The sequence below is a fragment of the Dermacentor andersoni genome, chromosome 7, assembly GCF_023375885.2.
Source record: "Dermacentor andersoni chromosome 7, qqDerAnde1_hic_scaffold, whole genome shotgun sequence".
Taxonomy (NCBI): Eukaryota; Metazoa; Arthropoda; class Arachnida; order Ixodida; family Ixodidae; genus Dermacentor; species Dermacentor andersoni.
The window spans coordinates 70876519-70948607 of record NC_092820.1 but is presented as its reverse complement, the minus strand read 5'-3'; the positions used below and the strand labels follow the sequence as shown (position 1 = coordinate 70948607).

The 72089-nt window shown below is 47.5% G+C and overlaps 1 protein-coding gene across 1 annotated transcript; it reads right to left on the bottom strand.

Annotated features, from left to right (window-relative positions):
* Positions 1 to 18669: 18669 nt before the first annotated feature.
* LOC126534318 (BTB/POZ domain-containing protein 6-like) lies at positions 18670 to 50678 on the bottom strand. Its single transcript, XM_055072808.2, has 4 exons — positions 50545 to 50678; positions 28478 to 28527; positions 20907 to 21130; positions 18670 to 19648 (listed from the first exon to the last, which is right to left on the bottom strand). The coding sequence occupies exons 1-4, from the start codon at positions 50657 to 50659 to the stop codon at positions 19057 to 19059; spliced, it is 981 nt and encodes a 326-aa protein (XP_054928783.1). The 5' UTR covers positions 50660 to 50678; the 3' UTR covers positions 18670 to 19056.
* Between the last annotated feature and the right edge of the window lie 21411 nt (positions 50679 to 72089).

Genomic DNA, 72089 nt, shown 5'->3' with positions numbered 1-72089 from the left:
TTCGATTTCAGTTAGGATTGTCGTGAGCTCCTCGAAGTTGCAGTAGCTGTTTCCCAAGACCTTCTTCAACGATGTTTTTACGGACCGAACCATTCTTTCCCAGAATCCTCCCCACCAAGCAGCTTTCTCAGCTATAAATTTCCAGCGGATCTGGTCGCTTGTGAAGAAGTTGTGAATTTCTTCACCTCTTATTGTAGTCCATAGTCGCCTTAGATCCTTAGAAGCGCGCTGGAATGTCCTGGCGTTGTCAGAAAAGATCACTCGACAAACTCCTCTTCTCGAGATAAATCTTCGAAACGCCATCAGGAAGTTTGAGGTGGACATGTCGGTCACCAATTCAAGGTGTATTGCCCTGGTCACTGCACATGTGAAAATAACGATGTAAGACTTCCGGTTATTTCCTTGATCCTTTGTGTTCAGTGGGCCAGCAAAATCTACACCGGTAACATCAAAGGGTGGAGCTTGTGTCACCCTCTCACGAGGCAGAGGAGCGACTGGCTCAGTAGCAGCTCGGCTGTTGAAACGGTTGCAAGTCACACATTTCTTGAGCACCTTTTTCACCATTTGCCTTCCCCGCACAATCCAGTACATTTCCCTCAATTCGGTAAGAGTCTCCAGTGCGCCTGCATGCAGGAGACGGCGGTGGGTTGCGCTGATCGTTAGCTCTGTGAAGGGATGTCTTGACGGTAGGATAACAGGATGCTTCACGTTGTAGGACAACTCTGCTGCACTGAGCCTTCCTCCAACTCTTAGCACTCCATCGTCGTCGTGGATGACGCTGAGATCACGTATCGGAGAATCGCTTGGCATGCGTGTCGAGCGGCGAAGACACTAGAGTTCCTCTTGGAAGGCCTCGAATTGTACTTGAAGAATCAAACAAGTATGTGCCTTTTGAACTTCCTCTGTCGTAATAGGTCCCTCGTATTTTTGGTCGGGGTGCCCGGCGTTGTGGAAAAATCGTAAAACCCAGGCTGTCACTCCAACCAGTCTAGAGGGGAGCTATATTTCTGCAGAGGCAAGACAGATTCCTTTACAGTAACGTTGTGAACGCGAAGCGTTCTTCTTTCCTCCTCTGCGATGATCATGTCAGCGGCGCCTTCATGCCTTGGCCAGTAAGTAGGTGGCTTCGAAAGCCAAGCAGGTCCATTCCACCAAAGTGAGCTCGACTTGAGTGCCTGAGGTGTGACTCCCCTTGTCAAAAGGTCGGCGGGATTTTCGATCCCAGAACAGTAGTTCCAGATGTCTGGATCCGATCGCTGCTGAATTTCCAACACTCTGTTGGCGACAAAGGGTTTCCATTGTTGGGCGGGACCTCGCACCCAATGCAGCGCAATAGATGAATCAGTCCACAGATACCATTTGGCTATTGGAAGGCTCAGTGACCGCTCCAAATATTCTCTCAGTCGAGCACCTATTACCGTGCCCATCAGTTCCAGTCTTGGAAGAGAAATTCTCTTAATTGGTGCTACTCGGGACTTTGAGAGGACCAGAGTAACCTTTGCTTCCTTGACCGCGGAGATGCGCAAATATGCAACTGCGCCGTAAGCTTTGGGGCTGGCATCTGTGAAGATGTGTACTTCCTTCCAGCTATCGTTGGGTAAGCTACCATATCGTCTTGACACTGTTATGTCCGTTAAATGGTGTAGCTGGGTGTGCCACTGCGTCCAAGCTGCTTTTACTTCTTCAGGCAGAGGGGCGTCCCACTCAATACCCAATTCCCACAGTGTTTGAAACATCAACTTGGTTGTAACTGTGACCGGAGAAATGAGACCAAGTCGGTCATATATACGAGCCGATGCTTGAAGTATGAATCGTTTGGTGTTGCTGTTTCGGTCTAGGAAATCTAAGATGGCCTCCATGGAAAATGCTAGGTGATCTCTGTCCTTATCCCATACAAGTCCTAGGACCCGTGAGACACCTGTTGTTGGACATTCCACGTAGCCAAGGGCGCATCCGGTTCCTTCGTCGTTGAACAGCTGTTGCAGCTTCTTGGAATTTGAGTTCCACTTACGCAGTGTCATGCTTGCTCGATTCATGACATCTAGTGCCCCTCGGTAGAAATCTGTAGCCTCCTCCACTGTGTTCGCTCCGGTTATGAGGTCGTCCACGTAAAGGCTCTCGCTGATGGTTTTTCTTATTTGTGGATAATCTTCTGTCGTGGACAGATGGTCGCGCACGGTGGCTGCGAGGAGGAATGGGCTACTTGTCACGCCAAAAGGGACACGAGTCATTCTCCAGACCTCAATAGGAGGCTCCGGGTCTTCCTTCGTTGGAAGATGTCAATACCAAAGAAATCGGAGGGCATCGCGATCAGCCGGTTGCACCGAAATTTGCAGAAATGCCTTTTCAATGTCTGCACTTAATCCAATACGATGAATTCTGAAGTTCAGCAAAACCTTAAGTAAATCTGGATTCAAGTTCGGTCCTGGTTCTAGGGCTTCGTTCAGAGATATACAACCTGCATCGTGAGAAGATGCGTCGAAGACTACTCTAATCTTGGTCGAAAGGCTGTCAGGTCTAAAAACTGCACGATGAGCCATGTAGTATAATCTGCTTACATCGTTGTTGCTTTCTTGCGATGGAACTCGTTCTGCGAACCCTTGTTCCAGGTACTGACGGATAGCCTCGTCATACTTAATCAGTGTCGCCTCATCTTTGATTAACTTCTTCGTGAGGTTAGTCAAGCGCTTCTTTGCAACAGCTTTGTTGTCGGCGAGTTGCATGTTCAAGGGTTTCCAGGGCAGTGCTACCTCATAGCGCTTGTCCATTTTCTCCACAGATGCCGAAAATGTGCTCATTACTTCTTCGCTTTCTTCGTTCGTTTGGGCACAAGAGTCGATGATTCCAATGCTCTCAAGTTCCCAGAACGATTTAAGCTCCTTGGACAAGCTGGTTGTGTCGGCGAACACTCCGGCACGAAGCACTGCCACGGTTGAACAGTAGGCAGCTGAGCTACTGCTGGGAATCGCTCCTTGTAGAGTCCAGCCAAATTCGGTCTTTACCGCAACTAGTGCGCCTTGCAGCTTCTTGACTTCACCACACACCAAAGTCCAATAATAGTCAGCACCGATAAGAATGTCGATCCCGCTTCCCATCAAATGAGCTGGCGCAACAGTCATATCTGCCAGTTCATCCATGTCCGCCTGCACCTCTTTTAGGATGTCCTCAGGAACGTGAAGCCGATCAGAGCAGATCTCCGGTATTTCCAGAGCTTCGATAGAGTGCTCTTTACGGTCGTATTGACTTCTTAGCCAAACTTTTACTCTTCTGCGCTTCTCTTTGATAATGTTTCCTGCTCCTCCGAATAGGTAGATTGTGATGTCCTCTTCACCTACAACCTCTAGTTGCAGTTCCCGTGAAAGTCTTTTAGCGACAAAGCTTCGTTGGCTACCTCCGTCAAAGAGTAGACGAGTGAGCGCTCTTCTTCGTCCCTCTGCCCATACTTGAGCGGTTTGGAGCAGCACAGTTGGTACCTTTTCAGATTTCTTTTCTGTCCAAGAGTGCAACTCTGTGGCTTTATTCTCGGGTGGCTTCCATGTCGGGTCACACATCTGAGTCAGATGTCTTCTGCCACATTCCTTGCATTTTATTCTTTTGTTGCGGCATTCCCTTGAAGTGTGCCCTTTTATGCAGCATCGGAAGCACCGGCCAGCTGCAGTGAGCCTTTTCTTCTTTTCATCCAATGAGATCTTCGCCTGACAATTGTGAGTCGCATGATCTTTTGCAGCACAGAATGCACATGGATCGGACTGCTTCGAAGCACCCGCAGAAAAAAGAGAAGCTGCTGACCCTTTCTGAGGTTTGCTCTTCTCTTTGTCTCGATGTTTTGATTCTCTGGCTGCGAGATTACCAGGTTGCAGTGCCTTTTCCCGGCTCTCTACTTCTGTTTTAAGAAAAGCTTGCAAACTCTTGATGCTGATCGCGTCATCTTTGCTTGCAGCGGAAAGTTCCTTATGGTATCCGACAACAAGATCGGTTGGCAGCATTCGCAGGAGTGCGGAGGAGAGCAGGGCGCCGTAACTGTCTGTTTTGACTCCGAGCGCCGTGAGACCAGCGATATTGCGTTGCAGGTGGTCATAGAGTCGACGTAGGCCGATGTGCTCCTCTTCGTTCTGTACCGGTGGCAATTCGAGTAACTGAGTGAGGTGTTCTTGAATCAGCACGTCTCGTCGACCGAAGCGTTCTTTCAGAAGTTCGATGACAGTGGTGTAATTTGCCCCAGTCACTTGAATGCCGGCAATGGCCGCTGCGGCTTTTCCCGAAAGCACCGATCGCAAGTACAAAAACTTCTCTGCGTTGGAGAGGCCGTCGTTTCCGTGCACCGCTTGCTCGAACTGCTCCCAGAAGGACTGCCACTCCGTGGCGGCACCGCTAAATCGTTGTAACTCGAGCTTCGGCAGTTTCACTTTGCACTTTGCCCCCGCCGGAGGGCCGTCGGTCTGCGCCCGCGTCGCCGCCATTTCTGCTTGTTTTGTTAGCAGGTCTTTTTCTGCTTCTTGGCGGAGTTTTGCCATGTGTGCGACGATACGGTCGTCGTATTCTATGGTCCGCACATAATTTAGCTCTGCGTCTTGGTCTTGTACTAAGGGCTCGATGGCGGCGTCCACCTCGTTTAGCTGTATTTGGAGGGCGCTAAGCCTCGCAGACAATACATTAAGAGCTCGTTCGTCTGCATGACTCTCCAAGAATAAGTCCGCTTCAGAAATAAGTTTAGTGACTTGAGCTCTCAATGCACTTCTTTTCAGTTTGAGCCGTTCCATCGTGGCATCAATGTTTAGAGTTCGCTTACCGCGATGGGGCTTCAGTCGTGGTGTTGGTTTCGGTTGGGTGTGGCGTCCCTAGGCCTTGTTGTTGAAGGCGCGCCTCGTCGACCGTTTTCTGCCCGAGGATCGTTGCTGGTTTTCCCCGAGCTCGTTGTGGTGTCGACGTCTGTTGACCTCGTTGCGTCAATGGTAAGTTCGATCGTTTCTCCCGGGTTTCGGCACCAAATATTGAGGATATTATGGTAGGTCAAAAAAGAACCGACTGCTTCGTTTGAGGTGAACAAAACAACTAAACTTTATTTCGATAGGGATGCCCGTTGCCGAGCGAGTTCGGAGGAGCACAGGGTTGCCCGTTGACGAAAGGAATGAGGCTAAAGTTGGCAGTTTCTTCATATATTACCACGTACAGGCGCCGACAAAAGTGATATAATCCACGCAGATTGCTACTGCAGCAGCGTCGCTCGGCATTTTGGCGAGCTGAAGCACAAAACATTGACACGAGTCAAGCGACATGCCTGCAGATTATAAAGGGCACCCATTGGCTGTCTCGATCCCAGATGCTACCTGTAGATGGCGTTGCGATGCAGTTTGCCGTAAAATCCCTTGATAATTTGAAAGTAGCGACACTCTTTGAACTCTGCCGCCACCGCGCGACCTCCTCGCCTCCTCCTCGCCCCTGGCGCGTTCCCCCGCGGCAACCACTTTTGCCCCCGTTTTTCTGCACGACGATTGGTCCCCCTGCCGTTGCCCTTGGAAACGTGCGGATCTTGAGCTTTGCTTGCGTTTTTCTTTTTCGTTCGCACCATTTTCCTCCTGAGCACGCGCAGTGTTTCGTGCTCTATGTGCTAGCGCTACGCCGGGCTCTTGCGCATATAACTGCAGCAAGAAGCCTGAAGATGGTTATGCCGTTTTTATGATACCACAACGAAAGCGTGACGGCTGGCGTAGGAAGCAGTGGCTGCATGACATTGGCCGAAACAACTTTGTTCTGACAAAGAACAGCGTTGTTTGCGAGCTGAGGAGTCTTTCTTATAGCTCGTAGCAAAGCATCCCCTAATGCTGCATTTTTTTTTTCATTCTTCCGGCCTGCTCACCAGCGTTTTTGTTGCGGTTGTCCTCAGTATGCTTAATATTCTGGGGTGGCTCCATCACTTCGCACGTCGCTAACTGTTGTTATTCAGTCGGAAGCGCAGTATTATTCATACTGCTTTGCGCCCTGAAAAAAATTAGTGGCAAGTATACCCGTAGTATTGTAGGTGATAAACGTTAAGTAGTCAAAATTGAGCTTTTTTTTAAGTTTTAAGGCGAGAGCCTTTAGATCTTTATGTTTCAAGGTCGCGTTGTAAACTGGAAGTATCACGTGACCCAAGGAAGGCCAGAGGGGACCCAAAGCATGTCCACCCCTGTATAAGAGAATGATTACCCAAGTTAATTAATGAATCATTAGTAGTTGACATAAGGAGGATTAGGGAGGATTAAGGTTGATTAGAGTGTATTAAAGAAGATTAAGGTGGATTAGAGTGCATTACGAAGGATTAAGATGTATGAATAAAGATTAAGGTGCATGGAGGCGGATTAAGGCGGGTTATGGTTGATTAAGGTGAAGTGTTGATGGAAGGTTATTAAGACCGATTGGGGTGGATTAGGGTCATGAACAAGGATTAAGGTGGATAAAGGAAGATTAAGGTTGATTAATGTGGGTTAAGGTGAATTAGGGTTGATAAAGGAGGATTAAGACCGATTTGGATGGACTAGGGTAGATTAATGTGGATTACGGACCATGGAGCTGGATTAGGCTTGATAGAGGTGGATTAGGGTGTATTAAGGTAGATTGGGACCATTAAGCAGGATTAAGTGGGATTAAAGTGCGTGAATGAGGATTAAGGTGGACTAAGGAGAATTGAGGTGGATTATGATGGATTAGGGTTGATAAAGAAGGATTAAGACCGCATAGGGTAGACTGAGTTGCATTAGGGGCGATGTAGGTTGATTAGGTTGTATTAAGGTGGATTGGGAGTATTAAGCTGGATTAAGCTGGATGAAGGAGCATTAAGGTGGATTAAGGTGGACTAAGGTGAATTGGGGCTCATTGAGTATTAAGACTGATTAGTCTACCATAATCCTCCTAAAGCACATTCATTGACCTCAATCCTCCTTCATTCACTTTAATTCACCATAATCCACGAAAGTCCTCCTTAATGCACCCTAATCCACCTTCATCGACCTTAGTCTACTCTAACCCTCCTTAATGCACTTTAACCCTCCTTAATCAACCGTAATGCTTTCTCATTAACTTTAATCCACCCTAGCCCACCATAATCCTCTTTAATGCACCTTAATCCCTCTTAATCCACCATTATCCTTCTTCATGGACTTTAATCCACAATAATCCACCATAATCGTCCTCGATGCACATCAACGCACCTTCATCCACCCTAATTCACCTCATCGACCTTAATCCAACCTGTCCTCCTTTATGCACCTTAATCCATCTTCATTCACCCTAATGTACCTTCATTGACTTTGATCCACCCTAATCTTCCTTAATACACGCGAATTCATCTTAATCCAATCACTAATCAATCATTACTTTGGTAATCATTAATCATCTCTTATACGCGGCTGCACATGCTTTGGTTCGCTTCCCGCCTTCCTTCGGTCACATGATATTTTCTGTAGCTCACAACGGGACCTTGAAACAGAGGTCTTTCGCTTAATAAGCCACACAAAAAGGGATGAGTCACAAGGAATACTAGACCAGACGCACGAAGTAAAGCGTCTGATCATGTGTCAGAAAAATTGTCTGGAGTATAGAACTCGCCTCAAAGCTCCCTTTAAATCAGATACCCCGTTCATACGGCTTTAAGAAAAAAACCAACCTCTTCATAAACGTTGCCTCCAGCATTATCGATGCTGTTATTAGCATTTCTCAAGATTTTCAACCCCACTGGGGCGCGCAACTGGCCCAAATTAACACACCTCCAAAGAATCCTGCGGCCCGTCCGCGGGAGCCCAGGAGGAAAAGCGTGCCGTGCGCAGCCGGTGGGCGAGGAGAATAGAGGAGGAAAGCGCCGTGAGGAGGAGAGTGTCGCTACTTTCAAATTATCAAGGGGCTTTAGTTTGCCGTTGCCCCGGCTCCCGCTGCGTGGAGTATACCACTTTTGTCGGCGCCTGTACGTCGCTACCACACACAGCGCTGCCGCATATAGCACTACCACATTTAGGTCGCTTCATCAAATAGACCAGCAGTCAACTCTACTATGCGAATGATTCGACCTGCGGAAAGGGCAGCGAGAGAAAGACATTGGTTGATAGAGAAGAGGCAAGTCTCTTGATCACACTGCAACTGTCTAGCGCGCGGCTGACACTTGAACATCGGTGTCAAAAAGCAGAAAAAGGGACGGAAGGATAGACAGAAACAGATAGAGTGCGCTCATAGCTGCTGGCATGATATGCTCACCACATGTATCGGGATTTCGGAACACGCTTGCCTTCCTGTGCTCCAGAAACGGTCCTTGCGAGAGAAGTGGCTTTCTGCACATCGCCAAACAGACCTACTTGTCTACTTTGCTTGATGAAGCCAACGGCTATCTCTTCTTATTCTTGTGTATGTGCTAGTCTCAAGAAGACCCTGCCGGCACCTCCAATACAACGCTACCAGGAAATCGGGCAACTCGACACATATAATCAGAGAGAAGGTACGTAAGAGTGTAGATGTAGAGCCTCGACGTTAGTGGGATATACCCACGCTTGGGGATTGGCCAAGAACCAAGTAGTTCCATATAACAATAAGAAAAAAGAATGATAACTGTAAACAAAATTGGTGAATAGGTATATGGGAAGTAGTGGATAGATTCTTGCTTATGATTTTTATAGGATGTAGGAATACATGACAACAAAAATACAGCTAATATAATGGATTTTGTTGAAATATAAAAAAAAAACGTTAAGTTCGCATTTTATAGCCGAAATCTTTCTGACCATACAATAAAATCCTGTATGGCATCGCCAACCTTCCTGTCGCTGTGCCCAAGAGTCGAGGCTCCCAAAGATAGCAAATTTCGAACACTTAAATCTAATCTAGGAAGGGAATCTAACGACATTTCTAATGTTCTTTTTCGCACTTCAGAATATCTTTGACGATGAATGAGAAAAGCATCTATTGTAACAGGGACAGTTCGGTGAGAGAGCCAGACCAGCCTTGTGTGGGTAAAAATTTAGAAATGGAATTTGGCAGCGTAGTCTAGTGATTACGACTTCAAGTGTTCGCGTTTGACAGCGTTTCCTATCCCAATAATGCGAGAAGTGCTGGAAATTTGTAGAGTTTGTTAAAGAAGGGGCGTGAAATTCACGCAGCGTCATTTGCCTCCGGAATATCGCCCGCGTGATGAAAGCTGATGCCGATAGGATTTCAATGACTGGACCATTCAGGGACGCTTTCGCCAAAAAACTTGTAAGTTCTCCTTGAATTAGGCCCTCATGTCCTGGTACCCAAACCAATCTAATGAAAGCTAAATGAGAGGGCGCGAACGATTTCAAAGCTCGCAGAACCTGGGTGTCATCAGAAGCCGTGAGCGAGGAGCACAGAGATAGAGAATCCGTCCCGATCACTGTGAAACGTGTAGATGTATCTGGTTAACGAAGGGCTACAATTACAGCGAAAAAATCTGCCTGAAAGATCGGTACGAAGTCTGAAAGGCGAAGAGAAAAAGACCAATCGAGAATAGGAGATAATATTCCGATTGCACACTTTATTTTGGGCAGCGTCACGGGCAATAACTTTCTGGATCGGTATGCGCAAAAAGTTATCATCCAAGATATAGCTTAGCATGGGGTAAGATAGTGCCTTACCATTTTTTATTGAAAATATAATCGAAGTGAACTCGAATGGAATTGGTGTTGCAACAAACAGGAGTCACCGCACCAATTTGTACGTTTAGGAGATCACGGAGAGTTTGCATAAAAATAATTTGAGGTGTGTGGGATCGCTACCAGCACAAGCCAAAACACAAATGTGACTGGGAGATAAAAGCTGTTTGTGGACTCCTTATAGGGGATTCATATAGCCTTAAAAATAATTGTACAGCTAATAATCGAAACTGCGTTACAGAAGAAGGGGTCCTAGCTTTCAGACATAAAACTTCATTCGCTACAGATTTAGGTAGCCCTAAACATTGTCACCTAGCTCCAGAAAAATAAAGAGGTGAAGTTTATATGCAAGTGCTCCAGAGTACAATACACACCCAAATTCCAATACCGGGCGGATATACATCCTGTATATTGGTAACAGTGTTCTCCACATTCCTGATCGAATATTGCTCATCCTATGTAGCAAACCAACCGCACGAACACCCTTTGTTGCAATATAGTCAATGTGCACCTTCCAAGACAGGGACCAGTTAGATATCACGATAAGCTACTTGACAGTCTCTGCCTGTGGGGCAATATCGAGATGATAAGAGAAAGATATGTATGGGCCCCTTTAATGGAAATGCAAGCGCCGAGCATATTTTAACGCTGAGACAGAGATGCATCGCATCAAGACATCTTTCTACAACAGAAAGTTTGTCTGCAATATTTTATAACCATTTTAGATGTCATTTGCGGACGAGAAAAACGCTCTGTCATCAGCATACACGTAAGTATGTACATCATCATGACGTGGGATGGATCTCGTTAGAATATTAAACGAGACTGGAGAAAGTACTGCCCCTTGTGGAATGCCTCTTGTCTCCGCGTACTTAGCCGATGATATGCCGCCTTGGAAGTAAAATAATTCTCTATTCCGTATAAATTGTGCAATCCATGCTTGAAGCTATTTTGAAAGCTTATCGAGGGATGTCACATGCTCAACACTATCATATACTTTGGAAATGTCCACATTGACTAATGGAGCATACTGCCTTTGGCGCCATGCCAAATGAATACGGCTTTCAAGGTCAACATGAGCCTGCCATATTGAGCACTGCGATCTGAAACCAATTCGTTTCGAACTCAGGATTGATCTCTCATGAAGAAAATGTATGATACGAATATTTATAACTGTTTAAATTAATTTTAGGAAATTAGAAGTTAACGCGATGGGCCTAATATTATCTAACACATAAACGTCACCCGGATTTTAAGCAAGGGTATAACCTTGGCGATTTTCCATTCCGATGGAAGCTATGCCCTTCTGACGGAATAATTGATGTCTAATAAATAATCATGTCTTTTTTATATAAGATTTTCATCATATACGAAGTTATTCCATCGGTGCCCGGAGCCGCTGATCGAAAGCTTAGTAAACCATCTGATAATTCTGACTTGGAGATTTCCGTGAAATTTTTCTCAGTTTGTGATATCAGTGGAGCTAATAGAAGTTGGGAAGAAAAGCAACGTTACAATTCTTCAGCGATTACAAAACTCTGGATGCTACATTTGTCGAACGCGGAATGATTTTCTTGGCGCGCAGAAAGCTATGCAGTGCGTGTTTATTATTTGGTTTCGAAAGAAACTCAAAATTATTGTTCATGTCGCACTAGTCCATTGGCTTCCTTCCCTGGGTGTGTAAAGGTACCAGCATAGAATTTATAATCCATCCAGTCTTGGGGGCTTTGATTATGCAAGAGCTTCTTCCAAGCTGCCCTTCTTCGCCTGTAGTCACGCGAACAATTATCATTCTACCAAATAAAATTCCATTTAGCTTATTGTGCCAGAAATTCATATTTTTTCCGGAAATTTTTAAAACAGGACCAATGCCCAAATGACTCACCTGCGTCGTTCTCGTCCTTCTTATTCCGAAACTATGGCTCATACCCACTGCGGGTGATTCACCAACAATCAGATTGCTTTGCAAGATTTAAATAAGATTGTAACCAAAATAAAACCTCGAAAATAAGCATGTGGGCTAGAGAAAAATAAATGTAGAAATGAAAGGAATCCTATAAAGAAATTTCAGATAAAGTTATTTATAATCGAGAAAGAATATACAAGTGTCCATAGATAATTTTGGAAATTTAATAAGGTTCTCGCTTTATGTCCCTAATAAATTCGTAAATTGGAAGTCATAGGGACAAGCGTCCTGGCCATGTGTTTATTCTCCTGCTTGACACACTTACGTGGCGCCTGTCTCCCACGTGCTATTTCTGCTGGTATGAGCCATGCGTTGGGACAACAACAACAACAACAACAACAACAACAATTTACCTACTGCGGCGATTGACCAAGAAAAAAACAAAACACTCGTGATATCCTGCAGTCGCAGAAGTGTCTCCACGAAATATGTCGTGCTGATTACGCGTGCTCCTGCGTCCAACAAACGAAGTGGATGAAAAACATTTCGAATTCCCGGCAATGCCACAGACGACGACGCAGACGAGAAAGAGAGCTCTATTGTTTTCAAAGAGGTTATTTATTCCTGAATTCTATTAAAATCATAAGCTAAAATCTATATATTATTTTGTTTACATTATGTTATAATGCTTTTTCAGATATTTATGTTGAACTACCCGGTTATTGGCCAATCCACCAGAGTGGGTATGTGCCACTAACATGTAAACTCTACATTGACATCCATTTTTTTTAGAGCGAAGCTGTATATGGCTAGGGTTCCGTGCATTTTTGTTCTCAGTGAATAAAAACTATCCTCATCAGTGGCTCATAGCCCCGTAAGCATTCATGCTCCCGTAAGCAAACAAAAATGCAATGGCTCAAAGCCCCGTAAGGCAGAGGCTACAAGCATTCAGCAAAGTGAAGCGAACTGTGCTTAAATTATTTTTAATGACGAATACAGCATGCAGAACAGGATGTCGAAAACTGTGATCATCAATGGCTCATACCCCCGTGAGCAATGACTCATACCCCCCAAGCAAGGAAAAAATTCAATGAGTCATGGTGCCGTAAGGTTCACGGCTACTCACTTTGCATGAATGAGCTGCGATCACACTGACCCTGTTGTTGTCGGTGATTTCAGTGCGGATGCGTCGGTGCCGAAAAGGGAGCAGTTTGCGCATTCCGTGTTGCAGACATATCCCTTGCGATGCCACAGCGATCGGGCCCAACCAACCACTTAGTGGCGTACGTGCATCGATTTGACAATTTAGAAGAATGTGGTTGCAGTTGCCAGTGAAATAATGACCACCGATCAAGACAATGAGTTCATACCTTTGTTCAAAATTGTGTGTCACCTCTGCGTCGTGTGTTAAACAGCGTCGCTGGTCAACCACCTTCACCGAGTGGAATGGCTCATGTTTTTTTATTGAAGTGAAAATTAAAGAAAGATATGTAGTCACCCTACAATGCTGACGGCCATTCTTTTTCTTATAGCAGAAATAACAATACATAAAGAAATTATATAGTACCTCTGTTCATTCTCTAGGTGTAAGTAGAAGCTCGGCCTACCCCACTGAGCCGCGCTTTCTCTTGGTTTATTTAACTTATTTGTAAGCAGGGTGTCGAACCAAACCCGAATAAAAAACCGTACAGCAAGCGGAATTTTCACCGGAACTGAACCAAAACCAGAACGACATTCTTGAAGCGTGCCTGAACCCGAACTGAACGTGAAACGAAAAAAAAAAAGATAACGGTTACCAGTTCCGGACGAAACGGTTCAAGCATATTGGGCTACAACGGGTGCTCACTAGACTCGCGAATTTTGGGAATACCTCCATTTGGTTCGACTTGGTCCGTGCAGAAGTTCCGCCTTTATCTCCACGGCCGCCATTTTACCATCGTTACGGACCATCACGCCTTATGTTGGCTCTCCAAACTCAAAAACTTGTCAGGACGTCTTGGTCGCTGGATTCTTCGTCTGCAAGAATATGACCTTCGATCATCTACAAGTCTGGTAAAAAGCACCAAGACGCAGACGCTCTTTCTCGCTGCCCGCTTCCTACAGCCGCACTCATCAATGACTCCGCAACCACCTCCAGGGACGCAATCCTTGACGTCTCTTCTACGGCGATTTTGTCCTTCGCCACTCTTGACCATCTCACTTCGGACGACCGTGAATCATTTTGGTCTCAATTCGCCGATTCGTACTGTCGACGTATTATAGACCATATTCGTGGAACTTCGCGCCCGCCTAACGCCAGGCTCCGTAGACAGCTGACACAATTCAAGCTACAAAACTCCGAGCTGTACCACCATATCCATCATCCTGACGAACAACGCTGGGTGCCCGTACTGCCTCGCGGCCTTCGTGCTCGTGTCCTTGAGGACTCTCATGACGATTTGACTGCTGGCCACCTTGGCACCCAGTAAACTTACGACCGCATGAGAAGTCGCTTCTACTGGCCTGGCCTGTCTACCAGTGTGGCGAGATACGTCTCTTCCTGCGCCATTTGTCAGCGTCGAAAGCGGCCAACATCAGCTCCTGCCGGGCAGCTACTACCGGTCTCGTGTCCTGCGCAACCGTTCGAGGTTGTTGGCATTAATCTCTATGAGCCACTTACCATGGCTCCAGCCGGTAGTCGATGGATAGTTACAGCCGTCGAACACCTCACGCGCTATGCCGGAACAGCTTGTGTCAGTTCTGCATCTGCTTCCGAAGTTGCTACCTTCATTCTTCAAGCCATAATGCTGCGTCATGGCGCCCCTCGTGTCCTTCTGAGCGACCGCGGAAAGACAATCTCTTTCAGAACTGGTAGGCGAGGTGATCAGAGCCTCTGGCACGACTCATAAAACTACTTCAGGTTACCATCCTCCGACCAACGGCCTGACTGAGCGGTTTCATCGTACGTTCTCTGACATGATAGCCGCCAATATTCAACCAGATCACAGAAATGGGGACGCAATTTCGCCATTCGTCACCTTCGCGTATAACACCGCCGTTCAACCCACAACCGGTTACTCGCCATTCTACCTTGTTCGTGGCCGTTCACCCAGTTCCTTTCTCGACGTTTCTTTCTTTTCTGCCCATGTCAGTCTATCTCCATCTTCCTGAGAAAAATATGCTTCCCGCCTTGACCATTGTCGCCAGCGTGCCCGCTTCAACACCGAAGCCAGACAACATGACCGCAAGGATCATTATGACGCATCTCATCGCTTAGTTTTCTACTGGCCTGGCGACGAAGTGCTGCTATGGACACCAATTCACACTCCTGGGTTGTATGAGAAGTTTCAGTCCCGCTTTATTGGCCCATACATGGTCCTCGAAATGACTTCTCCCGGTAATTATTGTGTGACCCCTATTGTTCCCTCAACTGACCGCCGTTGCCGCTCTACCGAAGTGGTCCACGTTTCTCGTATGAAGCTCTTCAGGCGGCGTTCTCCGTGCCTTTAGGCTGCAGCCAGGACGGCCGCTCTCGCGAGGGGGAAATTAGTGTGGGCATTTATTGTGCACTTCTTCGTCTGCATATTATCATCATCATGTGTGTGCCCTTCTTCATCGTGCGGGTAGTCGCATCATCATAGTGGACTGTGCCGAGGGTCCTAGGCCGTGCCTCTCAGGCTCAATAAAGGTCGGCTCTTCCTGTGACGTCACACCAATAAAAGTTTTCTATGTTAAATTTTGATCTCCCATGCTTCTTTGGCGATGCTGGATCTGTTGGGGTCTTAACTATGCTTCCTATTGTGCTGAAGTTAACCCTAACGGTGTCTGCAATGTACCGCAGCGCATCGTCTCTTCGAAGATGTTACGGTTTTCACCCCTTAGAACCGTCTGCAAGTCTTTAGTTGGAGCTCCGAGTGCTCTTACATGATTCCGGAGTCTTATTGGGGCGGCTTTGTCTCTTTTGCAGATGCTGTGTACCGAACGTTCACTTGTGCATTTAATTTTCTTTTGCACGAGCTCACTCACCACCAGTTTTTTTTCTCGGCATTTTTTCCACCTGAGGAGCACTTGTTCGTGTTGTCCTAACCTTTTTGGCTTCTCCTTGATCCCTGGACGCCTGCTTACGCTCTTTTATAGGTTGCTTTACTTCCTTGTTTCACCAATTACGCCGTTAACTCTTTCCAATCCAAGTTTCTTTTTCTTGTCTCTTATTTTATTCTGCATAACGTCTACTAGTTCCTTATATTCACAGACTGTTTTGCAAGTGCCTTCATTTGCTTCTGTATGCATTACAGCGTAACCTGTTATGGGCTCATTCGAATAGCCATTTCAGTTGGCGATGGTGTCCGCCACCACTGCCTCCACCACCGGTGTTCCGTGTCCGCAGCAGCTCTCGCTGGGAATAATGAAAAAAAAAACTGTTCCTACCGAGAACAAACCGAGGGCCCGCTGCGTGCCAGTTAGCTACTCTACCACTGAGCCACGCCAGCGCTTGCCGGCACGCAGCGGAAAAAATAGCGCGCGAATAGACACGCCATATGACATGCGCGCCACATAGCGTCGATATGTCCACATTTTGCATTGCATTTGCCTATTATTACACCAGGTACAACGCTATGTAGCACATGCACAGGTAGCGGTACGATGCAGCTAAGTAAGGTTTGAGCAAGAAAAAAGATGTTCAAGGAAACGTATAGAAGAATGAGTGAAAAAAAATTTATTGTGTACGGTACGCAATGAACGTTTTTTTTTTCTTACAACCTTAACGACCCCAATGTGGCAGCTAAGGTTCACCGAATACGAAACTTTACATCCTTGGCTTGCGTTCTGCGGCGCCAAAAGCCTGATGTTGTGCGGTGTGGCCGGGCAGAAAGTAGTGTAGCCCGAGTGCAAATTAATTTGAGTGACGATTGCGGTTGGCGTTGGGTATTTGTGGCCAAGAGGTTTCGTGAAAGCAAACGGGTCGTTTGTCGTTGTGCCGCACTATCATTCAGGTAACCGGACGTGGTGCACGTGCAAAATAGATTTAGAATGTCACATGCACGGCGTTCGCCCATTAATCGACGCAGATCTGCCAATGGGGCGCCAAATCGAGTGGTAAAATGTATAACGAAACTGATGAGCTACACGCTGAGCAGACTGTACGACCTCATTCGTTCAGCGCGGCTTTCCTTCCCGACTGCCCCATGAAATGAGCGCCAGTTCAAATCATCTTTAGCTGGTCCGCATATACGCGAACGCGTAACACTTTTACAATAGAAAACATTCGTAAGCCATTGTATAGCACAAGACGGTTTTGATTTTCTTGTGGCCTAGTTACAATTATGCTACGAAACACACCTACACTCCAACGACGATGACGATGAAACGGTTTACTTAGGCTTGGATTGCAGCGCTAAGCGCCGGCCAACACCTGCTGTGTACTGTGATGGTACTATGCCACCGCGTTGCAAAGTGCATGCCAATAAATTATCATCATTAGCATCGTATCGTGCCACTTGCCTTGCGATGTGAGATGCGTGCCATGTAGAGTCTATACGTGCGCCCTTTGGATTCAGTTGTACATGATTACACCGGGCGGCACGCCATGTAGCAGTGGCATAGGTAGCGGTACAAGGCAGAGAAGTCTTCAGGAACAAAAAGAAGATTACGGAGACGCATAAATAGTGCTGCAATGAAAAAACACGTATGGCATACCTGATCAATTCAAGCAGGCCAGGTGACTGTCAGCATTCCGTTTCAAAGGAAATACCATTAAACCATCATTAACATCGCATCGCGCCAATTGACACGCGGTGTGACATGGCCACCGCGTAGCGACGATGCGTACAAACTTTGCATTGTTGCATTGCAGTTCCGTTATACTCCACCATATGTCCCAACATGTAGCAGTTGCATGCCGCTCGCAGCTCGACCTGGTTAACGAAAGTAGGCTAAGTGACTATTTGTCACCGTCTCGTTTCGAAGCGAATGCCAGTAAATCGTCATTATCATCAACAACAACAGCTGCAACGTCCCGTGCCACGGGATGTGACATGTGCTCCACGTAGCCTGGATACCTGTGTTTACTCTTAGGTACACGGCATGGCTCCTCCTCGCATGGCACGAACCGATGCTGAAGCGAAAAAGCTGAAAAAAGCGCTTACACGTTGGGCGTTCGCGCTATGATGGTTCTTTAGGGCGTTATCAACTTATTTAGTCGGCGTAATATATAACGGTTCGAGTTGGAATGGTGTCCTTCTTTTGAAGCACGACAGAAGGCACGAAAACGTAGAAGAACGCCGTGCTGTGTGTTGACTTCAAGTTTCACAAACACTACAGCACAAGATACTAAATTAGTGACAGCAGTACAGTCGATGTAGCCGAAGACGTTGATAAAGTAAGAGGACAGTGATACATCAGAAAGCATCGCATTGCAGCATGCCTCGTAATTCGGAGCGCACTTCAGGAGTCTTTCTGGCGGCCTCCAATTAAGACTATATACAGGCAGCTCCACAATATAAGCGTCACGCGTTGGCCCAAAAACCAATTCCACCACCACTAATGTCAAGTTTTCAGGACACTTTCTCTCATCCTCCGCCAGCAAAGCTGCGCACCTTATGTAGCATAAATGTTTCATGTCCAGCCCTTGTGTCTCCCACGAACTGTCACATATGTGCATCCTCCAGAAATTTTATGTTATGCATCTGTACGACTTGCAACGTGAATTTTATAGTAAGAGAAGAGAGAGAGAAAAATACAAAACCGGAAAGGCAGGGAGGGTAACCAGACGCACGTTCGGTTTGCTACCCTGCACTGGGGCAAGGGGAATGGGGACGGAGAGAGAGAGAGAGAGCACAGTCTCGCGCACATTTGAGGTTCGCACCGAGTCTACATACGGTTGCCAATACCTGTCGACTTGAGGAATTTCAACAACACTTTCGTGGCTTTCTGTGCCATCGACACGTACCATCCAAGGATCTTCATTTCCGAATAGTAAGAACAGCAATAGTAAGAAAGTGCAATAATCAGAAAACACTGCCTGTACGTGTCCCTGGCCTCTGCTTCCTGTAGACAGAAGTGTCCGGTATCCAAGCCTGCAAAACTTCTCGAGTAGTACTCGACGCCATCTCGGAAGCTACCGATTTACGCGCTGCAGAACTGTCGCAGATGAAGCAATGTAACACAAATTTTATTGGCACAGAAAGGTTTCATGTAGCACACTGGAACACGATTATAGCTGATATTTGACTATATGTGTTCTTTAAGTGATATCGAGCTCGAATATGTCGATACCTACTGCACCCTGAAGCGTAACTATTAAACTTGGCCTCCTTGCTTGTGAAGGCGACTTTATCTCTTGCTAGTAAGATTACCAACCTTTGCAGTTTTTATATTGGCAGACCACTCCCCAGCTTTGGGAAGGCGATGAGCTTGTAGCTAAGTGCAACGCGTAATTCTGTATGTTTCCTCAAAATAACAAGTCCGCAGATGCGCTCGCTGCTTCCAGAAAATAGGTGGCTTCCAGAAACAGTTCACGTTTTGTCACTGAAGCTTCGGTCACAAATTGAAGCGATCGATGATGATGTCACAGAACCCTGCGGGCAGCGGGCCCCATCCGCGACTCACGATGCCTCGCAGCAGGGCGACGATCTGAGCGTCGTCCAGGACGCCCCAGGAACCCGGGCCATTGAGAAACTGCTCCATCGTCATGGTCAAGAATCGTATCTTGGGAAAGAAGGAACGCACAAGCGTCTTAAGTTCTAGCGGTCTGTCCGTCTGCAGGCTCCGCAAACACTGTTCTTGGGCCCAGCCGAAAACGGCACAGGCAACGCTGTGTTCGGGAACCTTCCTGATTTTATCCACGATGTACCGGACGGTTTCCTCGAGAGCCACGTTGAATTCTTTGGAGGCGAGTACGGCCGGAGCTTTGTCTGAATTCAAAATCGCTGCCACGGCGCCATCCATGTCGGGATAGCTGTTCCGCATGTAGTAGTCTATGAACGAGCACAGCCGTTCGGCACTGAGGTTCTTCGTAATGTAGGCACTGCATGCTTCCTCGAGCTGCTCCACAAGGTATTTCTTGGCGGCGAACCTGGTGCGTAAAGCGTCGTCGATGCTCGCCATCTTCATCTTACCAGAGTAGAGAAATCTGAATGGTAAGAAAATACCAGCGCGAGAGTGATCAACGCAATTGTAGTGTTAAAGCAAATCTCTCTTTGCAAACTACTCCGCTTTCTCTGTGCAGAATTCTGCATCGCCGAGCAGTATTCATAGGACGGTCCCCGCATAAGCCCCCTCAAAAAGAAAGAAAGAAGTTAAGATAGAAGGAAAGAAACGAATAAATAGAATGGAAGAAGAAAACTTGAGTGGCGTTCTGGGGTAGAAAGAAGGACAACGTTTTCAGATGTTAAGGGATCTCTTGGGTATGGGCGACAAGAGAGGTGTTGGGGTGATGCGAAGCTGCGCGTCACGTTTAGTTTACTTTCTCCCCGTGAGCGTACACCGCGCTACGACAACGCCATCGGCAAGATGTGTTTGATGTCAACGCGGGCTTCAACGTCGACGTTGGCCAACCCCAAAACGCATGGACCTCAATTTCATGAAGAGCACCTACGACATTGACTTGACATCACCTCTCAACCCACCTCCAAATTACCCTATCCCGTCTAGCAGCTGCACTGGAACCGAGTCGACCACGTCTTTGCTCGTGAATTGAATGCCACGCAAACATGCGCAATAGTTCTGCATCCTTGTATCACCCTCTCCACTGCGTCCGTCTCTTGGAACTTGTACCCTCTAGGGTTCTCTCGCAGAAAACTCTGTGTGCAAGTTAACTAAGTAGTGTGCAATGCATACTAGTTAAAATTCCTTACTTACACAGACTGCAAACAGGACACAACTTGTACAGGCGACATCACTTGTGCATTCTAAGACACAACTTCGCCAAAGAACAAAGGAAGAAAAAGAAAGAGAAATTGACTTTGAATTCACGGTTTCTGCGTTTTAGATAAGGTGCGTGCAGCCTTCAAAGTCACCTTACGTGACCTTGCAGGAAACCTATACATAGCATGAACGATTTGCTTCGCTTAGATGCCAGCATCGCATTCGGTCTGAAAGCGGCAAGCTGACGGTGTTGGCTACCGTTTGCCGCTTCTTGCACGTTTCGGCGCGTCAAGATCGCAGCCCATCGCAATGACCAGGCGTGTGTTGATTCAGGCCGTAAGCAGAGTTGGTTCCTTAATATCGCTGCTGTGACTGCTGGTGTCGCGGTGCGCGGGCACGCAATCACGTTTCGTATTTTGCGCACTATAGGTAAAAACATGCAATTGTCCATGCAACATATTTACTGCATGTGTCGATCACAAGAGGTGAGAAACATGCAACTGTTTCACTGCAAGAACGCTCACCTGAGCAACAGCTCAAAACCGTCGGGGTGTATGTCGGTGATGGTTACTTGGCTCTTCTCCGCAATGTCTCCATAGAACATAGCGCGGAACACTTCGTTTCGCATGGCCAGGAACTGCTTGTGCACACGGAACCGCTTCACGATGACCTGATTCTGATCCACGGATTTCACCACGAATTCGAAGTCGGCAAGCTCCCCGCTGTCCAGAAATGATTCGACGTTTACCTGGGCGCAAGAAGAAGTGGCGAAAGAAATACACTATAACGCTTATGTTCTTGTGATTTTCGGTTCGGCTCTTGATCACGCGCGCTGTTAGAGCTCCGTGAAAGTGCAAAGCAGCCGTCAAACCACTGGAGCCCTCAGCGAGTCCACATTTCACACATCTGCCCTGTAAGCTAAGTAGGGGACGTGTGAGCGAGGATCCTGCCACTAGCTAGGAGAAAGAACTCAACCTTGCGACGTATACGGTCCTCGCATTGTGGCGTCAGCACCACTACTAGTAATTGTCGAGCCTCTCTATTTTTCTAACAGAGAACGGTCTAAGAGAAATTCTGCAAGGCTCACAAAAAAAAAAGCTAATACACGCACAGGGCTGCACACTACTCGAAATACGCGCTGCTGCCTGTACGACGGCTTTCGAGATACCAGTGCAGGGCGAGTGGAGGAAGGAAGATTTTGTTGCATCTTCGAGAAGTTCGGACAAACTGCGAATACTTACATTTGCAAGTAAGCCACCGCAGCAGCGCTGGTCATTAAACTGAATACAATCCCGCAAAGCCGTGTGTAATAAATTACGAATAATGATATGCGGTCTCTCAGCTAACTAATGAGTAAGCGTTAATGACTTGAAATCATGGTACTCTTACGTATGCATTGAAAGATTGCAGAAAGTGACGTCCACATCAGCATACCCGCCTGAATCACAAGGCGCTTTCACACAGTCATTTATTACCTGTAGAATGAGGCTGTCATTGTCGCATAGCTTATTCACTCATGTAACCAGCATATCCAAAAGTGGATGTAGCTTACAGAGCTTCCACCAACGCCATAAATTGAGCTTCAACTTTTGTGCTTTGTGCGTGAAACAAATGAGTCTAACAGGCATAGCTTAAACTTCGCAAGTGCATAGGCTGCGTTTTATACCATTGCATTTATTGGAGGGCTTCCAACGGGCAGTTATTGCTTAAAACATTGGATATGAGTCTGCATGATAAGAAGCTGAGGTTCCTACAGGCATCGATTTTAAAGAGACGTAAATATTCTAGGAAGTCGTTAGAAGCTGCAGGAAATTCCAAATGAGATTTACGTGCCCAAGACACGAGTTTTAATCGCACTTTCTGTTTCTTACGCTCCCCCATGCCACTGCCCTCTTGTAGAGTAACAAACTGGACAAAGTCTGGTTAACCTCACTGCCTTTCCTTATTTCCTTCTTTCTCAACATACGTGCACAAGGACGCCCCTTCTCGTATTTTCGCGGCATGAGCCCTGTGCCTGCGGAGAGCTTGAAACAGCCGTGAATGCAAGGCTAATCCGCATGAACCAGAAAAAAAAAATTATTGACAAATTGTGCAAACATTGTAAACGCAGGGACCCGTAAGCAGTTTTCCGAACTTTGTCCGAATATTTTCAACAATAGGGCATATATTGCTGTACCGCTGTATTCTATTGTTCCGTTCACTGATTGCTGTATGTTGATATATTGTTACCACTCCTGTCTTGGTCCTGATGTGGACCGACAGTATCCGTAAATAAAAAAATAAAATAAATAAATAAATAAACACTTCAGATGGATATACTGGATGACGCCTTCACGGCGTTACCGACAACCTCAAGCCATCTGCCGGTATCGCTAAGGATGGTTTCATGATTTGGAAGTTTGCGCATCAAGCTCTCTTCATGTTCCTTTTCTTTGTATTGTCAGTTTCCGGTTTCGTGCAATAAGCATCGGTCCTTAATAACGACAAGAAGAGGCAGTACTATTTGCCTTAGACGACCAGAAGGCATGTGAAAAGCGAACGTATGCCTCTGCTTAGCATCATGTGCACGAGAAAATTTGGTGCTACAGGCATTGTCGCTTTGAATGGCGAGATGTCTCCGACGCGGCGAAAGCCTATGGTTTTCTGGAATGGGGAGACCATCCCAAAGACAACACTGGAAGCATCCCTGAATAAGGATGTTTATTCTGTCTCTCTCAAGCTGTCGGCAAGCAACGACTATACTTACAGGCGTAGTCGCTACCACAACGCAAAGCCTCTAGAAGGTCTCCACTACAAGAAAAGAACGAGTCATTCCCCCAGGAACATACTTTGATGTTACAGTGGCCGACTGAACCTATAAGCTTTCGACAGAACGTATCGGTGTGCGAACACAAAAAGACAACAGTTTCAGCAGCGTTAAAATAAAGTAGCTCGATAGAACAGCTGCATGACCTGAAAATTGCAGATCGCGGCCTGGTGTGCGTACAGTGTGAGAGTTTTCATCCTGTAAAAAGTCCACCACAAGGTTAATGTGTGTGAATCCGAGCGCTGCCCAACTGGGTGTCTGGAATCTTGCTCAGCCTCGGCACACAGGCACTGTAGCGATGAAGGTCGATTCGAGAATTTCTCTTCACTGGCCTAATCTTCTCAACGACAAGAAGGAGATAATTCAAAACTATTCACCACGTTGTGCCCCCACAAATGCGTCATGAAAGACAGCGCTGTCGTGGCAGACAATACCCAGAGGCTTCCCCCACTGAAGTCTACCTGTTCCAATTAGTTATCGACTCATTCGCCAAATGAATCGAATGGCGACAGAAGCAAGGTATTCAATATTGTCACGTGCTACGGAAGGTCTTTATAACAAGTACTACACCACCAGAGACAAGCACTCACCGAGAAGATGGCCGACTCAAAAACAACTCCTTTCCTTGCCTGAATGCTCGCTCGCACTCGCCGCGCCTGGTAACCTGGTGGCATTTTCCTTCTATGAAAAAAAAAATAATAATAAGCGGGCCTCGTCCTGATTCTTGTGCAAGTGGACGTAGGCGAAGAGAAAAGGGGCAACGAACAGACAGTATGCACGGGGAGGGGAGGGGGCAGCGTTCAAGTGTTAGGTCAAAGCTTTGGTCTGCGGATGATATGCAGTGGACTTGCGATAGCTTGTGTAGCTTAGCTCGAATACGTCATCAAACAGTTAGGCCGTGAAAGCTCTGCCTCTGTCAGTGATCGCGCATGACGGGGCGCCATGCCGAAGAACGATCTGATCTACAAAAAACAAGGCAACATCGGCAGCTGTAGCGCGTTGTAGAGTTCTTGCCTTGGCGTATCCCGTTGAGTACGCGGCTGCTACGATCCACTTGTTCCCGGTGGATGACAACGGAAAAGGCCCGAGTAAGTCCATTCCTACTTGATGGAATGCTATCCTTGGTGGCGCGATCGGTTGCAGCAGCCCCGCGGGCTTCAGTGGCAGGGATTGTGGCAAGACATGGCGGCCCATACTACAGCGAGGCACTCTTTCTCCGAGGTGGAATGTAGTTTACCTCTGCGCGTGGAAGAGTGCGTCTGGCGTAAGCTATCACGCGCTCTGTGTCCTCTTGGTGTTGGACCAGGATGGCGCCAAGACCCACGCTGCTGGCGTCGGTAAGGACTTCAGTATCAGCGTCCTCGTCAAAGTGAGCAAGGACTTGTGGTGTCTCTGCGCACGCTCCCGTAGCTTTGTGAAAGCCGCGCTCTCCTCTTCATTCCAGACAAATGATATATCCTCTCGTGTTAGGCGAGTCAGAGATTCGGCAATCGAAGAAAAATTGGCGATGAAGCTGTGATAGCACGCGCACAGCCCCAGAAAGCGACGGACTGCTTTCTTGTAAGGGGCAAAAGAAAACGAGGCTGCGGCAAAGATTTTGTCAGGGTCAGGCCGAACGCTATCCGCGCTGACGACACGACCGAAGCAAAACGTAAACTTTATTTGCAAATCAATGAGATTCAAGTCCTGCGTTTTTTAGTGGGCCTGGAGAAACAAGTTTATTATAACCGAAGTCGCATTTTTCTCGCTTCAGCGTGAGGTTAGCGCCGAAGGGATTCCAGCACAGTCTTCGGACGATGCAGGTGTTCGTCAAAGGTCCCCCAAAATACGACGACGTCATCAAGATAAGCCAGGCAAGTATGCAAATTCAGACCAGTGAGGACAGTGTTCATCATTCTCTAGAATGTCGCAGCTAGGCGCAGGGCACAGGACGAAGGGGAGCACTTTGAATTCACACAGGCCATCCAGTGTAACAAAGGCAGTGTTTTCGCGATTCCGTTCATCAGCTTCAATCTGCCAGTACCTGCTTTTCAAATCTATAGATGAAAAATACTTGGCCCGTCACAGTCTGTCGAGTGAATCATCGATGCAGGGCAGAGGACAAGCGTATTCTTTAGACACGCTGTTTACCCTCCTGTATTCAACGCAGAAACGTAGCGTTCCGTCTTTTTTCTTTACGAGGATGACTGGCGATGACCAGATATTTTTAGAAAGCTGTACAACATCGTCCTGAAGCATCTATTTGACTTGCATATGTATCGCGTCACGCTCTTTGGCCAAAATTCGGTAAGGCTGTTGTTTTATTGCCGAGACGTCGGTATACCTAATGATTCGGTGTTTCGTGATGGGCGTCTGACGCGCCCTAAAGGACGAGGCGAAACAATCTTTGAATTGAAGCAGCAATTCATGCGGCGCTATTCGTTGTTGCTTCGGGAGTCGGAAACGAGGCCACCACGCCTCCTGCGGCTCACTCGGTTGTTTCTGAAACGGAATTTCACAACGCACTGCTGCACTAGGAAGTGCCTTTGAGGCTCATCTTTGGATATGGAATGCATACGGCTTCAACTTACATGATACCATCCGACCAGCTAGAAGTAAAATAGCAGCGTAACAATGATAGGAAGACAAGTAACCGTTGTCGCTCCAACAGTTCATCAAGAACACTGAAGTCGACCGCACTTGGCATGAGAGTACTTGTCACCAGGCAAGTCGTAGACCATTCTTGGTTACTCTGCGCCAGCACAGGCGTGCTGCGTTGCCGGAGAAACCATATACACGGGACCAGAAAAGGCATCGCAACAAACAGCACGGCGAAAAACCAACTTGGTGGAAGTTAGGTGATATCTTCGGCTTCTATATTTCTCGCAAGCCATCAGTCGACACTATGGGGAGCGCACTTACACAAGCTCCCCCTAAGCCATATGCACAAAGAAACCATCTCCCTTACCAACCGTTGCTATTAGCTTTGCCCCACATACGATGTCATTGAGACCTAACACTTGATTTCCATTGCACTTTTCTGAGTGCATCTGCGATTGGTGCTGGGCCTCATGTGGCGCTCAACATATGAACCACTTATTTCTAAGTACTTTCAAGTGTTCTTGGGCCGTCTTTGCGCAAATAGCTTTCCAAACTATCTAAGTTATGTCTTTTGCTTCTCTATAATACAACCTAATCATTTTTATGCGTTATAAGTTTAACGCTGCCAAATATAAGAAGCCTAATTTAACGACGATGCATGAAGACACAAGAACCTAGTGCAGAGAATTCAAGGTAGCTGTCGCCCTCTTCAACATCAATATCTACACTCTAGTTGACCGAGTCTTAAAAACAAGAGTTCGACATCAGCTTCCCCGTCGCCATGAAACAATTATCAACATCGTTCGAACCCCGCTTTCCCCAATAGCTACCTATGCCGCCTTATACTGACCCCCAAAGTCTACTGTCATAACTGGTGCTTTGAAAGCATGGAATACGTTTTGTTGAAATTTCCAAGTTACAGCGACGAGAGAACTTGTTATTATACTTCAACAAATTGTGCTTCCCAAGAAGAACTAGATCAGGGAAGCATATTATACGCTGTTTGCCTCCTTCAAAGTAGTCTGAAGCTTTAAATATATGCATTGTTTATATTCCTTTAAATTTCAGCCCGTTTACGTCAACGACATCGACTTTGTCTCACCTGCACATACCATAATCACATATTTCTTAGCCTTTTGTTTATTGTTTTCGTGCCCTCATTCTCCTAGGGCCTTACAGTCACCGATACCCATCCCTATGCAGAGTAGCATGCATCCTCTACACATAGACCGGCTTAATTCTCTGCAATTCAATGAAAAACTTTCTCTAGCTCTCTTCAAGGTGGCTTCGCGCCACGCTTCCTTAGATTTTATGGCTGCCTTGGCATGTCTCCGCTCTCGCTCCCTCGTAATCGACAAGTGTAGTTTACAAATCAAACGAAACTTGGCTTGTTAGCATACCTGCCCAGCATGTGGTATAAAGGTTATAAACAGAGATAAGGTGCCTCAGAAAGGCTTAACAACGTTTCGATAGGAGCGCCTACCTTCGTCAAAGGCGGCCTCGCCATCCTCGGCAGGTTAGTTTTAACGGTTTAGAGGAGTGACGTCACGTGCCGTCGTTGTCGGTGGCTGTAAAGGGTGAAACTGAAAAGAAAACAAGTGCTGTTCTTTGACGCCACCAGTCGTGGTTTCTAAGACGAGGGGACAAGAGCGGTAGGGTCGGAAAGCGGCAGAAAAAAAAAATAGAGAAGGACATAGGGGGGTAGGGTTTTGGGGGAGTGTTGGGTGAGCCTACAACACCTCTCTCTTCCCCAACATCGCAACCCCCTATGTCCTTTTTTTTTTTCTTCCGCGTTCCCACTCTCCCGCTCTTGCCACCTCGTCTTAGAAACCACGCCTAGCGACGTCAAACGACAACGCTAATTTTATTTCGGTATTTCTCTTTACAGCCAGCCGCCCTCGACAGCGACCACACGTGACGACACCCCACTAAACCATTTAAACTAACCAGCCGACGATGACGAGGCCGCCTTTGACGAAGGTAGGTCCCCCTGTCGAAACGTTGGCCAGCCTTACTAAGGCATCTTGTCCCTGTTTCTGACCTTTGTACAAAGTGTACTATTCCATCTGTCAGCCCCCTTTTTGATTTTGGACTACCCAACATGTCAACATTCCAATTCGTAAAGCTCTTACAGACACGAGGGTGGAGCTATCACACGCAATTTTTTTAAGCTTTGCACTGAGCACACGTCTTCATTGGGATTTGCATGCTCGATTTATTAACCATAATTTGGTTTTACACGTAGCGAACAAGCAGCAGCAAATCTGGAACATTGCGAACTGACAACCACCAGGTTTTTTTTAGGTCACAGTGATGTTTTCAGCGAACTGATGATACCGATGTTGCGTGCTTCAAGAACTGTATAGATAAACCCGCTCGAAGAGATTACCTCTGCGGTGGGTGGCGTATGGCCCTGCCACACGATGGCCACGCAAGCACATGAACACTTCTTTTTATAGAGGCGCTTTTTTCAACCTTGTGGCACTCCAGTTCTCAACATCTTGAATGCTACTCACGAAAAGGTTATTTTTCGTAAAGCTTGGCGCAACACTCGTAAAATCTAATAACCAGAAAAAATTTGTTAACTATACGAGAAATACCCGAGAGTTGGCCGGCATATTTCATTATCCCTACGACATCTGCATGAAAACATCCGCAGCCGCAAAAATTCCAAGGGGCAGTACGCGGATACGCAAGAGTCTAACTCACAGGACACAGCTTGGGCTCGTCTGCTGTTCTTGCTCCTTGTGGTACTCCGTCTGAAAAACCATAGAGCTTTGTACAATAATTACTACATGGAACTCTGGCACTAGTGTCAACGGGAGCTGCAATTTGGGCGGTTCAGCCAGCATAGGAATTATGGGAAGTGCATGGCTATGCCTAAACTTCGTCCTTCTGGCTTCGAGTGGCTCTGCGACTTTGTAGCTTCATCATTTGCAACAAAGTGCTCTGTGATAAACAATTAAACAAACATTATTAAAATTGTTTGACGGCAATATTCAAACACAGGAGCTCTAGCACCGCAGCTCTATATTGAAGCCATCACGCCACCGACGCTTTATTTTCTGTGTTGCCTGTTTTGTACTACTACATCGAACAACAAATGGCAGTTGGGAAAACAAGATAAAACAGTACGTTTTTGACACCAAGTGTCAGCCTTACTGGGCTGACTATTTTACAATTCTTTGAGCACGTCTTGTACTTGGCCTCCACTGCAGGCCTAGGGCCCTGTACATTGGAGCAGGGAGAACCACATCGCATACATCTTTGTGCAGTTTTTTTACGCTTCACTGAAAGCAAGTATTGATTCGAAAAATCTGACGGATAAGAACCGTACACTTGAAATAACCTCTTCAAGAAAACCACAAACAGGACCGTACAAACTACTGTACTGTACTAACTACTGAACTGTACAAACTACATAGTAGCCAGGTAACGAGCTCCTTAGCCTCACTTCGCACACCGTGTACAAGAAAGGATCACTTAAGTTACGGAAAACTAACAACTGGTTAATGACCTGTCGTATAAAGAGCTGCGTCATTCCCAAACCTCCGTCTTTAACTCGTCTGAACAAATTCGTGCGACTACATCGTTTCCATTTTGAAGCCCGCACAAATACTGTGAAGACTCGGTGCAGCTTCTCTATATTTACCCTTGAGCAATGCAATACCTGCATTACATACTAGGGTTTTGCGACAAAAATTAGATTGAAACTGTAGCTCTTGCAAACATTCACAGATGCCCATCTTTCCACCTGTTCGCTTTTATCTATGTTTCTCTTATTTGCTTTTGCCAATACTCATCGCTATTTTTGTAATATTTCAGCGGGACGCCTAGTTATTTAACGGATGTCGTCAGCCGGTTAACGTTGGCAAAAGTGACCAGGGCCGAAGGCTACTGTTCGTGCCAGAAACCAAGGCACTTTCCCCAGTTTACCCGGCTTCCAGTTACCTTACCGAAACCGTTCACTATTGCGATATCTACAGCTACACTTTCTTGATCTGTACAACAAGCTGCGACGTCATCGACATAAGCCAGTATTTTAACTTCCGATGCTTGTAATCTGAAGCTGTGAATAATGCTGTTTTTATGATCGCCAGGCACATTGTTTCTGTGTACAGGGCAGTGGAGTAGCTAGAAATTTCGCACAGGGGGGGCTTACATTGCAGCTCGCACTCCTCATCGAATTTGTAGAGGGATAAATTACATGAATAAACACTGCACTGTCATTGCCAAAGGTGCAGTAAGCGAATTCTTGAACGCTACGCACTGTCAAGACAAGTAAAATATGTACTCTTTCATAAAAGGATATAATCGTATGTCCCAAAAATTGTAGCCCAAATAACTGATGTCACTGCTTCTATGTTGTTGTCGATTTAATAAGTAAACAAAATATAACATGAACTTTAGAGCTATGCCAGTTCGAAACCAGCAAAGCAGCGCATGCCGCTGATATGGAATATGTAAAGGCCATGAAGTGAGCAAGTTGAGGACAAATCTTTTAATGAAATTTCGTCATTCAAGAATCTTGTTTACATTTTTGTACACATGCAACGGCCAGGGAAAAATCTCAATGACGCTGTCCTTTGTTCTGATGTATTACGCAGGAGCAGATCTCACCGGTCGTGTATTGTGAATAATTGCACCGAAATTATAGTCGCAACAGAAACACATATAGAAAGCAGGAGTCCTGCAAAATATACGAGGTCGAGTCAAATGAAAGTGAGCCAACGCGAATGTATGACAAACGGGGTACTTTATTTAAAAGAAGTTTCCATGAGCATTTAGACATTTGTCCCACTGACTAACGAGTCGCGTGATTCCCGTCTCATAAAAGTTATTGGGTTGCGGCTTCAAAAATCCTTTAAATGACTCTTTCACGTTATTGTCCATCACGAATCTGGTTCCCGTGAGCTGTTTCTTCAATTTCCCCAAAACGTGCAAGTCGCAAGGTGACAGGTCTCGGCTGTATGGCGGATGTTGCAGCGTTTCGCACATGAACTTTGCCAGTTTCATGTTAACCAGATGAACGACGTGTGACGGGCATTGTCGTGGAGCAGCATAACCCCATTCGTCTATTTTACACGTTGTTTGTTCTTAATGCAACACGCAGCCGATCCAGCGTTTCACAACACTGGAAACGGTTTATAGTCTCGCCAGGGTTAGCCAATTCGATCAGTAATGGCCCCTGATGATCGAAAGAAAGTCAACACGACGGCCTTTACTTTCTTTGGGGGTAGTGAATTCGAATTTTTCTACTGTAAGCTTTGCCGTTGTGTTTCAGGCTCATAGTAGTGGCCCCATGATTCATGCCCGGTCGAAATTACAGACAAGAAGTCTTCACCCTCATTGCGATACCGGATCAGGTGAGTCAAGGCAGCGCCGAACCTCTGAATCTTCTGGCGGTGGTTCAGAATCTCGGGCGTCCATTGCACACACAAAAGCCGATAACCAAGATGTTCATGAATTATGGTGTGAACCGAACCGTGACTGATGTTCACACCCTTTGGCAGTTCATGGATGCTTATCCTCGGTTCTTCTCTAATCAGCTCATCAACCTTTGCAATTGTGTTGGGGGTGATTACACGGTGGCTTTGGCCCAGTCATGGATAGACTTTGCAACTTTCACGTACTTCTTTGAACCGTTTGCTCCAACGCTTGACAGTGGCCAATGAAATGCAATGTTCAACGTGCACAAGAGCCATATGGCGACTAATTTCTTTTTGGGAAACACCTTCAGATGTCAAAAACCACCCAACATCACGCTGTTCGACTTTTGGAGCGTCCATCACGTCAGGCAACCATGTTGAACCCTGCGCATGGGAGCATTAAAGAACATTTATCCTTACACCTGCGTGTCAGTTTTGTAAATGAGAGATGCCTGTATGCTACGAGTATGTCTCGCAGATAATCAACCGAAAGATTAGTGCGCGGGGTTGGTTCGGTGACTTTCATTTGACTCGCCCTCGTGTATTAGAAATGCGAAGATACAATGGAATATACAAATGCGAAGATGCAGCTTGATAAAGGGCAAAAAAGTGTCAATGGAAACAAAGTTTACTGCACGTATACACAAATCCGCGCAACAAGATATTTAAATAAACCTATAAAGTCTCCAATAAATCTACATATCTAAGAAAAAGTCACTGTATATAATGCGTCAAACTAGGCAAATAAACGTGTTTTGCAATCACAGATTCCCAGATCACAGAATCCAAAGGTCCGACCCCTCGCTCCACTGCCCCCGATGTATCGCGCGCGACGGAAGGTGGCGCGCTTCTTCCGCGCTTTCCTCCCTTGTGCACAGAAGTCTCAGCCGGCCATCGTCGGCTCACCCCCACCCACGCTTTCACTCGCACATACAGCATGCGGCGCGCGGTGACGATGTTGTCGCCCTTGGACTTTATAGGGAACATAACCGGAGCGGTAGGAATGCGCCTGGCGGGTTCATATAATTGATATCGCAATAGTAAAAATAAATTATGGGGTTTTACATGCCAAAACCACTTTCTGCTTATGAGGCACGCCGTAGTGGAGGACTCCGGAAATTTCGACCACCTCGGGTTCTTTAACGTGCACCTAAATCTAAGCACACGGGTGTTTTCGCATTTCGCTGCCATCGAAATGCGGCCGCGTTGGCCAGGATTCGATCCCGCGACCTCGTGCTCAGCAGCCCAACACCATAGCCACTGAGCAACCACGGCGGGTTATATATCGCAATAGTATAATAAATGAATCTGGCAACTGAAGAGTGCCGTGAGGTATTATTTTCCGCAAAAGAAGAAGTAAGAAAATCGAACTTTCACTATGCGACAATTCGCTGCGCCGCAACAATGTTTTTCTGTCTTTTGTGGAGCGGGGGCACTGAAATGAAAAAAAAAAAACCCAAAGAAATCATGTTGGACCCAGTCGAATGCCTACTTTGGGCAACTATGTGGCTACCAAAGAAATATCGAAGAGACGTGAGACGCTTGGTCCACAGAGAACCATACGCATACTGCCAGGTATCCTACACCGGCGAGACAAGCCTTTCCGTAGAGGTTGCGCTCAAGCGAACGCGTTGCAATTCGTCGAGTTCCCACAGTGATGGCGGCAAGCGAACATTGTTTATTTTTCTCGTCTTCCAGCCAGAAAGCGTCCGAGACTCTGCCAGGCCAAAATACGCTCGGTCAGAGAAAAACGATGGAGGGATGGATGTTATAAGAGTCCCCTTTGGAATGGGGCGGTGGGTTGCGCCACCAAGCTCTTGCTATTACACTGCCCAATGTCCTATCTAGGTTAAAAAAAAAAAAAAAAACACACGATCAACTCTCACAACCAAATTTTCTGACCCCCCTATTGTGACATTTGCTTTTGTACGTCTCCGTTTTATGTCGTTTCCCTACTTTTCCTTCCCCAATCTTCCAATTGGCTCTTACTAATCTCTATTGTGGACATGCTTACTTTTCCCCTGCTCTCGATGAACCCAAGGGCTTCAAGGAGGCCAGGGGTGCCTAAATCGACCGCTGGGAAGATGTCTTCACATTCTAATAAAACCTGCTCCATCGTTTCTCCAGCTTTACCGCAGCAAGCTCATGCTTCTTCTTCTTTCTTATATTTCGATCTATAGGTGCGTGTTCTAAGGCATCCCGATCTCGCTTCGAAAAGTAATGAGCTTCCCTTTGAGTTATCATAAATGGTTTCTTTCCTGATTTAGTTTTTTTTTTCTTAAGTAGTTACTCATGGCAGGTTTCTTTTCCATTGCCATCGCCCATGAGATTATTTCAGCCTCTCTGACTTTCCGCTGGAGGTTCTTTGTTGCTGTGTTGCCCACCCTACAGGCCGCATACTTGCTGCTAAGCTTCCTAGCCCTTTTCCTCCAATGTGAATCAATGTTTTTCCTGTACAGATACCTCAACACTCTCCCAGCCTATTTACCTTCTTCTATATTTCTCAGCTGTTCTTCATAATCAATTTTACTGTGAGCTTCCCTCACTTCAAAACTAGTCCAGCCCATATCACCCTGCAGAGCTTCATTTGTAGTCTTCCCGCGAGCGCCCAATGTGAGGCGACCCACTGACCTTTGGTTCCCATCGAGTCCTGATTTTACCCCTGATTTAAAGCAAACAATAGCGTTTCCAAAAGTAAGTCCTGGAACCATTACACCTTTCCACATACCAGGGGCACCTCCTACCTATTCTATCCCCGTTGCGCTCTATGCTTCATTATGGCTGCATTTATCTTCCCCTTTACTGTTATCGCTTTCTTCCTGTGTTTCCATACATCTATTGCCTTCGTTTATCCATAGATAAAGGTATTTATATTCTTTGACCCGAGGTATTTCCTGGCCCTGTATTGCCATTGAATGTTTACTGTTTTGATTGAATACTATGGCACTTGATTTTCTAACACTAAATTTCAAAGCTAAATTCTCGCCTTCCTGTCCCCAGATATTAGCCAGACGTCTCAAATAATTTTGCTTGTTAGCTAGCAACACAATGCCGTCCGCATAAACTAAACCTGGAAGCTGCTGCTCTACTACTGTACCCACCTGTTTGTATGAAAGATTGAACCCGATATTACTTCCTTCTAGCGCCGTCTCCATCCTCACCATGTACATGATAAACAGCAGTGGGGATAAAGGGCACCGCTGCCTCAGTCCCTTGTTGATATCAAGTTTCTCTTCGCTTTTCATCCTTTCCCATTCAACGCAAGCAATATTTTCTAGGTAAATCTCCCTCAAAAGCTATAGACAATCGTCACCTAAGCCTTCCCCTTCCAGAATATCCCACAAAATGCTGCGGTTTACGTTGTCATACGTTCCTGTAATGTCTAAAAAGGCCACATATAGCAGTCTACTTTCTACTCTTGATATTTCAATACACTGAGTAAGAACAAATAATACTCCTGTTACACGGGCGACCTTAATCGCGGTTAACGTAACCGCGGTTATCGTTAAACGCGGTTACAAGGCAGGTGAAACTGCGGTTAGGCCGCTAACCACGGTTGACCGCCAACCGAGCTTGGCAACCTCGGTTTAGTGTAACCGAGGTTTGGGAAACTGGCAAAATGGCGGACGGTACTTCTCCCGAGTACAGCGCTGACGCTTCCCAGATATCTTCCAAAAAGCGTATAATTTGGCCTGACGCGACAACTGAGGCACATACGCATCCAGGAAGATAATCTGATCGCTCAGCGCTCAAGTAGTCAAAACGCGCCCCTCTACACGGAGATGACGGCTACGCACAAATGTCAAAATTTAAGAACAGTGCAATCAAACTGGACAAGTGACACACAGACAAACGCTCCGTGTTTGTGTGCGTCTCAGTTTCTTGTCCAGTTTGATGGCACTGCTTTTAAACTTATAGCTTCAGTATTTTTAACATGTACATCTTTGTGATAATTTGTGCAATGTGAAATCGCAGTGTACATACATTAACACAGAAAGCACTGCCTTTTCATCGTTTTTTATTCTCTTCTTTTGGTAAATGCAAGCGTATAGTTCGAAAGTGCATTCGAGTAAAGTTGTACTCCCTTTAATTAAGTAACCAATGTTTGTTAGTTGAAACATTCATTTGTTCATTAAGAATTTCTTTAACTTTTCGTTCATAGGATTTAATTTTATTTTTTATTTATCCATTTGTGACCCTTAGTTCTGACTTTTTACATAGTTATATGCCCACCAGGCACGCTGTAAGGATTGGGAGGTCAATACCACCGTTCGTAACCAGTTGTCAAGATTGGAGTCGGGCATGAATTAGACGGTAGCTGGCCCATGCCGTCGTTCAACTTATCCACGCTGAGGACGTTGTTGAAGGGAAGGACTGCTTGTCATCGAGAACGAGGAATATGGGTTTATTTACAGTATCTACATAAGGACGTTGCAGTTCATCAGTCTAGCATGACTGCGAGAGAAAGTACACTGAGCAGCCACACAACAGCGGTTTATAAACACTCGGTCCTCCCTCGATCCCAAGGTGAGGGAAACGTTCTACCAGGCAACGTAGACGAGCCGCCTCTTTGCGGGAGGGCTTACACACACACACTTCCGCACAGGTTCACGGTCCCCAACCGAGGTCAGACGGTCTTCGCAGGACTCGGGGCTGACGTCAGGAACGGTGCGTGGGAAGGAGCCTCGAACTACGTTCCCTCGGGGACTCCCTTGCTCCCAGCAGACCGGGTCGGCGGTGGCGTGTTCCGTCACAAAGCCTGGTTCGTCGAACTCATTTCGGCAATCCCGCGACGCAGAGTGGCGGACGCGACGTATTGTCCTTGGTACACAGTAGACTTAGTGACGCCGTTTGGCTTTCCAGGAAAAGTCAACGCTGCTGTCGCACCTGGCTGTCAAACTTGCACCTCAGCGGGCAGTTCTTAAAGACGCTCACAACTGAGAGCAGGGGTATGGAAAATAAATAACCTACAGGTGCAAAACGCAGTCTTACACGTTAAAACTATCTAGTATGACAATTGTTTTGCTGAAAAATAACATCTTTATACTACTGTAATCAAATGTCGAAGAAAAACTACTCCAAATGAAGCCTGTACGCAAGAGATCACGTGACGCGTCATCAGACCATTAACCGTGCTCGGGATAGCCCGTGTAACTAGCGGACTACGGTTCGCGTTAAACCACGGTTAAGTTTAACCGGGGTTAAGCTGCCCGTGTAAGTAGGGTATAATTTATCATGCAAACGCCTACCTATTCTGAAGCCATCCCGAAGTTCTCCCAAAACACCATCATTCTCTGCCATGCCTGCGGCTTTAATTTGATTGCCTGCATTGCTAGCTTGTATATTACCGACGTAATGGTCAACAGTCTATACGATTTAATTCTATCTTTCTCCTGCTTGCCTTTATAAATTAAATTCATTCTACTTTGTCGCCAACTGTCTAGTATTCGTCTATATTTTAAAGGTTCTTCCACTGCTTTCACCAGAGCTTACTTACTTTTTGGTCCTAGTTCAATAATCAGCCTAACGGGAACCTCGTCTAGCCTGTGGCTGTGCGCTTAGGAATTTTCTCTTCGGCTTTCTTCAAGTTGGAATTTGTCAGCACCAACTCCTTACCATCTGGTTTTCTTTCGTGTTCTTCTTTTTCCTCAAGTACAGCCTCGTCATTGCCTTAGAAAGATTCAGCTGTTATTTTTCAGATGTAATTTAATGCAACTTCCCCTTCCAGTTTGTTTCCATCTTTCTCTAGGATATATTGTTGTATTGTGGTCGACTTCCTGCTTAATACTTTTATGTGGTTCCAAAATTTTCTAGGTGCGGTCTTTTTCCCACGTATTTCTGACAACCAACGTTCACTTTCACCTTTTATCTTTGCCTGAACCAGTATTTGAACAATAGATTATTTCTCCTGGTATATTTACCATTTACTCGCTACTTTATCCTGCGGCAACTGCACCTTCTTTGCCTGCGTGTACTATCGGGATGCTTTCTGTCGTTCAGCGATCGCTTCTCGTATCTCCCTGTTCCACCAGCTTTTCGGTTTCTTTTTTTCTTTTCCAACGAACATTTTCTTTCACTTTCCGTGGTTCTGTTCTTATTACACTTAGAAGCTCGCTATATTCCCATTCTTGGCCATTTGCCAAGTTCTTCCTCGGCTCTAGTGACTATATTTGTAATTTGTTCAGCGTTCAAATTTGCACTGGCCATTTTTCATTCTTGCTCTCTTTCCTAACTACATATCTCATTTTTAAAATGATGCGTTTATGGTCATTCCGTATGCTGCTGTACCCTTCCTCGTCAAAAACCATTTATCTGAACTTACCATGAATTCCTTACGTCCATGAATTCCTTACGTCATCAGAAAGTAATCAATGCCGGTTTCCCAGTTCCGACGTGATCTGCCCGTCACACTTAGGCCCTGTATTCACGATAACGAGGTTATGTTGTTCACAAAGGTCTACATTGACTTTCCCTTGTTGTCGGTACAGCCATCTAAATACTCTCTGTGGGCATTCATGTCATTTAAAAGGATAATTTCGGCATCATTCCCGAAACCCTTAGTATCAGCACTTATGCATTCCACTAACGCTTTACTCTTCTGCGTGCAATTATTTCCGGTCCACAGATACGTAACGCCCAGCCAATTTTTTCCCATTTATTGTACCCGATAACCAAAGATCTTGACATACCGTGATTTACTCTCTTCCATTTGGCTCCCTGATGGATGAGCATTCTGATTTCCCCTCCCTTCCTTTCCGACTTAGTTCTGTTGCACCCTTCCCAAAGATAACTCTCAATCACTAGCAGCTCTTCCGAGTCTCTAAGGTGCGTTTCTCTAACCGCATACACCCATATTTGTTCTCTATTTAACTGCCCCTCAATCTCTGCCCACTTTTCCTTCCTTCTGCCACTCTGCATGTTTATGTAGCCTATGGCATGGCGAGCTCTCTTTCTTACTTTCCTCCTTTTTCTGTCATTGACGGCGACGCTATACTGAGGTTCCTTTAGGGGACCTTCTTCCTCACTACCTACTCTGGCCTCCTGAGCGCCCGTGTGCCCCTCAAAAAGAAATAGCGCGACCAGCAAGTCGCCAGCCCACTTCTCGTGCAAGCCTGTAATTGAAGTGCATCCCGTCTCATTCAAAACTACCACGCCTTCTCAATCCCCTGTTTACTTCGAAACCTTTCTCTCGGATCATTTTCCATATCGCCTCATTAGCAGCCACTGCGGCTCCTTGTACGTTACTGTCACGTACAGGCACCTCTGGCACCATGCACACCACGATATGCACCTGAGGGGATAGCTTGCGCAGGTCGTGCACCCCCTTCGCCAAGCGCTGGGCTAGTTCTGTCCCTTCGCTGTTTAGGACGTAATTTAGCCCACCTGCTAGTATGACAAGGTTGCGCACGTGGGCATTCTCCGCGAGCTTTGCTTTTGCTCGCTCCATGGCAGAACCCAGTGTCCGCCCTGGAAATGTCCCTACCGCCACTCTATTATCGCCTTTCACCCTCTCCACAATTGCTTCTGAGTGCTTAGCCAGGTTTAAAAATTAAATTATGGGGTTTTACGTGCCAAAACAAAGATATGATTATGAGGCATGCCGCAGTGCGGGACTCCGCAAATTTTGACCACCTTGGGTTCTTTAACGTGCACCTAAATCGAAGTACACGGGTGTTTTCGCATTTCGCCCCCATCGAAATGCGACCGCCGTGGCCGGGACTCATATTTAGTAGCCCAACATCATGGCCAATAAGCAACCGCGGCGGGTTAGCCAGGTTTGAGTCGCCGGCGCTAATGACCGTTTCACTCTCTCCTACCTCTCCCTGCTTCCCTTTGTCCTTGTTCGCGTGATTCGGACTGAACATGGGGCACTGACCCCTGCGCTCCTGCTTTCTGTGTGTGGCGGCCTCAAGGTCGGGGCAACACGAGAAAAACACATGCGCTCTGGCTGGCTCTGGCAATCCGCGGGTAGCGAGAACAAGAAAATTGAAGGGCATCAATGTGTCCTCGCGAATAAAAGTCAAAGTAGAAAAATAAATAAGAATACAGTTACCTTTGCTGGCTTTAGAGTCTTGACATCAATGCTTTGGCCAGGTGAAAAAAAAAATGTTGATATTCTTTTCTGCGACTTGACGGCGCAAGTGAATCACCACAACGCTTCGTCTCATTGGACCTCACTGCGTGCTTTGTCAACATGTCTTATAGTGTGTTGCTTTGGCTTGTCTCGCTGTATGGTCTTATGTACGACATTAGCAAGGTTAACACACCTTTGGCGTCAAATGTTTATAACAGTGAACCCACGAAGTTCTGGAATCAAAAATCTGAACTACGACTCTGGAAATGTCAATGCACCTTTCGCATTAAAAGTTTATGCGAACTTGACACTCATAAGGTTACGGAATTGAAATCCATGCACTCCGTAGATTCCGCGGCCTCGACGAGATGCGGCGACGAGCCCGCTCGCCATCAAAACGCCCTTGAAACATTGTGCTCGGATGGGGTTGCTGCGTTGTGTGACTCCAGGTGCATGGTCATTGCCATGAAATCCAGCCCGAGTTCGCAATGTTCGCGCCGAAATGTCTTTTCGGGCGTGAAAAAGACATTCTAGACAAAATCCAGAATGATTTCCGGCGCCGTGGGTTGTCTTGGTCAGCGGTGCATGACAGCACGAAAGAATTTCGGGGGGGGGGGGGGGGGGGGGCTGAAGCCCCATAAGCCCCCCGCCCCCCTGGCAACGCCCCTGATACAGGATGTTAGCCGCACCTGAATGAAACCAACGGCATATGGTTTGCAGTCATGTGGCGATCCTTAGAGTATTTCTATATTCCGCTTAACTAGTTAACTATGATTAATTATGCAAAATATTTAATTTTCCCTTTAGGGCCAAGTGCGTTTGATTCCGTTGTAGAGGGGGTTGACAAACGACCAATCCAATTTTTTTTGTGGCAGCGCACATATTGCGTGGAGATATTTTTCGGCGTTTAAATCTGTCTACCTAAAAGAATTGCCGACGCATCCATCCTTCGGAGATTATTGGCGGCGTTAATGCGATTAGTAATCTATCTGATGAAGGGTGTGTCATTGCTGATAATAAGTTTTGTATTGCGACCTGCCATTGCGTATGATCCTTCCACGCTAACACCTAGGCGAGCTGGGGTAGTAGAGGAAGAGGACGTTTTTAGGGCCCTGCTGGCCTCGACAGAGCGACCGTTTCGTTGACCTGCAGTGGTGTTTTGGCTGAGTATCGGGTGGTTTAAGGTGTCTCAATAACCATATTTTAGTTCCTGGTTGATTGGCATTCCTTGCGTCAGCCGTCTTGAGCTGATGTCGACCAGTTCTCCTGGCCAGGCGCGATCCGCCTGGTCAGCATCCCTGCCACCTAATGAATTGCCCATACATTTATTTTTTCGCAGTGGCGTCAGCACCATTCCTGTGGCGCTTGTGCCTACCAATGGAGGTTCCATCAGGATCACGAATCCACAGGCTGTCCAGAAGGCACTTAAGGCCACCTCCAACCACTTCCAGACCATCAATGATGTGCGAGCGTTCGGACGTGGAGGTATAGTGTGTCGTTCACCCGACCAGACCTGTGTAGAAGACCTCTTGCAATGCACTTCATTCGCTTCCACCCCGGTGAGTGCTTTTATTCCGCCTCACCTTGCGTGCACCAAGGGTCTTGTACGGGGCGTAGACTCCCGATTAAGTCCTACTGAAACCCTGGACAAGCTATCCGCAGCAGGCGTCATTGCCATCTACCGTTGCAATCGACTGGCCAATAACGAGAGGGTTCCGACAGAATCTGTTATTGCAACGTTTGTGGGCACATCATGTCCATCTGAAATAAAGGTGTGGCCTCTTGTGTTCCGTGTAGAGCCGCTTGCGTCACGTCCAATCCAGTGTAAGAATTGTTGGAGATTCGAGCACAGCGCAGGAGGATGTAAGTCTAGCTTGCGTTGCTGCACCTGTGGGGATGGTCATTCTTCAAGTGAATGCTCTACTCAATCTCAAAAGTGCTGCCTCTGTGGGGGAGAACACCCAGCAGACTATTCGAACTGCTCAGCTCGCGCTCAAGAAATACAAATTCTTGAAATAATCGACCGCCGTCGTTGCTCCCGAAGAGATGCAATTTCAGTTATCAAAGACAGGGTCTTCGGATACTCTGGTGTTACAGCGCGCAACACTCCAAGCATGGATCTTAACCTCTCAGAAGCAATTGACTCTGCTGTGGAAAAAGCAATGGCTAAAGCTATGGACAAATTGATATCCAGTCTCTCTGATTGCTTAGCACAAATCATTTCCAGCCACACGATGCAAATACTGCAGCCCAATAAGACACCAATGCAGTGCCCAGTATCTAACGCCACACCTCGAAAGCCTAGCAACGAGGTAGAGACGCCTTCCACAGTTGCAGAATATTCCACAGACACTACTTCGGTAGTCCAAACACGCGAGGATGAGCCCTCTTATTCAGACACTGTTATTGCCACAGACATGGAACTTGACACTCGAGCTCCCAAACGTATGGGGTCCCCAATTTCAAAAACTATGAAACCAAAATCAAAAAAGAGTCAACCAACTCCTGTGCTTACAGAAAGTATTCTAAAGGCGGCAGTTGCCGCTGCTGTGCGTTCTACACCATTGGACAGTTGAAAGTGCTGCAGTGGAACTGTCGTTCTATATTTTCAGCTTCAACAGATTTATCTTGCCTATCTATTCAATTCAATCCAGATATCTTACTTCTTCAGGAAACGTGGCTTTCACCAGAGAAAAATTTTCATTTAAAAGGTTTTCGGTCCTTCCGATTAGATAGAGACTCGCGAGGTGGAGGATTAATGATACTTGTTTCCAGTAAAATTTGTCACAAGGCAAAAATTTCTTTTCAAATCATGGACTGCGACTGTGAAATTTTGGCCATAGATTTATGCCTCCCAGGATACCATCCATTTTCAATTATAAATGCTTATTTCCCCAGCGGCGTGCAAAGTACACGTCAACTTGATAGGGCTGTGGCTGCCTGTAGAAAAGAAATTTTGTTTGTAGGGGATTTCAATTCGCATCACGTGTCGTGGGGGCAAAAAACAGATGTGTGCGGTAAGCGACTATGGGAGTGGACGATTGATAGCCACCTTTCATGTCAGAACACAGGACAAGTAACGTTTGTTAGAGGACCCTTCCGTTCAGTGTTAGATTTGACATTTTGTAGCGCTGGCATCAAGGTTTTGTCGTGGGTAGCGGTTGAATCAGCAACCAACAGTGATCATCTTCCTGTGTCATTTAAAATCAATTGTCCAATAACATCTTTAGAATACCAGGCATGCACATTTATGGACCATACGAAATTTAAGACTTTCTTGCGTTCTGCCGTTTCGAAACTTGCCAATGCCAATGATAAGGAAATCGCTTCAACCATTTGCTCAATTCTAGAGGATTCCCGGAAGCAAGCTGAATTTGTCATCCCTTCGGCTAAAGGCACCGCTTGTCGTTGGGGGAATAATGAGTGTACGCGGGACTAAAGAAAAAGAAAGGCCGCTTGGAAAATGCTTCTGCATAATCAGTGCCCGACAAATTGGAAAAATTATCAGTTTCATGCTGGTGTATTTAAGCGTACTGTTAATAGAGCCAAAGAGGAATACGATATTAGACATTACGATTATCTATCTAATTCAAAAAATAAGCGTGCTTTATTTGCATTCCTTCGTGCTAGGAAGGTGCTACCAACACCCTTAACATTAGATTCAATTGTTTTGACACCGCAGGAACTGAGCGCCTCCCTAGAAGAGATTGCCGAAGGCTTAGAAAATCGATTTACGGCCAGGCTTCCGGCTATTCATTCTACATTAGGTCCTTGGGATGGCTTTACTCCAATTTCCTTAGCTGAACTAAATGAGACTGTACTATGTTTACCGAATTCAGCCCCTGGCCCTGATGGCGTCACAAATGCAATGTTAAAAATATTGTTACAGGAATCACCTAACGTTCTTTTAGACCTGGTGAATTATTCAATTAAATATGCTTGGATTCCGTTGCACTGGAAGCTTGCCAAGGTAATATTGATGCTTAAGAAACAAGAAGGAAGGTATGTATTGGAGAACATTAGGCCCATTGCGCTTACATCAAACGTAGTAAAATTTATTGAGAGGCTTCTTCACCGTCGCATCATGAAATTTATTAATGATAATTCCATTCTTAGTCCCTGTCAGATTGGTTTCAGGGCCGGCTGCTCCATCTGGCATGCCCACGTCGACTTAGAAAGCCGAATACAACTCGCTCGACGTCATAAGCAATACGCTGCCTTAGTGACGCTCGATATCGCTAAAGCATACGACACTGTGGAGCACACTATATTGATCAATCGTTAACTTCCTGTGGTGTTCCTGGGTATATAGTAGCGTGGATTCAGTCATTCTTAGGTGAAAGAGAATTCTATTGCTACGAAAGCGGCGTATCTTCTTCTAAACACAAACAAACGAGAGGCGTACCGCAAGGCTCAGTGCTTTCCCCGGTACTTTTTAATATTCTCATGAGCACACTACCTTGTCATCAAGAAATAACTACTTATGTTTATGCAGATGATATTGCGTTTTTTGCATCTGCAAACGACATCCACACGCTATACCAACGACTGCAAACTTACCTTTATGATCTGGAGAGATGGTTAGATGCTAGTCACTTCACACTCAATGCCAGCAAATGTACTGTTCTCGTTTTTCCGATACGTGACATAGTGCACATTTCATTGTCGTACCACCTTCAAGACATACCACAGGTGGAATCTGTTAAATACCTCGGAATTATTTATAACGCCTCTCTCAACTGGCGCTCACACATAGATCTGTTGACTGGGAAAGGTACCCGTGCAATTGGCATATTGCGTAGGCTGAGCAGTCGTCGAATAGGATTGAGAAGAGATACACTCCTAATGATATATCGTATGTACGTTCGCCCTGTATTAGAATTTGGTTGCGTGCTCTTCTCTGGAGCTCCAGCCTACATGTCCCGTCCTCTAATCCTCTTAGAAAGAGAGGCATTACGTCTGTGTTTAGGACTTCCTAAATTTGTTGCAAATTCTATTCTTTATCTAGAATCCCGTGTTCCGCCACTTTCGTGCAGGTTCCGGCTTTTGACGGTGCAGACGTTCTTAAGGATTTACGAATCACCACTGCGTCACCCCCCCCAAATAATTTTTATTTCACAACCTGCGTTGTTTTTTGGTGTCATCTGGCCGCGACTGCGTAAACCGCAAATTATATTCGTGCAACAATTACTTGACTCTTTGGGCGTGCGCATATGCGATATACTTCCTATTACCGACAGAGCTGTTGCCACGGATATTCAATTTGATGACATCTTTCCTAATAATGCAAAATTACTTCCACACCGTATTCTCGACGGTATATTACAAGATCACCTGAAATACCTTCAAACAAACGTTGTAATTGCTACAGATGCTTCACAATGTGAAGAAAAGTCAGGTGTAGGAATATTTTCCCCGATTCTCGATTGGACATTTTCTCTTCGGCTGCCAGATTTCATACCGATTTTTTTAGCTGAATTCATGGCCGTGGTGCTGGCATTACGCAAATTAGGACCATCCATTACGTCAGCCGTGATAGTCACTGATTCTTTATCATTGTGCTCATCCCTTACTGCTTCTAGTGATTCTCGCGTGATGAGGACATTTCAATCATTGGTACCTGGTTACTTGAGAAGCGTGCGTTTGATTTGGGTGCCTGGCCATAAAGGACTAATCATTAACGAAATTGCAGACTCTCTAGCCAAGGCATCGATAAGTGGCCCGATTCTTCCTTGCTGCCCTTTGACTGCTTATGTTTCTGCAGCTAGATTTCGCAGGAGTATCATTATACAGTCCGTATCAGGCTCCGCAATTACTAACTCTGAGGATTACGGACATCTCCTGCACCCTTGGAACAGAGATTTTTGCCGAACACGGAAAATTGAAGTGTCCATCACGAAGCTGCGCTGCCGTATACCTGCATTGAACTTCTACCTCCACAGGTCTGGTCTGGTCCCCTCACCATTATGCTCATTCTGTGGCGAAGCGGAGACAATCGACCATTTCTTGTTGTCTTGCAGACGTTTTTCTATTATAAGAAAACGACTACTCGAAATGCCGCTTCGCTCTATTGGTCTAACTTTATCAGTGCCTGTGATCCTATCTTTTGGAGCCTCCATTGTTGGGTTCAGCCACAGAAATGTTTGCTTGGCGATCCAAAATTACCTAATTGAAACCAATCGTGTTCCATGTTAGATTGATCGTTCTCCCTCCCTACCATAGCTTTCTTTTATTTCTTATCTATTATTAATTATTATTGTTATTATTATTTTCTTATACCCGGTTTTCATCTGATTATCTATTATTTTTCTCCAGACACAAAACGTTTACTTTTAAGCTCACACGCCCAAATTGTTAACTCCCTTGTTATCATTATTATTTTTAGGCACCTAATTAAACCGCCCGATTCTTGGCCAATCCCCCACTGTGGGTATGTGCCACGGCCACATAGGACAACAACAACAACAACAACACCGTGTTCTGAATTCCACCATCTTGGTTTCCCATGGAATATTGATTGGTGTCCTTCAAGGCAATTGGAAGTATCTTTTACAAAATTGAGATGCCGTATACCTCCTCTAAATTTTTACTTACACAGGTCTGGTCTCGCGATGTCCCCTCTATGTTCTTATTGCAGTGCACCTGAAACTATCGAACATTATTTTCTCTCATGCCGCCGCTTTCTAAGACAAAGAAGAATATTAGAATGCTCATTTACCAAACTTGGCCTATCACTAACCTCGACAAACATTCTTTCTTTTGGGGCAACTTCACTGGGAACCAGCCACAGGGATGCTTTTCTTGCTGTTTACAATTTTATTAGAGACAAAAAGAGTACCTTGCTGATTTTCTACAATTATCCATAGTTTCTATTACTTAATTTCTTTACGTTAAATTATTTTATCAAAATTCTTACCAATACTTTCATTGCAAGTCTAAATTACAGTTCTATCGTCCCACGCTCCACTATTCAAATCTAGTTTCTCTATACTTCTAACCTTACGGAAAACCGCCTGCTTCTTGGCCAATCCCCCATAGTGGGTACGCGCCACTGTCTGGGACACAAGACAAGGCAAGACAAGGCTGGCTACCGTATCACAGACTCTTTTATTTCATTTATTATCCAACGGCGACCGCTTTTGCAAGCATTTGGCACGCTTTCTGGATTCTTTACGGGGCACCCGTGTACGAATTATGTGAATGAGTCCTCGGCGACATCGAAAAGTTACACAGGGCCACCCTCCGTACGATCACTGGGCTACCGAAGCCCACGAGGAACGAGGACCTGCTCAAGCTCGTAGCGATTCCACCCATACGGGACATAATCAGTGAAGCACGAATTCGAATGCGATCCCAGTTGGAAAACACGACCCAAGGAAAACAGATCATGGCATGCGATAAACAAGTCCATGCGAAGCCAGAGCCCGTGGAAGCGACCATAACGCCACCATGGGAAGCACCACTGGGCATACGGAGGCAACAACACCCTATCGCCAGAAGAAACGCGGTAGCTAGAAAAATATTTGAAAAGAGATTGGAATTAAGAACGCCGCAGCACACCAGTGACATCTACACGGACGCTGCAATCACAAACGACATAGCAAGCATGGCCTGGGTTAGCACATCTGGACCCCAACACAATGGCTATCACGCATGTCAGCTTCCTGGGGGTGCAACCTTGCACGCTGAGCTCTTAGCTATATGGGGAGCGGTCAACACCATTCCCATTGAAATGGGAGACATTGTAGAGCAGAGTGTGCGAAATAATTACCGGATCCTTACAGATTCGTACGAAGCAGTGACCGAATTAACGGGGCCTACGACAGATGATGCGGTGGCCAACGACACCAGAAAAAAGCTAAAGAGAATACAGGACAATGGGGCAAATGTTGAAATCCTATGGACACCGGGGCACACCGGCACGGATGGGGGAAACGCAGCCGCTCACGCAGCTGCCGCGCAAGCGGGTGGGCTTGATTACGCGTACAGCTCCCCACACTCCATTTCCTCGCCAAACCCCGCGGACCAAAATCCATACCTAAAGATATTGGCCGAAGGCTCTCCTAGCAGAGCACTGATGCATTACATTCGTACTAAAATAAAAGCAGACAGTAAACGGAGACTATTAGAAGCTGCACCAGTACATGTGTTTGACGACAAGGGCGGGCTTACTCGCACGGAAGAGGTTTTTTTGAATAAGGTTATGGCCAACGCTGCATACACACGACACATACTTGAGTAATGGCACCAACCCAGACAAGCTACAATTGCGAAGACTTATACCCGATGCACACATTGCCAGGAGTCATGCAGAGCAGACTTGCAACACCTCATTTGGAGCTGTGCAGCTTTTTCACAAGGGAGATCCAACATTCAGCGTTTACTACACGGAGACATTAGAACACTAAGAATTGCAATACAAACTAACCCTGAAACGCAGAAAGCCATTGCGACATATGGCAGACTAAGTGGCCTGTTTCGAGTTGTGTAGAAGGGGTCGATCAGCCCATGTGAGAGCGGCGGAACTGAACATGCACCTGAGCCTGCATAAAGCGGAAGATCCAATACTGAGATGAAGATGTGCTTCAGCCAACAGTCTGGGAACCCACATTCCCTTCCCTCCTAATCCCCATCAGCGGCCTAGAGCCGCCCCCTTCCTTAAAATAAAGGCTTTATTCATTCATTCATTTATTATCCCCTTCTTTCGCATGCTCGATTATTTCTCCCTTGTTTTTTATCGCGTTACCACTCTGTTAGTGGCCCATCCGACACAGTGGGTTTGTGCCATTAAATTAGGTATCAACATTTTGGATTCCGAGTTATGTCTTTGTACTTCGCCCCCGACATAACTCCGCCATCACTCCAATTAATTTTGAAACATGCGCAGATCCCACGACTAGAAACGACCACCGCCTGCACAAACTACCCCAGAATTCGGTCTCTCTTCATGGACAATGGCCACAATTTTGAATACGACAACAAGCCAGGCGAATCACACCCATCATTCCCGATCTGCTCCTCCCCCATGGGTAATCCCTGCGCCGAAGTCACCCAAATCGTCCCGCGGAGATGTTTTTGAGCATATTCAAGATTGGATTGACCTTTTCGATCGGGTTGCCAGTTTTAACAAAATTTAGCTGTAGGCACTCCTACAGGCCGTTTAACCGTTCGCGCAACCCAGATCCGCGGCATCCGTTGTAACGTATGCGACGGGAGTGCGTGCTCATGCGCCAGCTACGAGTCACGTCATGGCAACTGTAGACCAGCCCACTCAGCGGTTTCCGACACCTTCGAATGCGCAGAGGCAGAGCGCTAACAAGGCAAGTGTATGACGCTCATCCAATAATCGTCCGCTCTGCTAATACTGTGGCGAAGCGGGTCACGTGTACCATGAGTACCAGTAACGCCTACGAAGTCTCCGTGGTTTTAACCGAGACGCGCCTTGCCCAAGCTACCCTGAGCGGCCACGTGAAATCGAAGCATATCGGACGGGCCAGCTAGTATGTCCTTTCAAGCGGCGCCAGTCCCGGTCGCATTTTTACAATTGCTAGTAAGTACACCCAGCCACAAAAGCTTGCGGACCACGGGATCTCAGAAAACGTTCAATTCCCGAGCAGCCTGCAGCAGTAGCCAGCAAACCTGTATGCGACAATGTTAGCATATTCTAGTCGAGGCCCGAAGTGCAAATACCAGGCTGCGTTGTGAGGCTGTGGAGCTATTCAGCTTTTTCTTTCAGATTTCATGGTCCGTAATATTTTGTGGCCGGCTGTACAGCGGGGCGTGGCACTTTCGGAGGTGCCCGACGTTTCCGCGCAGGCGCGAGTCTCTGGGGGCTTTTGAGGCACTACGGAGAAGTTTCTTCACTCGTGTTGAATCCGTTCGTCCCCTAGGCATGCTGGAATTGCGGAGTGGGGTCGAGTTTGTTTACGCTCCGACGCTGGCTGCCCGCGCGGTGAGGCAGTGCGCGGGCAGATTCGGTGATCGCTGTGTCTGAAGGTACGTCGGACAGACTTCCTCGCGCCTGCGGCGCTGGTGCTGAATCAGTCACGCCGGATCAAACCTTCCTCGCCACTTACAGCACTGTACCCACAAAAACATCACTGATTTTTCCGGGGAAGCAGGGGTCACCTTTAAGCCCGCTCTTGTGTAATATAGTAATTCGCGGCCTGTTTGACATGCCTGTTCCGTCGGGCATCGTGATACAGGCATACGCGGACGACACAATCATTTTGATACCGGGCAGGAACCGCGCTGCGATCGAGCGTACTGCTGGGGTGGTCCTGTCAGCGGTAGATCGCTGGGCGCGGGACGCTTGAGGGGAAATTCGCGCCGCCAAATCATTCTATGTGGCGTTCCGTAATAGATGCAGCGCATTGAGGGGTAACGCCCTTCGTGTTGTTATAGGTGACGGCAAGCTGCAGCGTAAGGACAAAATGAAGCTATTAGGCGTTGTTTTTGATTCACGATTAGGTTTAATGAACAAGTTGAACACCTTCCGGAAAAATGGAAATTCTTGCACCTATATATACAGCCTACTTTCAAATGCACTACGCTGTCAGCCCTCTTGCAATTCGAACTTTACATCGGCAAGTGGTACTCCCTGCCCTCACCTATGCCGCTGCGGTTTCGCGGTCCGAGTTCCCGGACAGCATTTTGAATTCTAAGGTCGTCTCGCTCCATAGGGTGCCCTTGATTGCATTTACTGGTGCATATCGCACAACAAGAACGGCAGCAATGCAGGTTCTCTTGCGGGCGCCGCAACTGCCACTTGAATTAGAACGCATTCGAGCGGAATTTTACCTCTTTACTCTTCGCCGACCTACATATTTTGGCCCGAGGTATTATAATCCTGACAATATCGAATACCCTTACGGCTTCTGGCAGGATCACCCGGCGGAAAGAAACAGGTTCCTTTTCATGCGTCTTACGGCTTCCGAAGCAGCAGTTAAGTCCTCTGAGCCGGATTTACATGTTTACACAGACGGCTCTTATACGGAACTCTCTGGCGGGGCGGCAGACGTGGTGATGGGTCCCCAGTCCAGTCTTCGGAAGGTGGGTAGGTATAGGATTGAACAGGCGAGTGGTGCCTACTGTGCAGAGGCCCTTGCTTTCACTGAGGCGGTTAACTACCTGACAGCGTCGCAGTTCACCGGCCGCGGTAACCTCTATTCAGATTGTTTATCGCTGCTGAATTCACTGGCGGCGCTTAACTCTAGCGATGCGCGTGTGGTGCAGATCAAACGGGCGCTGCGGAGTCTGTCCACGAAACTTACTCTTCCACTGTGCCTCGTCCCCGAACACCATGGCGTCTTTGGTAACGAACTGGCTGATAAGGCGCCCGTCGGCTGCGGCGCGTTCTGGCCTGCCGCGCCGCTCTAGAGTGTCCATCCGCTCCACCCGACGACAGTTTCACCTGCAAATTGAGTGCGATTGGTATCGAGATTAGAGGTCGGATAATTCTGATACAAAAGCCTTCTTATGGATCCCCATCCTCCCAGCGATGCCGGCCTACTTCCCCTCCGTACAAACCTTTAGTACGAATACAATTTACGTACAACCTACCGACATGATAGCGTCGGATTGCAATTTTAATATGCAAGAAAACATAATTCTGTTACGTGAAAACTCTAACAAACCCCTTTTCCAGCCTTTCTGCCATTCATAGATCGGCAACGGCGTGCGCCATTTGCGTGCGTTGGCGCGCGAACATCTCGGAGGCCACGGAGCGGCGCACTCGTTTTCTTGAAACACTTTCAGACGGCGTTTCCCTCCGTCGCATCGCGGCCCACACAAGAGGCCGCGTCTATACCAGAAAGCCCGCCTTCGTGCATAGCGTTGGCTGCGAGCATTTCGCGGCAAACATTACGGTTACATACGCTGCAGTTGCCGGGAAGCGTAAGAGGCAGTCAGGGATATTTGAATGCTATCGCGTTCCACTCTCTAAGGCGAAGCTTAAGCGTCCTCCAAATTTTTGCATCAGTTTCGCAGTGTTGAATAAAAACACTGTCTGCTTGTCCAAGCTAACCCCCTCTTTATCATTTTGTTGTGCTGTGACCATGTCACACAGCGTCTTGTCTCAGCTGCGCGGAATTTTATAAAGAATGTGAATTTTGTAAGAATATTTCCCCATATTATATCATGTTATGCATCTTTGTGACCACTAGGAACCCGGTATTGTGCAGAATATGGCAGATAATTAATAACGATACCTTAAAGAACTGCTTAATTTAAAATTATTGAGGGAACATAGCAGTTCGGCAATTGAGAACCCCAATTAATATTATTAACTCAACAAAAACGTTCTTTTCGAAAGCACTTGAATAACCTACACACTCCGTCAGCGCGAAGTGCAATGCAAGTGCTGGATGCTCTCAATTCAGTACTTGCAACTCTTGTGTAAGCATCATGGTTGACTCGCATCATTCTATTCGCACTGAAGTAAAAAAAGGCTGGTGTTTAGCTTAACAATATACTGCCACGCACTGCAACGTACTGCTGACGGCCACCGGCTCCTTGGTCTTCACTGGTGACCTCACCGAGCATAACCAGCTATGGGGAAGCACCAAGGCTAGTTTCACACAGCAGAATGACGGCAGCCTAACGTATCGGAGGAGCACTTGCTTGGACTTGACTGATTTCCAGGCGCTTTGCTGCATTGCACACACAGTGTTCCCACAGTTGGAAGTTGCGCCTGTCCCGTCTCGCTTGCTATGTGTTGTCTATTTCGGTGCTGCAACCCTCTTCTGGAAACATGCACCAACTAGCCCCCCAACAAGTATTACTCTGTTCTCTCTATCCCGCTTTCCTCTTTCTGTTCCCCCTTTCCCTTCCCCAAGTGTAGGGAAGCAAACTGGAGGCTCGTCTGGTTGACCTACCTGCCTTTGCTCTCTTTGCTATCTCTCTCTATCTCTCAACAAAAACTTCTCTAAACAAAATCGTCTTGGGTGCTAGAGCCTGCAGCACTTTGGCACTGCGGGCGACCCTGTATGACATTACCGAAATAAATATGAAATAGTGCAGCAGTGACGTAGATCTCTATCCTCTCCATTGCAAGTGCAGACCAACAGTAGCGCAAGCTTTCGCTGGCACAAACTTCATCACGGCTTTCTCTTTTCTTTTTTTTTTTTTAGAGTGACGCCAGAAATCGACGCGAAGCGTGCTCTATTCTGTTCCCAACCTTGTCGCGGTAAACTTTATGGATCAGAATGAAGAGAACTCGTAGTGGTCATCGCATTGGCGCCCGCGCAGCAGGGAAGAAGGTGGCTTTTTCTATAGGGTGGGGATGTCAGCGTCACTGACACGTTATTAATTTTCGTTTAGGTTCAGGGTTGCCCACAGCCCAAATACCTACTGTGATTGTTGTGAAGTTGTTGCTGGGCAACATATGACTGTCGGGCTTCAATTTTGCAGATGCAATGTTTCCTCTAAAATCGCTAATTAAAACTTTATTAAAATATAATTGGTACTTTTGTGAGCCATATTTTCCACGATGCCGTATCTGTATTGGCTGCCAAGCCTTACACTCCGACAGCAGATCTGCAAATGTGCTTATTACAAGTTATCAATTCAGCACCCTGTGTTATCTGGCGCAGAAAATACAACAGCATGTATACTAGCTGCATTCGCGATCTCTGTGAACGGAACGAAAAGGGGGGGGGGGGGGGGGGCGGGCATGCGCGGTATCCAGGGGAGCTGTGCTGGTGCGGAAACATCACCCCCCCCCCCCCCCCCACACCCGCCGCCCCGGAAATTTTCGATGTCTTCGCCTTCCTTGACCACACCGGGAGGGGGGGGGGAGGTGAAAAAAGACCTATGGGTGCCAGACGACCTAGCTGCGCCACTCGTGCTACCGCCAACCGTGCCCCGAAAAACGCTCAGCGAATTGGAAGAAGGCACGAGAGACGCCCCACGATGCCGACAGCAGCGGTTCTCCGCACTGAAACGAGGACCAAGTGTTGTTTCTGTGGTTCGTCGGAGCACAGCCCAGAAATTTGCCGTGCTCGTCTCGACATCAAAAAAAAAAAAAAAAAAAAAAGGAATAGGCTGACATGCGATGCTTCCGCTGCACTGTACGGGGTCACCGCGTACAGGACTGTCGCAAAAGAGTGAGCTGTGTCACTTGTGGAGGGCATCATGCGTTTTGTATGTGGAACACGAGACTTGCAGGATCTTCGAAACAGGAACCTCCATCCGTTGCTACAACCAATGTTTATGTCTATGCTTCAGACTACAACAATTCCGAGGTTCTTTTGCAGATCTTTCGAGTAATTGGCCAAAACCAAATGCGGTTATGTAAGGGTAGACATAGATGGAGGAAACCAAAGAACGTTCATTAGAGAGGACGCCTCAAAGATGCTCCACCTACGTCAGTCTGGATTAACCACCTTGAATCTCAGTACATTTGGTGAACATCAAAGCCATGAACAAGGATCGCGTTAGGTAAGTTCGACTGAAGGCACCATACACTGGCCAAGAATTCACCATTCAGGCCGTCGAGGTGCCATTCATTTGCAAGGATATTCTGCATACACCGGTGGATCATTATTTCCTCCAAACAATAGAAGCACAAAATGACATGCTCGAAAGGGCTGCTGCTTCCTAGCATGCCTGCAATTGCAGGTGTGAGCCCTTGAATTGGATCAGACCCCATGTGGAAATTCGTCAAGAATGAGGTTAAGCATTATAAATTGTATCCAAGTTTGGTGGCTATCAACACTGTATTTGGGTGAACCTTCCAAGGTCCGGTACGCCCGACGAGTTCAATCTTTGTTGCAATTAACACATCCGTTTCAAGGATAAGGACACGCATGTCAGACCACTTAGGCTCCCTTCTGCAAAACTTCTGGGAACTGGACGCTCTAGGCATAAAAGAGAGCAACTCCAAGTTGCATAACCAACGAGTGCAGGATCAATTTAAGCGTACTATTGCCTCGTCTGAAGGCCGATACCAAGTAGCTCTGCCTTGGAAAGACTATGTTGGTAAACTTCACAATAACAGATCTGGCAGAGAGGCGGTTTGAGAGCTTGACTGCACGTCTTAGACCCGACTGAGAATTCGGAAATCCGACTCCGTTATGCGATATTCCCGGTAGGAACGCCATGCTGAGCGTGTATCTCCTCAGAAGTCAGGTGACGCTGGTCATGTTTACAACGTGCCTCATCAAGCGAAGAATCCACGACCACAAAACGGGAGTTGTTTTTGACTACTCAGCGCACAAGCCAGGAAAGCTTTCACTTAACAACCATATAGGAAAAAGGGCCCCAACTTATTGCATATATAGCTCGAATTTTCTTTGCTTTCGCCTGCATGTTGTGGCACTCACCACCGACATAGACAAGACATTTTTGCAAATTTTTGTGCAGCCAAAAGACAGAAACACACTCAGGTTACTACGGTACGAAAGAACACCGAGTGGTCGACCCTCAAGCACTTCCGAAGGTGGAAGGATGGCGAATGACAAGAGTACCCTTTGGTACATCTGCCAGCGCATATCTACTGAAGGCGACAATACCACCCGCAGAAGCCAGAGAATGAGCGCACACATGTTGCTGACATCTTGAAAGAGTCTATGTTGATGATTTATTTACCGAAGCACCGCCAGTGAGTCCGGCTGCAGAAATATATAGATTTTCAAAGGCAATCATGGAAGATGCCGGCATGGAATTGAATAAATGGGCCACAGATTCCACAGTACTATGAGGCTTATTGGAGGACGATTTCATTATAGAACGTCCTGACAAGACAGGGTTCTGGGTCTGCGCTGGAAACCGGAAAAGCTTTCCATTCGTAGAGCAAGCGTTATGAGCGCCGTCAGATGCAGTATCAGCACCAAGCGTACGGTACTGAAACAACCACTAGGTTGTTTGGCCCTCTTGTGACCGTCAGTCCGCCTGTCATCCGAGCAATAATATTGTTTCAGCGTTTGTGAGAAAGAGCGGTTGACTGGGATTTACCACTGCTGGATGACTTGGAGAAAACGTGAAAGATGCGGTGCGATGAACTGCTTGACCTTCAGCGACTCACTTTCAAGCGCTGCATCACAAAGCAGAGTGAGATCGGTCGCTTCGAAGCTCACGTGTTCTTTAACGCCAGTCCAGAAGCGTATGGCGCATGCCCCTACCTGCGAGCAGTTTTTATGTCGAGCTAATTTGTGCGAAATCAAGGGCAGCGCCGTTAAACCGTCATTCGTTGCCTAGGCTGCTGCTGTCATAGGAGCACGTCTAGCAAGCTACGTTTGTAAGCAGATGAGCTTATCCACGGCGGATTATTTCTCAACAGACTCCACTATTGCACTGCGCTGGACTTAGAGCCAAGCTACGAAATGGAAGGCATTCGTGCAAAATAAAGTTAGCGAAATTCCGAGCTTAAGTGGCCCTCAACAGAGGAAGCATTGCATGCAAATGCATATCATGCAGATTGTGCCACGGGAGGCATGTCATTTTAGAAACTGTCAGAAAGCACACTCTAGTGGCATGGTGCTCCTTGCCTGTTCAAAGTCCGCCAATTATGGCCATTTGCGATAAACAAGGGCTGCGCGAACGACTGAAGTAGAAGAGAAAAGATAAAATGGTGCTGCAGGCGTCTTCTGTTCCGGCGAGGGAGCCCATCAAAGACATAATGAAGTGTAGCCGGTTGTTGAGACTTCTTCGTGTCACTGCTTGGATCTTTAGATTCCTCTGAAAGATGAAAGGTGAATTCCTCAATGGTGGTCTCAGATCCGAAAAACTCAATCATCATGATCATCATGATCCTAGTTAGGCCCACTGCCGGGCAAAGCCTCTCCCATACTTCTCCAACTACCCTGGTCATGTACTAATTGTGGCCATGTTGTCAATGCAAACTTAATCTCATCCGCCCACCTAACTTTCTGCCGCCCCCTGCTACGCTTCCCTTCCCTTGGCATCCAGTTCGTAACCCTTAATGACCATCGGCTATCTTCCCTCCTGATTACATGTCCTGCCCATGCCAATTTCTTTTTCTTGATTTCAACTAAGATGCCATTAACTCGCGTTTGTTCCCTCACCCAATCTGCTCTTTTCTTATCCCTTAACGTTACACACATCATTCTTCTTTCCATAGTTCGTTGTGTCGTCCTCAATTTAAGTACAACCCTTTTCGTAAGCCTCCAGGTTTCTGCACCGTACGTGAGTACTGGTAACACACAACTGTTATACACTTTCCTCTTGGGGGATAATGGCCACCTGCTGTTCACGACCTGGTAATGCCTGCCAAACGCACCCCGGCCCATTCTTATTCTTCTGATTATTTCAGTCTCAATCAAGCAAAGACTTATTGCATTAAGATTTTACAAAACGACACTAACGGAGCTGAAAGGCAAAACCTTATTGAAAACAGAGCCGTATGTCAAGAGTCAGAGATCATCTACACTTTGAGTCCCTTCATTGACAATGACGGACTTCTGCGTGTTGGTGGAAGGTTACAGCATGCTAAAGAGGAAGAAAGAGTCAAGCATCCCATTCCATTACCCCCTGCGCACGCATTTGATCACTAAACTCGTTGTGAGAGAATGTTACCTGACTATAAAGCATGGTGGCGTTCAGGACATGTACGAAATAAGAGAGAACTTTTGGATTCCAAGCTCCCGTCATGTCGTGAAACATGTCATTCGAACATCCAATGGTTGTATGCGAGAGAGACTACGAGCAGATAATACACCGACAACGCCACTTCCCACTGACAGAACCTCGTCAAGTAGTTGTTTTGAAGTTGTTGGGAGTGACTGCTTTTCTCAAAGGGAAAACGCAACAAAGAAAAAGTATACATAGCGTTATTCACCTGCGCCGTCAGTCGTGCTATTCATTAGGAGCTCGTATCGGACGGCTCCACCGCGAAATTCCAGCGGGCCTTCCGACGATTTACAGTGTGTCCTGGGTTACCAACAGTTAGTTATCTACACGGACAATGCTTCAACATTGTGGGATCTTAGGGTCTCACAGGAGTACCGACGCCCGCGGGTTCGAGCTTAGCGAGCCACAGGGCCGCGTCAGCCGTCAGCCTCTAGCGCCGCTGCGCGCGAGCTCAGGCCACGAGGGGCTACCGAGCGACGCACGCAAGAACACAGTATTGCCCTAAGTTGACGGAAACCGTTTATTGTCTCCAACGGCACCCAACACTGCACGAACGCCCGGTCCCGGGACGGCGGGGAACCAAAGGGGTCCCGCACCAAGGGCGAAAAATACAGTCAGGGGCGCCTGTAGCACGTCGCTGCGAGAGCACAGGCTGAAGCTGGGACACGCCGCTAGGAAAAGTCCCGGCGGCTATGCTACTTGCTCTCGCGATAACTAATGTGCCAACTCGCGAGAGCTCTGGCAATCTCCTTCGGCTTGGGCCTCCGATGAGTGCGGCTCGGCGTGGTACGACCTCGCGCGAGCACTAGGCACCCGTTCTTCGGCTTAGCGTCGGGATAGGAACAACACGAGGTACGCGCTCCCCGCACGGGCAAAGGCGCCGTGCGTGAGCTCAGTCCTAGTCACAAAGGTGTCGGCGGACGAGAGGAAGCATGTACGTACCGAGCGCTGTCCCAAGGAGCAAGAGAGTCGCTACCGTCACGGCAGTAGCCACCAGGGGCCGCTCCATGACGTCACTAGCTCCGCCCTCACCGCGAACCACCGCGAGTGGAGCGCCACAGCTAAAACTGGTTCGGAGCAAGAACGATGTGGCTTTAAGGATTGCAGAACAAGGTGAAATGCGCCCGCGCAATGGCGCGTCGAATTCCCCAAATCCCCACAACATGTAGGAAAACGTCGAGACCTTTTACAGTTATTTAATGAAGAGACTATTTACTAATTTTTGGGCGGAGCATCAGATATAATGAAAGTACATTGTTGAAAAAGAAGCGTGGTTGGGAGGCATTTGGGAGCGTACAGTAAAAAGCAGTCACACGGAGGGATAAGAAAACGCACTTTTCACTCGCCGCGTTACCTTGAAAAAGGAAACAGCAACAACGCTTACTCTTTGAGAGAGCCCACTGCTAAAAAATAAACACGTTAGTGGGCGACCTGCTGTAACATGTACATGACTGAGAACTTACAAAATCACATTGGTACTTAAATCTAGTAGAAAAATCAGCGCCCAAGCACTCCGTACAGATGGTTAATCAGCGAAGCTGAAACGTGTGACCAAGGTGTTTATCACCAGGCTAATCCCGACCGTTCATTAAACTACGGCTTGGTAAGCTGCCGGAGCATCGGTACGCAGTTACAGCTTGCGCTGGGCTGCACGAGCCTGTTCTTGTGCACGGGATGCAGCATCGGCACAGCGTAGACGAGCTCGTTACCCATTCTGCTTGCGGCGGTGCTGATCGCAAGCTGCCTGCTCCTCAGGAGTACGTATGACGCGTGGAGAAACTGCTGCGCGCGCACTCGGCTGCGACGGGGAGCAGCGACGTCCCTACTGGCACAGGCAATCGCTCGTCTCGCTTTCTGTTTCTTTTTGCGCATGCGCATGGGGTTGCGCCAGAGGAGTTTTTGGCGTACAGGCGGCAGACGAACAAGTCGGCTAGCCATACACAGCTTTGCTGTAAAAGCATCGAAGTATGTCTTCAGCGTGGCCTAACAAACGCACATCTGAGCTTTGAAGAGTTGATGACGATGCTCAGCGAAGTTGAGGCTGCGATTAATTAGCGCCTCCTGACCTTCCTGCACTCATAAAGCAGATGAACGAACTGCCTTGACACTGTCCCACTTTCTCACCGGCAAAAGACCGCTAGCGCTGCCTGACGGTCATTCGACTATTCCATCGGCAACTTCACTCAAGAAAATGGCGCGACGACAGACACATTGCCAAAGAATATTAGAGCATTTCTGGCGTCGGTGGAGAAACGAAATTCATAGTAAAATATTTTTGCGCGCACAATTGACAAGGACACAGTGAAGGGGGACACACGAGCGCCAATTGTCAATTGTGCGCGCAAAAATAATTTACTATGAATTCGTACCAACTCGGCCAACTATCAGTTCTGCTGAGAAACGAATATTTACTGTAGCTACGATCGGCGCGCATCTCCGTCAGCAAGGAGAAGAGCTCGCTGAAGAAAGGCAATCTTGTCTTAATTCGTGACGAGAAACCGTCTTGGTTCCTTCGGCACAGAGCCGTTACTTACGGCTGCGAGACGGTAAACTTCTTCGCCGGCCCGTGCAACTGTTATATCCAGTTGAACTCGGCAATTGAGGGGGAAAATGAGCTCGCTCATTCTTGGGTGGCAGTGTGTTGTATTTTATATTCTTGTAAATGTTTTAATCGCACGTGCGCACTCCAGATGCCTTTCGAAGAGAAAACGAAATGGGCACGTAGTCTGGCCGGAATGGAGGGTGAAGATGGCCCCACCGCGGCGGAGGTAGCCTTTGACCTCAGTGACTGACGAAGAGCAGGGCGTCGCTCCTGTTTTGTTTATATCTTGGAGGTGCGGTGGAGCATAGGCGGGAAGTTTTATTTTTAGCCGGGGGGGGGGGGGGGGGCTCAGGCCCGATCAGCTTTCCGAACCCCATCTATATACGACTTTTTGTAACAGTATCAGTTGAAGAAACTTCGTCTGCCTCGAAGAATTGTTCACTGAAGTGGCGGCCTTATATGAGTTAGAAGTCCTCATAGTAGGAGACAGTTCAGTTTACCAGCCCAAGTCCTCTCGCACAACCCATAATCTGGCGTCTCTCTGTGGTGTAAGCTTCTTTCGTGCAATTGTTTTATACTTCGCTATCACTAATACTGCTTCGCCTTTCCGGAGACATTGCAGCAGCTCTCTTTTTTCGTTAAGGGCCCCGTGTCGCAGAAAGTCCGGCGCCGGCGTCCCGCGTCCGGAGTAGCACGTCCACTTCGACAAAAGAAATTTCGCACCTAATTGTGAACCACGCATACCCAACCAGTCTTCTACCCCCAAAGTTGATCACACCTTGTCTTTCATTCTCGACAAAGTTATTCCCCGGAATGTTGATAATGGCAGCCCACAAGCAAATGTAACGAAAAAGAAAAAAAAACACCGGCAACTCATATCTTTTATGTTCGGTGTTCTCACAATAAATTATTAAAAGTGCGAAACAATAACAGGAGATCGACCCATGCAAGAGGCCGCGTTTCTACCAGAAAGCTTGCCTTTGTGCACAGCGTTCGCCGCCAGTGTTTTCTGGTAAGCGTTGCGGTCACATAAGCTGCAGTTGTCGGGAAGCATGAAAATAAGTGAGGGGTCTATGAATGCTATCGCGTTCCACTTTTAAAAGCGAAGCTTAAGCGTCCGCCAAATTCTTTTTTTTTTCTGTGAGTCCCATTATAAGCGTTGCTGCCCATGACTGCTGGTGATTCTTATTTCGACTGAATCCGGCTTGGCCTCATTTCGGTTACTGAGTGAATTATACAGTGTCCCAACTATCACGTTCCAAGAATTAAAAAAAAAGCAATTGCGTTTGATTCAAAGAAAACCTAGTACAGAGGGCAAAATGCATGTCTAGAACGACCGAACTGCGTGCTCCGGGCCGCTCGGAGCTACGTGCGCGACATCTAGCGATAACGCCTGGTTCGAGACGGGCGGAGTGTCGGCATGCGCGGCCAAGCTGATAGCACTGCCTGTCTTTTCGGGGCTCGCAGGCTGCTGCGGCTTTACCTTCTGCTTCAGTCGTCAGAAGCGCTGATGTGCGCTGCCAGTCTGCGAAAGCGCATACGCGGCGGAGCGCACGCCACTGGCTTCTCTTTTTTTTTTACTTTCTTTTTGTGCACTATCAAAGCTCTGGCAGGGAGCATTTCACCGCATCATTCACGCGCCGGTGTACTGCATCGTCACCCTAGCCGCGAGCCTTATATCAGTGATCGAGGTTTGGCAGTTTTCGTTCTTCGGCAATTGCAGGAAGGCAAATTAGTATTAAAGGTGCCGCGAAGTAAGTGTAAGCGGCGGGTTTGTCTTTATTTCACTGTTCTTCTTTGGTCATTAAAGAAAACAGATTGCTGGCTTCTCATTTCACGTTCTTTTATTTTTTCCACAAGTTTACTGTTTATTAGGGGATGGAGAGGACAAACTAATAGCGAATAGGGGCTCCCCCAGATTTCTTTAGGATCTCAATCCTCTTCGGCAGTGACTCGTAGAGGGAGTCGACGAGAGCGCGGTCATTGCGGAGGTGTCCCCACTCATTTTCAATGGCTTCCCATAGCCCGTCCGGATTGCAATTGGAGAGTCCCGATTTCTTGGATAGGCTTTTCTTCATCAGTCCCCACACGTTTTCTATAATGTTAAGGTCAGGGCTTCTTGCAGGCCATGGAAGGGTCATAACGCCAAGCCTTTCAAAAAGGTCTCGGACAGTCTTGGCTGAGTACACAGAAGCTTCATCTTGTTGAAAGTGATAGAGCCCATCCGGAAACGGCCCTTCAAGCACATAAGGCAAGAGGACCGTTTCTGCCACCTCCGCGTAGACTTCTGCCGTCATACGCCCAGGAATGCGGTACAGGGGTCCTAGTCCATCGTAGCTGATGGCTCCCCACACGCTGACTGAAACACGGCCGCTGCTGCGCACATTCCAAATGTATTTTTCTTCGTCCCTGCATGGTGGTAGGGAAATCCGGTTTTATTAGAGGAATCAAATTGCCATCAGAGCTAATGATACCTGATGTGGTAGCAGTGAAGGACTGGAAACGACGAGAGTGCAACGCATTAAAGAGATTAAAGCCCATTATGGTTCAAAATATGGAGCGTCAAAATGTCCGTTCGCGAGCTCGTTAAGCTGGCTTTCCAGCATTGTAGATTTTTAATATGGCGTCGCAGCGCACAGTATAATACCCGAAATCAATCACACATCTTTTATATGATAAAATACACACGCTGTTTTAAAATTCGCCACATCTTAGCTTAAGGATACAATTTTGTGGGTGTGCCATGCAGAAAAGGTAACCTAACGAACATATAAAAGTGTGATCTTGATGTTCTATATTTCAAAAAACATTGCCGATTCCGAAAACGTAAGAACTGAGCTCGCATTATGCATTCACGACCTTTAATTTTGCGATTTATTGTTTCGCCCTGAAGCCGAAAATAAAATATACTAATTTAAGTTCTTTATGCGTGTTTCATCTCTATTGCCTACATAATGCCCACCGTGCTGTACAGTTTAACAACTCAGACTCCACTCACCTACCTTTCACTGGTTTTAAAATATAAATTTGACAGCCTAAAAAAAAACTCCGGGTATATTCTCAGACGTGCGAGCACATTGAAACAGACTACAGTCCTACCGTGCTTTTTCCGGCCGCCACACCCGCTTCTGCTGGTCCCAGCGCGTGCAAAAAGTGGCTTCGTCGCTGAAGACGACTGCTCTGCAATTGTCTGGGGTCCAGTCTTCCACCACAGACGCGAATTCCAGGCGCGTGTCCCGATCCGCTTGTCTCAGTTGTGTTTTCTGCGCAGCTATTCTACTTTTCACACCTGCTGCATGAAGCCTGCTCCTGATTGTCTGAGTGGATGCGTTCAAAGCGAACATGTCACGAAGCTCCCTGGCGCTGAGGAACGGATCATCTGCTGCTCCTGCGACAACAAGCCTGTCTTCTTCTTCCGTCGTCGCTCTTGGTGGCCGGCCGCGCGCAGCATCCTTAAGTCGGCCTTCTTTGTGGAATGCCTGCAGTACTCTGTTGACTGTGGCTAAAGGGAGCCCAGTAGCTTGAGCTATAGCTCTTTGGGTCATTGTCCGGCCCATCTCTGTGATGGCTTTCCTTTGGTCTACTGTGAGTCGCGGCGCCATCGTCGATGCCTTTACGCATCTCGTCTGTTCACTTGTAGGGATGAAAACTTTATTCAGGTTATCGCATATCTGATCTTGTGTATACGCCACACTTAAGGTCCAAGTATGCTTTCAGTAATGGCATGCCGATTTTGGCATTTGCCGGCAAATGCAGCCTGCCAAACCTCGATCACTGATATAAGGCTCGCGGCTAGGATGACGATGCAGTACACCGGCGCGTGAATGATGCGGTGAAATGCTCCCTGCCAGAGCTTTGATAGTGCACAAAAAGAAAGTAAAAAAAAAAAGAGAAGCCAGTGGCGTGCGCTCCGCCGCGTATGCGCTTTCGCAGACTGGCAGCGCACATCAGCGCTTCTGACGACTGAAGCAGAAGGTAAAGCCGCAGCAGCCTGCGAGCCCCGAAAAGACAGGCAGTGCTATCAGCTTGGCCGCGCATGCCGACACTCCGCCCGTCTCGAGCCAGGCGTTATCGCTAGATGTCGCGCACGTAGCTCCGAGCGGCCCGGAGCACGCAGTTCGGTCGTTCTAGACATGCATTTTGCCCTCTGTACATATTGTTTCTAATAGAGTGGAGTAGCCGCCAGTAATTTTATGCGAAGCATATTAACGCAGGTTTCGGGCCTTCGCGCGACGCCCGGCGGTGGCCACCATTGACCTTCAAGTGACCTTCAAGTAGGTCACGTGACATGACGTCACGTGATGACGTCACACCGGCTGCAGATGGGGCCTCATATCGCGCCGTCGGTCGCCTCCCGGCGGTGGCCACCATTGACCTTCAAGTAGGTCACGTGACATGACGTCACGTGATGACGTCACAACGGCTGCAGATGTGGCCTCATATCGCGCCGTCGGTCGCCTCCCGGCGGTGGCCACCATTGACCCTGAAGTGAGATCACATGATGTGACGTCACGTGATGACGTCACACCGGCTGCAGATGGGGCCTCATATCGCGCCGTCGGACGTCGCCCGGCGGAGGCCTCCACGCTTCGGTTCGCGCCGGGCGGCGCCACCATCGCTGCATCACAGATATGTGACGTCACGCCAGGGATGAAGCGGCGCGCGCCCGCCGTCGCGTCAGTCTCTGTGCCCGCAACCACGCCAGCGTCTTTGCGCCGGGCGTGTATGCGGTCAAGATGCCTCCAAACGCTAAGGATACGCTAAGGTTAAGCCCAGCGGATGCTTTGCATCCACTGGGCTTAACCTTGATAAGCCTCCAATTTTTTTTACTTAAATGTAGTTAGGCAATTACAATGAATTACGTAATTCGAGAAGTAGCGTGCTAATTATGAAAGCGTCAATGAGGCATTTTAGGCACCCCCAAATGATATTTAACTGCGGTATATTCAGCGATGTACTAATTGCGTACAACTTTTCCCGACTGGTAAGGAAACCTCACGAAAAATGAAAAATATCACGTGTCTGCGCTCCCACCTGCATCATAAAGCAGCGCCGTCAAATAAGCTGATTGACAGCAACTGCACTACCTGTCGCAAACCCGCAGAGACAGCGAATCAGCTACGGAAGGAGGACCAAGAGCAGGTTTCGCGCCTTCTCAACTATTCCTCTCATTTCAACGTCACACTTATCCGTCTCTCAAGGCCCACTGATCCCATTGAGAACAAAATCACCTTGATAACGTGCCAAAGTGGCGCTATGACTACGCACGAAAGCGAAAAACAATGGAATAGGCATAGACTGTTTAAAAACCCCGGCTCTGCGAAAGAGTGCGCGCGCAGCTAGTATATTTCACGTCACAATTTTTTTTCGGACCAAAGCCAAGTTAAAGTGACGGTTTTTTTTTCATTATAATTTATACGTGCTGCAAAAATAAGTTCGTGGCAAAAAATAAAAGCGAAATAAACTGACCGGGAAGCGACTCACGTGTACAGAAAATTCAAAACCGACCGGTTCAAGAAAGTAAATGCAAGGTAAGTATACCTGGTAGCGAAGCTTCCATAGGAACTCACACGTTCAAAACATGGCGGTCCATCGGCGGTTCATGGGGCTTAGCGCCATCTGTATGTGGTGGGAACACTTCCGGCGGAAGAAAAAATAATGTGACGCCATGTCCGTTATCAGCAAAAGTGACGTCATCTTGTTTTCGAAGGCGCGAAATTTGTTTCGTTGTCCTTCCTTTGGAGCTATATATTCAAATGCCCCGCCATTCGACTTGATGGGCGTTTCGAACTTTCAGCGTGAAAAGCGATGCAGGAAAAGCCTAGCCGTACGGTTGTCGAAATCGCATCCCTGCAAAGAACATACTTTCTTTGGAGGCCGACGAAAGCTTTAGGTGTAGAGTGCTGATTCTATTGTCGGATGCCAAGCCCGTCGGCCAGCGCAGTCGCACGAAAACAACTACACAATTATCTGGCGGTCGTAACTCACTAATTTTGACTGAACAGGTTAAGAAGCGATGAAGCTACCCGCGTCACCAAATTCAGACAAACTTCGACAAGAAAGAAAGCACAAAGTGTGAGGGGGGCGTATTTCAACAGGTGAACTTTACAAGCGCCTTTCTGCCCATTTCAAGACGTGCATTGCATTGCGAGTGATAGTGGCGTCAACGCTCCCTGTAGCGGTGGGCGCTGAAAAGAAATTCATTTATTACTAGTAATAAAATTAAACTTGTATTTTCTTAACTCGTCACGAATATATAAAATTGACTAGGAATTTTATTTTCGTTGAATGAATGTAACTGTGTCTCGTTTGAATTAAAAAACGCTTTTTTCTTTCCCAATGTTTGTTCCCTCCAAACATAGTCGCGCTTCAATCGCTGCTCCCATAACCCCCCCCACGCTGATGTCGGTGACAATCAGTACTGAACCGCTTTTCGCCCGAAGCTTCGCGACCTATTTGAATCGATCTTGGTAAATGTACAGGCGCCGACAAAAGTGGTATACTCCACGCAGCGGGAGCCGGAGCAACGGATGGATGGATAGATGTTATGAGCGTCCTCTTTGGAACGGGGCGGTGGGTTGCGCCACCAAGGCCTTGCTATTATACTGCTTAATGTCCTTCCTAGGTTAAACAATGAAAAATGAAAAAAAAAAAGAAACACTGTGAACTACCACGCCGAAATTTTCTGATCTCCTTTTGCGAACTCTGCTTTTGTACGTCTCGAGACGTCTTTTGTCGTTTCCCTACTTTTCTTCCACCAATCTTCCACTCGCCTCTTACTAATGCCTATTGCGGACATGTTGTATTGTGGACGGCAAACTGCATCGCAACGCCATCTACAGGCAGCATCTGGGATCGAGACAGCCAATGGGTGCCCTGTATTATCTGCAGGCATGTCGCTTGACTCGTGCCAATGTAGATGGCGTCGCGATGCAGTGTGCCGCTGCTCCGGCTCCCGCTGCGTGGAGTACACCACTTTTGTCGGCGCCTGTACGTATCACTTCTAAATGAGCCGAATTGGCACTCGGGACGTCCGCAGAAAAAAAAAAAGACAAATCCACGCAGAATCTTTTCTGGGATTTATCAGAATGATGCGTAAGCATTTCTTACCACTGACATGGTAGTATGCTGGTGTGTTTCGAATAATTGCGAGAACTACCGCCCAAGAACATTTAAACGGAGTATAGAGCGGTTGCAACATTGAACTGTTAAGTGAGACCTGCACGAGGCGACGTGGAAGATGCAAGTAAAATCAATGTTCAACGGTGTTATAGATAGCCCGCAGCGGATGTGGACGTGGGATGAAAAGACCAGGAAGATGTAGCAAATGAAGGAACTATATACAACATTTATTAGGTGCGCTGAACCACTGTGAACCGTGATCAACCGTGCTCCGGCGGCGGTGTCGCGCGGCGGCACGCCCCGTATCTTGAAAGCGATCTGCGAGAGCGGCAGAACGCCGGATGTGCTGAGAGCTCCGTGAGCGCTGTGCTCTTACCGCTTCGTTGGCGTTGAAGCGAGAGGCAGCAGGCAGGTGAATTCGCTCGCTGCGGCGGACGATATGTTGAAAGCGATCGTCTTACGAGACTGACGGAGGGACGGTTCTTCCGTAGGGTAAGGTCAGAAATGCTTGCGCTTTTAAAAGCGTCACATTTCAGTGTGCCCTTATTATCTATGAATTCGTAAGCGCCGTTGTACACCAGCTGCTGCCTAGAGGTGGTGTTCGAATCGGTCTCCTTCTCCAGCTACGCCGTAGTGAGTCCGCTTTATCACATCTTCTGTGGCTGTCTTTATGACCGACGCTGGAATTCTACGGCAGACATCCGTTATCCTTGCCTTGAGCTCGTCTGAAGTCCGTCTGTCATGTGTCACGATCTTTCACAAAACCCCAAATTAAGAAATGGAGTGGATAGAGGTCAGGTGACCTACCCGGCCAATTTACAGGTCCGTGCCTTCCAATCTATGGCGCAGGAAACGCCGCATCCAGACAGTTTCGCGCACGGCTGCTGCTGTCTGCTGGTGCCCCTTCTTACTCATACCCCAGAAGTGGAAGACGTGACAGCGGGACTTCGCTGAGAAACTCATCCACCACTCCTTCAAGAATTTCGTCCACGTAATGCTGTCCAGTCAGTGTGTGATCAAAGAAGATGGGATTAATTATAGCACGGGTGTAAATTCTCAACCACACATTGAACGACCACTGGTACTGGTGCCGAGTGCGCTTTACCCAGTGTCAATAGTGTGCATTATGCAAATTTACCTGGTAGTTCTTGCAAAAACTGGCTTCATCTGTGCACACGATGTTGCTCAAAAAGTCCCGTGACTCAACGGCTTTTGTGAGGACCCAATTCGAGAAATCTAGGCGATCCTGCAGGTCCCCATCTTTCAAGCATTGGTGCAGGTTAATGTGGTACGAATGAAAGGCCGAGTTATTTAGAATCCTCCAAACTGATGACTTGGAAATTGGTACCTGGGCGCCCACTTCCCGCGCGCTAGCATGAGGGTTTGAGGCCATAAATGCTAGAGAATCCATGCGTAGGCTAGCACTCAAAGCTGCCGGTTTGCCTCAGGTTTTCATAATTTCTGCTGATAGTCGATGCGTTTGGTCTACCGCCACACTTACATGACTGATACATATTTGAGGCCTTCCTCCCGTGCCCGTTTGAAGCTCCAAAGGAAAGGATGGCGTTTTCCTTCTGCTCATTATAGAAAGACATGGCGACTGGGACAAAACAAAACGCACCTTTAAACCTTTGCAGAACCCGCGGCAGTTGCTTAGTGGCTATGGTGTTGGGCTGCTAAGCATCAGGTGGCGGTATCAAATCCGATGCATTTCGATGGTGGCGAAAACACCCCTGCACTTAGTTTTAGGCGCACGTTAAAGAACCCAAGGGGGTCCGAATTTCCGGAGTCCCCCATTACGGCGTGCCTCATAATCAGATCGTGGTTCTGGCACGTATTGCCCCATAATGTAATAATTAATAAGCTATGCACTGACGTTGTCCATTCGCTCTAGTGGTAACAGGTTCTGCGGCAAAAACAACATCCCTGCACTTCCATGACTGATATATATTTGCGGCCTGCCTCCCGTTCCCATTTGCAGCTCCAAAGGAAAGGATGGCGTTTTGCTGTCAACTATTACAACCTATTTCCAAATAACACCAAACGCGGCTTAACTGTTACTTCATCCTGGGCGCGACAGATAAGGAAGTATAGCTCGATCACGATGTTTTTCTTCATTTCCTTTATTTCGGTCTGGCTAACTCAGAGGGAGCTTGTTAGAGGGCGCTGCTTTAAGGTGCGGGTGGGGGCGCAGTCACGTGGTACCTTCCATATTTCGTGGGGTTTCTTAGTCGGAAAAACATTATTAGTATGTCACTGAAAATACCGCAATTAGATGTGCCCTGGTTGAGCCTTCATATTCCTCATTGACACTTTGTTAATTAGGATAGTACGTCTCGAGTTAGATAATTAATTACAATTATCTCATTAAATCTCAATAATGAAAAAGAAATTACTGGCAGCTACTACACTGTACCGGAAACAACATGCACTAGGTTTTCTTGTAATAACGCAATTGCTCTTTTTTAGAATCTGGGTGAATCATCGTTAATGGGGACACCCTGTATATGTTTATGACCTCTGCGTGCAAGGGACGATGTTTCCATCCCTAATAAAGGTTGTAAATTATTAGAAAAGCTTTTTTTACGAGTCGTTAGCATTGCTTACTGCAAAGATAAACAATACTGAGAAGCATATCATTCACGTGCACTTCACACACCGCTGATAAAAGACCCTGCCGAAGGGGCCACTGAAGTCTGCAGATTTTTTTTTTTTTCAGGGTCAAAAAAGCGAGCAAAGCAACTTCAAGCCAGGTGAACGTACGGCAACATATTCATTCTCTGGACATAGGCTATCCATACCTTTAGAAATAATTGTAAAATTGGCTACCTGCTTGTGTTTCCCAAATATAATAAACTTTGTCCTGTCTGTATATTTAAATATATTGTGTATGTGCAAGGTTTTTACAATGGAAATTTAAAACAAGTTGGAAGTGACAAAATACGGAGCCGCCGCTAGTGCTTCTAATGCGCTTGTCCTCCTATTGTCAGGATTTGCAGAAGCGAAAGTTTAAATTAAGCCTTGCGTGTCCGCATTAACAAATGACGCAGTGAGTTTTTAGCCGCGATAAAATTTTAGGTGAGAAAGTTGAGGCAACTAAAAAATTACCGACGATTACGTTACTTCCTAATGCGAAATTTGAGCGCAGCAAATAAGCTGTTTCACACACAAATAAGTGTTTCGGCCGCGCGAACGGTAGAGTCTTCTCTGCGACGGCGATGAGCTTCTGCTTCAGCCTCGCTTACTGCTGGTTGCTCTCGACGGCGGCGATGAGCCTCCGCTTCGGCGGTGCGAACGGCAGGGTCTTCTCGGCGGCGGCGATGAGCTTCTGCTTCAGCCTCGCTTACTGCTGGTTGCTCTCGACGGCGGCGATGAGCCTCCGCTTCGGCGGCGCGAACTGCAGGGTCTTCTCGGCGGCGGCGATGAGCTTCTGCTTCAGCCTCGCTTACTGCTGGTTGCTCTCGACGGCGGCGATGAGCCTCCGCTTCGGCGGCGCGAACGGCAGGGTCTTCTCGGCGGCGGCGCTTAGCCTCTGCTTCGGCGACGCGTACTCCTGGATCATCTCGACGGCGGCGACGGTAAGCTTCTGCTTCGGCGGCACGCACCTCTGGATTCTGACGGCGACGGCGCTGGGCCTCTGCTCTGGCAGCTCGTTTAGCAGCAGCAGCAGCAGCAGCAGCAGACGGAGGACTTCCATCGGTCGTCTCGCTCATGGCTCAGAAAGAACTGGCAGATAATTTCGCAGTGGCGAACGGCAGCGGCAATTTCGGCTCGGGCGGTGCACATATACAGATCCGCCGCCACCGATCTGGCTCTCTGATTGCCACCGCACAGGGCGAACGGCAGCGGCAATTTCGGCTCGGGCGGTGCACATATACAGATCCGCCGCCACCGATCTGGCTCTCTGATTGCCACCGCACAGGGGTTGCATTGGAGGAGGAGCGAAGAAAGGAATTAAGTTCGAGCCGGCGCTTTGACAACCGGAGACTCGCAGGAAGAGGGGGGAGGGGGGCGGCGTGTACACCCAGCGGCAAACGATGGGGGCAGAAGCGCGCGCAGCAAGCGGACAACACGATAAAGGGAGGAGGTAAGAGATAGCAGCGACTGACTGATGCCGCTGACGCCGATAGTGAGTCAACCCCAGCTGCGGAGTTGGTTTCAGGGACAACGCCGCCGATGCCGACACAAACAATATGATACCCTCGCTTCCGCAGCGCTAAGAACCAGGTCTAGCCGTGGGAAGGTGGTCACGTATTCGTCGACGTGCCGGGGCCTACGTGAAATAACCGGCGCGTCGGCAACTGAAGAGCACCCTATCCGCCACACAAGAACAGGGGGGGGGGACCCTTTCCTCCTCTTTCTGCATGGCGGCGACGGTGTTCTATGCAGTCACGTTATCTTGACTCTCTAGCGGCGTCAGCGGCATCCAGCGGTATCAGTCGGTCGCTGCTAGCGCTGGGGGGATGAAAGGGGGGCGGAGCTGGTTACGAGGCCGACGACAACGCCGACGACGACGCGAAACCCAGGAACGGACGCCAAAGAGCTGCGCTCTAAAAGAAACCTCAAATGATGTTGGTAACAGAACTTTGGTAATAATTACACTTTGGATGGGGGGGGGGGGAGCTTCGGCATCACAAGGGGGGGGGGCTCTGACCCCCCCCCCTCCACCGGTAAGTTCCGGAGGGGGCTCGGGCCCGGGAGCCTCCCTGTAGTCGGCGCCTATGGGGTGGAGTTTCGACGATGAGAGGGGACGGATAAAGCCCCTCAATCTCCCAAAGTAGCGCCATTCGCTTCCCTCCTCCTCCGCTCGGCGCGGCCTCGACGGTGGCGCCGCCGGTGTTGGGCCTGCCGTAGCAGACGACGGCTAACACGCTACGGGAGGAAATCCGCAGAAAAGTTCGTTCGAGCCCTGCGGAGCAGTTTTTTCAATCGAGATCTTTCTTCGTCAGTCGGTAACTGGCCTTTAGAATTTCGTGTTAGAATTGCGGAGGAAATAGAGAAAATGACCATTATTCAAGGCGTATTTAAGGCGTAAAGCGCGCGACGTTGAGAGTTCGTGTTGGTGAAACACGACGCAAGCACGCGGTGTACTCAAACACGCGCGCAATTACCAATGTTTCAGGTGTTGACAGCGTGAAAGTATGCGTACGTGATTTCGTGTGTTCATTCACGTACCTGCAGGACACTTTTGTTCGGTCGGCGCGTGAGAGATTCCGGCTGTGTGCGGTCAGCAATGCCTGGCAACAGGGCCGTTTTTTCATTGCGGGGTGCTTTGGTAATCGTGACGATATCTTGTTTTTTTTTTTTACAAGTACTGCTCCAGGAGGGCACATGTAATGGCTAACGGAAGCCTCTGAAGAGCACGTAACATTACACTAATGCAGACGTCGCAGGGAGTGTTCGCATACAAAATTGGCTGTCCGCGATCTTATACCCCCGTGGCATGCACAGGCTTCGGCGAGCCCCATCTAGCGCTGGTTCTAGCTTTGGTGTTGCCGTTGCCGCTTTGGTGCCCTGACGGCGCCGTCAATAACACGAAATAATGACAAGTTGTTACACTAGTAA

Coding starts and splice junctions, on each gene's coding strand:
- LOC126534318 (XM_055072808.2), bottom strand. CDS start 50,659: ATGGACACTCTAGAGCGGCGCGGCAGGCCAGAACGCGCCGCAGCCGAC. Junction 28,528..50,544: donor GGACGAGGCACAGTGGAAGA/GTAAGTTTCGTG, acceptor ATGGTTTTTCAG/ACGGAGTACCACAAGGAGCA. Junction 19,649..20,906: donor GGTTTTGAGCTGTTGCTCAG/GTGAGCGTTCTT, acceptor CTTACCATTCAG/ATTTCTCTACTCTGGTAAGA.